Consider the following 72089-nt stretch of genomic DNA (forward strand, 5'->3'; position numbering starts at 1 on the left):
TATTATATAATTAATGGTAACTTTGGCCTTGTCAAAAGTTGACAGATAAATCTAAGGCCCATTGGAGCTAGAGCCTTATTAGTCTCTTTGGTCCCATCCCAAGCCACACACTTTAGCCCAATTGGGTTGGCCCAAAAGGCTAACCCAATTAGATAATCAGTTATTTATTTAATAAGAGTTATTAAATAAAGTAACCACCAAGGTAGTTAAAACGTACATATGATTAAAAGGAAGAGAATATAGTTTTTCTCTACAGAATCTTGGAAATACACTTTTCCAAAGGAAAATCAACGTACACAAGAACTAATTGAGAGACCACTCATCTTGGGCACCATGTGGAATTGGGATGAAGATTAAAGGTATTCTCAAGTCTTGTTTTTGAATTTTACTGCACCAAGGTACGCTTTCTTTTCTTTGTTCTAGAATTCAAGATTACATGTTATCGATCATGAATGAAGTAGATTCTTGTGTTGCTTCCGCTGTGGGTTTTGTATGAGATGCAAAACCAATTTTCCCAACAGGGTTAGGGTTGATCCATTTAGTCAAATACCCAAGAACCCAACATGCTCCCAACATGCTAACCCGAATTGACACACCTAGTGGTGGTGTTTTTCATTTGAAAAGAAAACATGCAACACCATGGTTGAATGCCCAATTTGTTTCCAAGTCAATGTTCTCATATACATGCCCTCCTAAATCGACATAATAGCTAACAAGTGCTACACGCATGGCACGTTACCCAGCATATCCTACGACCACCATATCTAAGAATTATTTGCAGATCTTGCATTAATCAATGACCAGTCCATCAAGCGTCAAAGAGGTTACGCAAAGGCCAAAACTGCAAAACACGGTTGCCAGCTTGATTTCTACATGATCTGTTGTTCATTAACCCTCTAAGATGCCAAAATATGGAGGGCAGAACTAAACATTAGTTCTTAACTTCCTATGTAGTAAATGATACCACATCTAATGAATCTTAAAAGCATTTATATTATGCCATGAGAGAGAGAGAGAGAGAGAGAGAGAGAGAGAGAGAGAGAGAGAGAGAGAGAGAGAGAGAGAGAGAGAGAATGCTTAAAGATAAATGGAAACATTTTTGGGGTTCTCTAAGTGAATATAGGCTTTGTATCACAAGAGCAACTTCCTAATCCAGAGGACAAAGGCCAAATTAAACTATCATAGGAGAAATAAAGGACAAATTACAACTTACCCACTTATGGTTTGGTCAAAATTTAAATTGTCTACTTGTTGTTTGAAATTTGATGCTTTACCCACCTGAGGATAACTCAATTAAGGTTCCATAACTCATCTCTGTTAAAAACATCGTTAAATATGTAATTTTGCTAAAATTTTATGTCTCTCATCTCTAAAAACACAAAAACCATAAAAATACAAGATCAAAAAGATGTTAGTAAAGATAAAAGAAGAAGCTTCCTTTGCCTAAACTAAAGTCCACTTCATTGAATCGTGATGGTCTATGTATCAAAAGCTATATATAGGTAAGAAATCTTTATGAAGATGGCTTTCTTATGAACAATAAGTTGCTGGGTGTGGGTTCCTACTTTGGACGATACCTAGGCCCAATGAGGACAATAGATCCTGGGCCTCCAAAGATGGGCGTTTGACTGTTGGTTGGACTGGGCTTGACTCACCGTGACCTTGTTGGACCATTTTACTACTCAATTTGCGCACAAGACATGAATCCCGCAACACAAATATACGAACATATATATATTATTTGTTGAGTGAATAATCAACGAACGGAAAATAAGATACAAGCAAATAGAATGACAAGGATCCTCTTAAAAAGAGTGAGATTATGTTTTATTACATTGAGTATTTGAGAACATTGAGTCCTACTTTGCTGGGATGTATCACAAGGCTCAATAAATTTCAAAAATCACAGACTTGGATAACTCTCTTTGGGCTTCCAAGACTTGTGAAATTTGAATCCCCATGAATCCAAGTGTATCCTCAAATATTGCCCTAGGATCCCTTACAATGCCTCACTCTTCACTCTATCTTAAGTAAAAGCTTTTTTGCTTTCTTTCTGATGTTCTTGGATTCGGCCTTACCCCTCTTATAGTGTTGTTTGAAGAACAATCCATTCCCTTTTTGTGCTTTGGGTACCAGAACCAATGTTATATCCGAAACATTGGTGGCTGGTCCTTTCCCTTTTCTTTTCTTATTTTCACTTTCTTAGGGCTGATACCTGAAAGCCCATTTGCTGACTTTCCTCTTACATGAGATCCTTTCTAAGTAAGTCCAAATCCTTTTTTAAAGTCAAGGTTTCTCATTCTTTTCCCAATGTCTTTAAAAGGACATCTCATAGCTCTGAGGTTTTTCATGTTGACTCCTCATAACTAGTTTCTTTCCCTAAATTGGGCTGGATTCCTCCTTGCTAATAGTGTGGCTGGAAAGGCTCCTGACCACCTTCCTTTCTTAGTTCACCTATTCTACCCTGCCTGAGGTCTTAGGTTCCTTCAACAGGTGTTGGTCTCAAGATTACCATCTGTCTCTATCCCTCTCTTTTGGGTCGTGGGGAATTGATGTTGACAAGACCCTCTTCACTCTCTGTGCTCCTTTCAAATGAATAGGTCATATCCTGAGCAGTCTACATCCTGGCTAGTGTCCTTCAACTCTCCTCAGGGATTGCTCTCCAAGGCCGGCGGATCCCGTGTGATCTAGTTCAGATCCTACTCATTCTTTTGCACTTTCTCAAGCATCATGGCTTTGCTATTCCCATGGGCCAAGTCTCCTTTTCCATTTCTTTTTTTAATCAAAGGTCTAAGACTTATTTTCTTCTTCTTATAGGCCAAGCTTCCCCTTTTTTCTACTTTAAAAGGCTAAATCTTCTTCTTTTTTTCGTTTTTCTTTTCATTTCCATGGGTTGGGCTTGTGAGAATCCTAGACGAAAAGCATCCCTCAAAAAAGAGATTCAGGTACCTTTTAAGGCACCTCTCTTTTTGGGTAAAGTGGTATGAAGTCACCACTTATTGTTTTTATAAAAAAATAAATAAATAAATAAATACATGACTGAATTGTTCTCTTCATTGATTGAATAAAAATTACATATCTAGAAAATTGAAAAGTTACATAGCTTTGGGTCCTAGTTACAATCTACCAAATATTTACATGGCTTGTTGTCCTAATTACATTCTACCCAAAACAAACAAAGATAAGGTTAGATCTAATAAACCAAAAAGCTAAATCTGGAGGCTAGATTACAGAATGGGAAGGTGTTAGGCACCCATTCCGCCCAGACAAAATCTAGTCTTCTAAACTCTTGTGACCAATGTAATTTCTTATGTATGTCATGAATGATATGTTGAACATGTGAATAAAAAATTAAATCACACAAATTTATGTATAAATGAAATCTCTTCTTTTGTTTTAAAAAATTCATATATGTTTTGGTGATTAAAAAAAATTGATTTTGGTTTGTCAAAATACTAAATCTGTTTTGTGAGATAAAAAAAAGTGGTTTTTGGAGATAAAAATTCAGATCTATTTTTATTAATAATACAAAAAGTATTTTGGTTTGTTAAAAAGTTCAGATCTGTTTTTTAAGAGATAAAAAAGAAAAAAAGAAAAAAAAAAAGGTTTTTTATGTAATAGAAAAATCAAATCTATTTCTATATTTGAAAAAGACATATTTTTTATGAAGAGGATCCCATTCACAACATAATTTCATGTTACATGACTCAAACAAAACAAACAACAAAACAACAATTCATGATCTCTTTCTTTATTTCAAAAATCTGCATCTGTTTTAAGAAAAATTAGATTTGTATCTTAAGAAAGATACAAATTAGTTTTGATGTGAGGAAAATTTAGATCTGCGTCTCATAAAGATGCAGATCTCTTTTTGTTTGAGAAAACTCATATCTACATCTAAAGAAGATGTAGGTCTATTTTTATATTGAGAAAAAATTCAGATATACATCTAGAAAAGATGCAAATCTGTTTTTATATTGAGAAAAATTCAGATCTACATCTAGAAAAGATGCAGATTTGTTTTGTTATTGAGAAAATTCAGATCTACATCTTATAAAGATGTAGATCTGTTTTGTTTTAAGAAAAATTCAGATCTACATCTTATAAAGATGCAGAACTGTTTTTATATTGAGAAAAATTCAAATCTACATCTTATAAAGGTGCAGATCTTTTTTTTTTTAAGAAAAATAATTATTCGCATGCAAATTTATTGTCATTCAAAAAAAAGATTATAACAATCACAAAAAATAATCATGCTTTAACAAAAAAAACAATTTACAATTCATGTTATTGACATTTGAAAAAGAAAGAGATATAACATGCATCATCACATCATAAGAAAAAGGGTGAAGGAAACAACCTCTTGCATGAGCACTCTTTATTCTTGAGAGGATGTTTTAGGGTTCAAAGAAATTTGTTTAATTCTCTTTGAAACCTAAAAACCCTAATTTAAGCAGCAACACTGAGAGAGGGGATCAGAAAATATGGGTGGTTTGAGAGTCAAAAACGTATACTTCTTAGAGTGTCGAAAAGAAAGTCTTTCTCTCTAGAGGTTGAAAAGTGTGCTCTCCTTGGGGGTGAAAGGTGTGCTGAATTATGAGATGCCTCCTCTATTTATAGAGGTTGGAATGCTGAAAAAATAAGCAAAAAACGTATGGGGAAAAACCCTAAAAAAAAAGAGAGATTTGGATAAGAGTTAGCAGATTTTTCAGATCAGAAACAGTTTCGTATTTTGATCATATCTCTTTACTCAAAATTCGGATTAAGACGAAATTTTGACAGCTGAAGTAAACTTAGATTCTATATAACTTCTCTAGAAATAGACTAGTCCTAATTTTGAGTTCTACTGGGCCAAAAGTAACTCAGAACGTGAATCTGAAATCTGTTACTTGATTAGCACGTTTTTGAGGTGCTTTCCAACTCTAAGACTGTATTTGGACGAATTTCAGAGTTATTTTCATGATAAACCTCATTTCAAAGTGATAATTATGACTTTTAAAATAATTATTTTGAATATGATTATCCCAAAAGCCTAATTATCCACAGTCTTTAAATATTATTAGCTTATTTGTTTTAATTCCATGCAACGAATCTTACTTTAAGAAAAATACTGCACCAATCACATAAATTCATTTAATTAATTTTAATCATCAACTAATCAAAATTAATTTCAATTAATCACACGTGATCGATTTCACCTCGTACAATGCATGCTGACCGTGCAAACTTGATTATGGGATATCTTTCAATCTGACGGTCTGATTTGGAAACCGGGCATACTGTCGCGACCGTTAAAACCTCAAAATCATTTTCATGATATGAAATGAATGAATTAATGCATGTAATGGAAGAAAAAATTGATGTATGTGATGCGAGAACAAAATGATGCATGTGATGCAAGAATGATTTTGTTTTTGTACATGGATGGTCACTCTAGTCATCTTCCTTGATTAAATCATGGGTGCAAAATTGAGTCTCTACAGGGATTTTCTTACTTCTATAGGCCTGGCTCCTTGTGATATTTTGGACTTCAACATTTAGCCCCTCGACCTCATGGGTTACCTGTAGCCCACACGTGAGAAAACAAATAGTCTCCTTCTTCCCTCAGGATCCCTTTCTCTTTCTTCCTTCCCAAGGATCCTTTTCCGTTTCTCCCCTTTCGGGGATCCTTTTTCTTTTCAAAGGAGTTCTTTCTCCTTATGTTTTCTTTAGGGTTTGCACAACTCCTTCCTATTTTTAAGGGGATGTGGTAGTTTATTTTTTGAAAGGGAGGTGGGTAGTTGGATTAGTTTTTCCCTCCTTTTTCTCCTCCCTCTTTTTACGTTACTTACCATTTTCCCCATAACTCCCATCAATAACTATCAGCCAACCCCTAGAATTAAATTCTGGCAACTGCCTTCTTTCTCCCACACTTTCTCTTTCCCTCTTTTTTTGTTTCACGCCATTATTTCTTCTATCACTTCCCCCACTTGCCTCCACTAAATCCTCCCTTCCTAAGGCCAAAGTTTCTTCAAGATTCTTCTCTTTCCCTTTGCTTTATCTGATTCACATTACCTTTCTCCCTCTATTTTGGGTCTTCTTTGTCCTTACCTTTTCTTCTCTCTCTTCTTCTTTTGTTCATTCCCACAAGAGTGCTTCCATGGCTTCTCCTTCTTCTCAAAAGAAAGGAGTGTTTGTAGACACCTCATTTTGTACCCAGTTAATAAACTTTAGTCCCTGGTCCCAATGATGAGTGTGACATGTCTATAAAAGGTAATTGAAGTAATTTTGATAGTTTGGAAGTAATCACAACTCAAAAGTGATCAAATCGCTTTGAAAATGATGCTGAAAAATGACAGTTGCTCACTATTTTGACCATAACTTTTGATTCACAAGGGAATTTTGATTGCAGTTTATTTTATTGGAAAGTAGACATCCTAAGCTTTAATTTGAATACAAATTTTTCCTAATCTAGACTTAAGTTGAGTGAGTTATGACCGTTTGAAGTTGGGCCATCAAAATTGTCAAAATTAGGGTTTCTAGGGACGCATGCGTGCATGGGGAGCATGCATGCGCACGCAGGTCAGTTTCCTGAGGCCCAAAACTTCATGTTTTAGGGCCCAAAGCCTCCCTCTTTGATCGGGCTCAGCCCCTAGATCCTTTGGAACATCCAAAACCCTAAAAGTAAGCCTAAAAACCCTAGTTTAAACATATATATACATCCTTATGCCTCCAAACTCAAACGCTAGCTAGAGTGAGTTTATTTTTGCCTCCATCTTCTCTAAAAACTATTTTTCATCTTCTCTAAACACACACACACAAACTGAGCACGTTTTTTAATTTTCAAAAAACCTCTCTTTAGTTATTTTTAAGGCAAAAACTTGTTCTTAATTGGATTTCTCAAAACCTTTTCAAAACTAATTTTGTTTTTGAGTTGTGATTACCTATAAACTATTGAAATCTTCTATTTACCTTGATATCTCATTGAATCTTATTGTGTAGGCACTAAAGGGCCGGTTAAATATCAATCAAGTTTGTGTTCCATAGCAAGGTGAGTCTCTCTTCATAGCTTTTCTTTGATTTGGTTCTCTTATAACAAGGGTGGGTTATAGAACCTTAACTAAGTTAACCTCAGGTGGGTAAAGTGTCCAATTTCAAACTACATGTAAGCAACTTAAATTTCAGTCAAACCACAGTTGGCCAAAATAAATAAAGGTAATACAATGTTACTCAACATCAATAGGCTCTATTTTACTTGGGTCTGGAGAAAAAAAAATATTATTATTAAACTACAGCTCCAGAAACTTCACCGCTCCACATAATGGCAATGATCTTTGTAGAATAAACTTTTTCTACCAAGAAGTAGGGATGGCAAATATAACCCGACCCACTGGTACCTGATCCAACCCAACCCTAATAGGTCGGGTTTTACCTAACCCGTTAAATAATAGGGTCGAGTTTGGATTATAAAAATCAAACTCAAAACGGGTTCAAGTTGGGTCTGGGTTTTATGCATACCTGGCCCGAACCCGACCTTTATACACATAATATTTAAAAAAGTTTAAAACATAGTAGTATAAATACTCTCTTTTCCTTTCAGATTTCATTTTCTAAACACTAAACCTAACCCTCATCTCTCGGCCACCCCACCCTTCTCTCTCTCTCTCTCTCTCTCTCTCTCTCTCTCTCTCTCTGGCGGCCACCCTCCCTTGCCCTCAGACGCTCCCCTCACGATCACGGCCTCACTCAACTTCACGGCCCCACGGCCTCGTTTCGCCTCACACTCCCCTTACGACGTCACTCCGCCTCACCGCCCCTTACCTCTCTCACTCTCACTCTCTTTTTCTCTCATCCGCCCCTCACCCAATCACCTCACTCTCATTCACCCACCGACCCACCCTCACCCTCACTCTTATCACGGTGGTTGTTGTTTTTCATGGAGGAGCACGGATCTTGTGGTGGTTGAAGTTTGTCACAAAGGAGCACGGGATTGTTAGATCAGAGCATAGGATTGTTAGATCAAAGAGAGATTAGATGATCGGAGGACGGGATTGTATTTTTTCTTTATAATTTGTGTTTTTTTTTTTTTTTTATGAGTGAAAAATTTGTATTAACAAAGAAAAGCCAAAAAAACAAGCTGATTTGTGTTTCTATTTATGTTTAGGTTTGTGATTTGTGTTTTTTTCTTTTTTGAGTGAAAAGTCTGTATTAACAAAGAAGATAAAAAATAAATAAATAAAAAAAAGCTGATTTGTGTGTTATGTTTGGGTTTGTGATTTGTGTTTCTGAATCTGTGGTTGTGATTTTTGGATGTAAAATTGATTTTTTTATTATTTTTTTATTTAATGATTGCGTTGTATTGGGCCACAAATTTTGATTAGGCTCAGAAACTATTGGACGGGGCCCATGGAGCGCAACGGGGCGGGTTTGGAGTTTTAAAAAAGCCCGTTTATTAAACGGCACCGGGTTTGGGTAATAGGTAAAGACCCGCGGGTCGGGTTCAGGCATAAAAAAAACCCAGCTTAAACCTAACCCGTTGCCATTCCTACCAAGAAGAAAGTCGTCAAGCAAGTTGGATGGCTGGAAACAGCTACTTCATCATTGCTACATAGAAGGCTCTTCCTACAAGTTGATAACAAACCCTCTATCACTTAATCATATGTACATGAATTTTCTTTCAATTTGATGGGTTTGTTGTTATGAGAGTCAACAACCAAGGAACGTGAAATGTGCCTATTGGAACTTCACCATTGTTATCTGAAACTGCTAGGCTTGCTCCAGACGCATATAGAGGAACCTTGTTTCCTTCAAGGTTCACCAACACTGTCCGGTAGCTCTTTCTTGGCTGATAGTATTTTCTCAACAGCAAAATATATATGTGCAAATAGACAAGCCGAATTGGACAGCAAATTGCATGCACATATAGTTATAGAATTCCATACAATTATATAACCAATTATTTTTCATGTTCTGGTTGAAGCCATTTATGATCTGCAAAATTCTATTTTCATATTGTTCATGTTTTCTATCAATTCAAATGTTTTAATGCAAAAATGTGGTGGTCAAAATCAGAAATTATACATGAACGGTTGCAACTGGAATCTCTGAATACATAAGATTGATAGGCGAGGAGCTGACATGAATGCCAAAAAATGTAGCTCGTTTGTAAACAGTCATCCTAACTGTAGAATTTACCGTCAGCATCTTGGTTGGGACTCCTGTTGAGTCCGATCCTTCCCAAAATAAAAGTTATGTACAGTTATGCTCTGGAAGAAAAGAAGAAAAAATCTCCATAAGCCAGATAAGAAATGATTCCAAATAAAGAAGTGTTGGACCATATAACTATAATGATATCCATATAATGAATAAAAATTAATCCAAAGACAGATAATTGTTATTTCAGAACAAAAGACATTGAACTAGAGACAAAAGCTGTTGCTTCATTTTTTTTTTTTTGGGGTATATATAAGTAATTGTTTGGCCCTAACGAGAGGGACAAGGGGAGATTCGAGCTGTAACTTCAATTGTCAAATCTAGATAATGAAAATCACCCATTCATTTTAAGGAAATTCAGAGCATTAAACAAGACATTGTTTGCTAATAATCCAAGTTTCTACTCTTTTCCAACAAAATAAAATAAAATAAATAAAATAAAAAATCCCAATCATCTGATGGTGCATTGACAACCAAAAATGTACTAATTCAGATCCAACAAGAAGCCCAAAACCAAAGCTCACTGTTAATGAGTTGATAAATGGGATTTTTGGAAATATTGTAATCACACTAACTTCGAGAAATTATAAGGTCTTCATGGTAGACAAGTGATGTACTCCACCATTCTAGTAAAAGACTTCCACTTATTTAAAATTGTGGAGTTTTAAATAAAAACTAAATACTAACTCAGTAATTTTAAATAGGTAGGAGTCTTTTATTGGAATAATGGATAAATGACGTGGTTCACAATGATGATTGTATAATTTCTCCTAAACTAAGCAATATTATAAGAAAACCTTTCTTCTTCTTCTTCTTCTTTTTTTTTTTTTTTTTCCTTTTTTTTTTTTTTGAACCAAGGGGTTTCATCTTCAAAACCAAATGACCATCCCATTCTCATTAATCTCAATATATTATCATATCATGCCCCTATTTTTTAGGCACATCACTTCAAGTGAACTTACTTTAGTATAATGATTATTCTTTATTATTAAAATATTGAAAGAAACATAGCTAGTTAAAATTGAAGAAATCATCAAATTTTTTACCTTGACAGAAGCGCAAGGTTTATAAGGACAACTAGCAGGAGTAGCCTAAAGGATGAGACAAAAGACAGTGAAAATGACAACAAACCCAAACACTGCAATCAAAAGCTGACACCTTTTCAACAGGAAGAGGTACCCTTTCCGACTATACATCATCTCTCCATGGCCATAATAATAATCTCTTTCCACTTTAATCACATCACACTCAAGGCTAGGGGACCACCCCTTGTCGTTGTTATTCTACTTCCGGTGAGATGGACTCTCTAAGGGAGTGGTGGTCGTAGGAAGGGTGAGAGGGACTCTCCATGGGACTATATGGTGGGTTGCATGTCACTTGTCGCCATCATGAGAATCGTACGATGGACTCTGTACGTAGTATACGGGGTGTTTTGGTGACCGTGGCAACAATAGGTCTAGGCTTGTTACGGGTTTTTTTTCAAAATAACACCAATTTTCAAACAATTTTGTTAGTTAACATCATTTCTAAACTATTTAAAAAACTAGCATCTTAAGCATTTGAGACTCGAGTTCACTGTAGCAACTCGAGTATCACAGACTCAATTTCTATGAAATTCACGTTGAACTCGAGTTTGTGAGACTCAAGTTCCACAAAAGATAACCCAAAACAAGCAAAAAACAAAGAAACCCATGAAGATCTGTTGAGGTCTAAAAGGGATCATAGTGAGGGAGGCCCAAAAGAGTGAGCCAGGCCCAAAAGGAAAAAAAACAAGCTAAGTCCAAAGAAGCAGGTGCAAGGGGACCACGAAAGAATAAAAAGGCCCAGGAGGCTTGAAGCCCAAATGAAGAAACATCAAGAAGGAAAAGAAACTCACGGCAAGAGGCTAAGTAGCCAAGATCCTCAGCAATCATCAAGGGGCGCGGATCCTTCCAGGCGCATAGTCAAAGAAGATTAAGACAGTTCGAAAGAAAAGGACGGGAAAAGAAAATAAGAAACAGAGCAAAGAAACACAAGCGCCAAAAGACCCAGCGACATCTCATGACACAAGCAGGAAGCATCTCGGGGAACCAAAACAGAGAAATACGAAAAAGAGAATGGCATCAGGCGACTTTCAATTTGGCAGAATGGGATTCTGCCCAAATGGGAAAAAATGGCAAACAGGGAATTGACAAATGGTGAGACCGAGAAGGTAACCAACCAGGGACTTTCAAAGGAATCAAAGCTGAAAGAAGAAAAGAAAGAGAAAAACAGGAAATAAAACTTGCCGAGCGAAAGGCATAAAACAGGCTCTGTTCACAAGAAAGCAAAACAGGGGAACCAATGGTTCCCCTGGAAGGCCAGAACTTCATTATAAAAGGAAGGGGTAGGTTACGAAGACAAGGCAGCGAAAAAGAGAGAAAAAGAAGAGATTTTCTAGAGAAAAGAACTATCAGTAAAGTTGTGGTGAAGAGAAAGAAAATACTAAGGGAAAAATGAATATTGCTTCCCGGTATCCTGTAAAAGCCATTATTGCACATATTCGGATTCAAAAAGAATCAAACTTTGCAAGTTTTGAAGGTTGAAATAGCCATTCAAGACTGTAATTTTTGAGCTTGATTGAACCTTGTATCACGTCCTAGTGAGCTTTCTGTAACTAAACAAAGAACATATTAATGAAATATGTCTCAGTAATTCCAGGATCCCTTTAACATTATTTTGTACCTCTTTGTTGATCCTGTTTTTCTTTTCCGAATTTATCTTGTTGTTTTGACATGCCTCTCCATACGAATATCCTTACTTGTCATTGTACTTGTATTGTAGCACTACAAGAAAAATGCCTATTAGCGATCAAGAATTTTTGACGAATCTAAAAAACCCTCTCAAAAAATCTTATTTCTGATGGCAAAATAAAGCCCTTGCAAATACTTAGTAAAATGTGAAATATTTGTAACCAACAAAAAAAGCTGTCGCAATTATTTGTTATAGCCGTCACAAATACTAATATTTTGGAGCGAAAATTTCCCTCCATATTATTTGCAAGGGACAATTAAAAATCTCTCGCAAAAAGTGTATTATTTGTAACGGTTAAAAAAAAGCCGTCACTAATACTAAATTATTTGCGTGGGCTATGATTGACCTTCACAAATAATCATTAAAATGTCAAAAATTTTGGAGGGAAATGTTCCCACCAAATTATTTCCGTGGGACAAATAAAAATTCCTTGCAAAAAGATTATTTTTTGTGTGGCTTAAAAATATACCTTTACTAACACTAAATTATTTGCAAGGGCCACGATTGACCTTCGCAAAAAATCATTAAAATATTAATTTCTTTTTGGAGATAAAAGTTATTCTAAAATTCAAAGAAAAATAAAAAAGAAACTTATAAACATATAGCACTTTGTATTCTTTAGATGAACCTTTTGTTTACAGTCTAAATATATATATATATATATATAAAATAAATAAATAAATAAATAAACATTTTATATACATCTTATATAAGAAAAGTCTGTCCTAATTTTCTAAACAATTGTACCCATAAAAAAAATGATAGCACTTTCAACTTCAAAATGGTAGCCTAAAATTCAAGAATTTCAGCCTTTTGTACTCTCTTTTTCCCTCTCTCTCTCAAAAGTGAAAAAAAATTTCTTCCAATTAAAATAATGCATAAAAGATGAGTTTATAGATCAAATGGTAAATTACATCCGATTGGTATGAAAATTGGCATGTATGTTAAGAACATATAGAACATGTAATCCAATGGTTGGATTTTCAAAATATGAATTCAATAATAAGTTATTGGGTGATGTATCATTTTTTAGAGTTACGTCACGTGTAACTTGAACCCAAACTCTATATTTCTTAATTCGATGTGAATTTTGACAAATCTACCGTTAGATTACATTATCTTCATATATTTTTCATGATTATAAAATTTCAAGGTGATCAAATATTAATTGCCATGCCATCAATCATATGTTTAAATTCAAGCTTTTATAGTTTAAAAGAATGCATAAAAGATGAGTTTATAGATCAAATGGTAAATTACGTCCGATTGGCATGAAAATTTTCATGCATGTTAAGAACATATAGAGCATGAAATCCAATAGTTGGATTTTCAAAATATGAATTCAATAATAACTTATTGGGTGGTGTAACATTTTTTAGAATTACGTCAGATGTAACTTGAACCCAACCTTATATTTTTTAATTCGATGTGAATTTTGACAAATCTACCATGAGATTACATTATCTTCATACATTTTTCATGCTTATAAAATTTTAAGGTAATCAAAGATTAATAGTCATGTCATCAATCAATTGTCTAGATTCAAGTTTTAGTAGTTTTAAATAATGCATAAAAGATGAGTTTATAAATCAAATGGTAAATTACATCCAATTGACATGAAAATTGACATGTATGTTAAGACCATATAGAACATGTAATCCAACAGTTAGATTTTCAAATTATGAATTCAATAATAAGTTTTTGGGTGGTGTAACATTTTTTTAGAGTTACGTTAGGTGTAACTCGAACCCAACCCTATATTTCTTAATTCAATATGAATTTTAACAAATCTATCGTCAGATTACATTATCTTTATATATTTTTCATGCTTACAAAATTTCAAGGTGATTAAAAATTAATAGTTATGTCATCAATCAATTGTCTAGATTCCAGTTTTAGTAGTTTAAAATAATGTATAAAATATGAGTTTATAGATCAAATGATAAATTACACCTGATTGGCATGAAAATTGGCATGCATGTTAAGAACATATAGAACATGTAATCCAACGATTAAATTTCCAAAATATGAATTCAATAATAAGTTATTGGGTGGTGTAACATTTTTTGAGTTACATCAGGTGTAACTTAAACCTAACCCTATATTTCTTAATTCGATATGAATTTTGACAAATCTACAGTTAGATTACGTTATCTTTTTATATTTTTCATGCTTATAAAATTTCAATGTTATCAAAGATTAATAGCAACATCATCAATCAATTGTCTAAATTCAAAATTTTGTAGTTTAAAATAATGCATAAAAGATGAGTTTAAATATCAAATGGTAAATTACATCCGATTGGCAATGAAATTGGCATACATGTTAAGAACATATATAGAACACGTAATTCAACGGTTAGATTTTTAAAATATGAATTCAATAATAAGTTACTGGGTGGTGTAACATTTTTTAGAGTTACATCAGGTTTAACTTAAACCCAACCCTATATTTTTTAATTCGATGTGAATTCTGACCATCCAATTGTTCTCAAATTTTACCAATACTAATATGTCACCATACTCTTTAATCCTAATGATCAAGATTGGAATATGAATTTCATCAAGTCCAGTAGTATCAGGATCATCTATTAAGTTTGATCGGATTTGACTAACTTTGACTACGCATTTCTCTAAATCCAACCGTTTAATTGTGACCATAATTTACCAGAATGAATCTTTCATTACACTCTTCACATCCAACAGTTAGATTTCAAATCTAAGAGTGGCACGTGATGGACATGTGTTGTGTACCTATATGGCTATATATATTCTCTCAATCTGACCATCCAATTGGTGTTAAATTTTACCAACATCAATATGTCACCATACTCTTCAATCCTAATGATCAAGATTTGAATATGAATTTCACCAAGTCCAATGGTATCGGGACCATCTATTAAGTTTGATCAAGTTTGACCAACTTTGACTAAATTTTGACCACGCATTTCTTAAAATCCAATCGTTTGATTGTGACCATAATTTACTAGAATTAACCTTTCATTACACTCTTCAAATCTAACGGTTAGATTTCAAATCTAAGTATGGCGCATGATAGACATGTGCTGTGTGTACTTGTATGGTTATGTGTTACTCAATCTGACTATCCAATTGGTCTCAAATTTCACCAACACCAGTATATCACCATACTTTTCAATCCTATTTCAAGATTTGAATATGAATTTCACCAAGTCCAGTGGTCTCGGGATCATCTATTAAGTTTGATCGAGTTTGACCAACTTTGACCACGCCTTTCTCTAAATCCAACCGTTTGATTGCTATTTATCTAAGAATATGAGTTATATTTTGGGAAGAACACAAAGAACATAAACATGTTCTTCCAAAAAATTAATAATAATGAAAGGAATAAAAAATTAATTTAATTATCTTATTTTATTTTTTAAAATCTTAGAAATTGATTTTTTTTTTTAATTTTTATGTGATTTATTATTTATTTAAATGTTGACGGGAAATTTTTACTAGGCTATAGTGATATTTTTATAACCCATTGCAATAGTTATTAGACAACATTTTTTTATCCTAAAAGTTAAATTTTCCCAATATTTTTTTTTATCCTTCACACAAAATTTCTCACGCATAAACTTTTTTTTCCCAAAATTTTCATTCAAAGCTCTTGCTCCTTTGACTTGTACATTGCCATGGCCTTTAGATCCTTCAACTTGTACTCCCTAAAATTCATTATTTTATTACTTAAGCTTTATTATTATTATTATTATTATTAAAGAAAACTCTAATTATATAGCCTTAAAAAAAAAAAAAAAAAAAAAAAAAAAAAAAAAAAAAAACTCTATAGGACAAGCTCTCCCCCAGTTTTTTTTTCTTCCCACAAAAATTTTCCCCCAATTTTTCATTTCCCACTTTTTTTTTTTTTTTTTTTTTTTTTTTTTTTTTTTCTTCTTTTGTTCATTCAGCATGTTTCTTTTCCTTCTTTCTTTTCATTTCCCACTTCTCTCTCTCCTCACACCTCTTCTCTCCCCTCACGCTGCCACCCCTAGCCACCGATCTGCTCTCTCTCCCATCACGCCGGAGTCACAATCCCCAGCCACCACCGACTTGTAAAGCCCCTCACAACCCAATCAATTTCAGGTTGTTCAAGTAAGTTGTAAAACAGCGTTGTCATCTTCATGAAACATAACCTAATACATTTCATTTCAACTTTTATTTATTCTCATCATCATTATCAACTATCAATTACCGTAGATTTATTATGTTGTTCTTTTATTATTATTTTTTTCTTATTCTTATCAATGCCATAACATACAGAGTTTAACAATATTATCTTTTTTTTGTTTGATGTTTTGAGTGCGCACATGTTGTTTGTCAAACAACATTGGAAGCCATCATTCCTTTACAAGAAATAGTTTTTCAGGTTTAAAATCGAACAGGTTTTTATTGCTATGGGTATTTACTGCAAATCTGTAGCATCAATTGCTTTCATTTCTCTTCTTCTTCTTCCTTTTTTTGTTAATTTAATTTATATATATATTCTCTCAAATGTACTTATCAAAAAAAAAAAAAAAATCTCAAATGAGGAGAAGTTCCAAAATTTCAAGCTGATTCTAGCATTGCAATAGTTTTTGGTGGTTTAGTTTTGCAATAGTTTTCATTTCTGCATATAGCATAATTTCTCTTGTAAGTGGCAATGAATGGGAGCTTTTTAGAAACAAATGTATGGGGGAGCCACCTCGTCCATTGCTTAATATGACATAGTATTTTGGGTCAACTTTAAAAAAATAAAAAATCATAGGTCTACATATGTGGTTCTATAAAAAAAGGAGGTGACTTCTGCAAAAAAGGTTGCAGAAGTGCAAAATCATCACTTGTAATTTATTAATGGTTAAGTAATTACCTTTATTTTAGATTAGCTAGAACCCAATGCTTTTCTAGGTGGAATATTATGGAAGTCCAGTTAGGTTGAAGAGCATAGCTCAAATCAGTACTCCCGATGCAAGTTCTCTCTTGGTTTAGCCGTATGACAAATCCAGATATTCTATAAACTAAAGGACATAAAATGGTTGTTGAGGAAGATCGAAAAATTCTCCATGTAATTTTATATGATAAATACATGTATACTAGTAAGTAAGAACTAAGACTAAATTTTCTCTGATTCTTGTAAATTAATATGCTAGTGAATTTTCCATAAATTTTTGACAACCAAAGGTGATCTAATTATCCAATTATTTTGAGTTATAGAGCATTGACATCTTGCATTGCAGGACTGGCCCATGAAATCTTTCATATGATCTCTCTTTGACAATCTATTTACTTTTTGATATGTTATGTTTGCCAGCTTAAAGGCTATAGAGAAGGCCATAGGGGCTCTGATCTTGGTATGACTCCAAACAACAATGGAAAAGTGATAAGATTGACTCTCCCTCAACTTACATCAGAAAGGAGGAAGGTATAGTCTGTTGGCTTTGATCCCTTTGCATGTAATTCTATGTCTTTTGATGCCATAGGCCCATAAGTCTATTTTCTATATCCAATTAATATGAAATCTCAGTTGAAATATTACTTTTACCTCTTTGTTCTTTTGATTTTTCCTAGATGTTGGTGCTATACTGCAGTCAATTCATTCTATCTTGTGTTGCTCCTTGGAGCTCAATATCCTTATTGTCTCACCTACATGACATTTTTGCATCTAACATATAATGTTCTCTCTGCATGTACATTAACTTCAGGTACCATGCTTTGAAATGAGTTAGATGATTGAATTATATTTAGACTTTCTGTACTTTGTCATGAGTCATGACTTGAGCTTTATGTTAATTGTTTGGAATTAATCACATGAGGCTTGCTCTACTGTTCTGCTTCAAAGGTTTAGTTCTTCTAAAACTTTTCTCGGTTTAGCACTTGTTTTGTGATATGTTTATGTATACTTAATAATTATTTTATAATGAATTTACATGCAAAAAATGCTTTATATTCTTGAAAATAGTGGTGGTTAGTAGTAATTGATGAAAGAAATTCTATTTTCTGTAATTTGATATAAATTAAAAAAAAAAAAATATATATATATATATAGACACACATTTCTTTTTGAAGATGTACACTATGCAGTGAAGTTCCTTAAAGCATGCTTACAAAGAACTTCCACTTTTTTTTTTCTTTTCTCTTCTTTTTATTAATTTATTTTATTTTAATCATTGCAGGAATTCTTAAAAATAGTAGCTAAACTGGCTGAAGAAGGGAAGGTACAATGGCATTATCTCTGGACAATTTAAAACAAATACCTGCCGCTGTTTTTAGTAAATTCATTAGTATTAAAATTGGGCTTAGGTGGATATGCGGAGCGTTGTCAGAACAAATCAGATCTCATGAAATGGCTTTAATTCATGTTTATATTGTTCCCCTTCTTCTGCCTTCTCCTCCTGTCTTCACTTGCCTGAAAATTTTTTTTTTTTTTTTTTTTGGGATAAGTAATGAAAAATATGTTAAAAATGCAAAAAGAGTGTCACCTAGGTGACACTATTTTTTGGGGTTGAGAAGTCAGACATAATTGGCCTGTAACATTTTTTTTGGGTTAGTAACTTTCTTGAAACACATGGGAATTCATCCAATGTCTGTATTTGACATGGCACTGTACACTTTACCAAAGTGCACATATTCTAAAAATGTATATGTTTATTAATCTTTGGTTATAGACCAATATGTAGGCTATGTTAAAGTCACTAAATTTGTCCTCTTGAATACCCTCTTCCCCTAAACTGTTTATAGGTGGCATTGAGGAACATAAGAAGAGATGCTTTAAAAGCTTGCCAAAAACTTGAGAAGGTTTGAATCCCTTAATCCCCTGCCCTACTTTTTTCACTCTCCAATAATTGCTTTTTTGAGTCCAACCCCCACTCTCTTCTTTAAAAGTCCTTTGCTTTGCTTTGCTTTTCATGCAGGAGAAAAAGCTCTCTGAAGACATTGCGAAGGACTTGTCAAGCATCTCTTGTGCATCACTTGATTCTTAAACAGCCTGTTAGCTGCGGTGAGTCAAGGCTCGATTCACCAAACCTCTTATTAGGCCCGGAATCCTTGGGCCTGAGTGTCACAAAAAAAAGGCACTCTCACAAGATCAAACAGAGAAACCCCAAACATGAAGACAATAAACAGAGAAAAATCAAACCCAAAAACCCATGAAGACAAAAAACAGAGAGATCAAACCAAGGAGATCTTTCTAATGAAACCCAAACCACAAAGACAGAAACAACAAACTAGAGAGATCAAACCCAGGTGGTGGCAGCGGTGATTGAAATCAAGCTCTCGGGGTCTTTGGGTGGGTTTCTTCATTCTTGTTGTTGATTTTCTCTCTGGGACTTGATCTATCACTCTAGGTCTCTCTGGGTCTTGATCTATCACCAAAGTTCTCCATCTGAGCTTCCCATGCTGTGTTTCAAGTTTTGATATCTGGGATTTCTTTTGTGGAACTCAAGTCCATAAGACTTGATTTCCATGTGAATTTTCATAGAAACCGAGTCTGTGATACTTGATTTGCTACAGTAAACTCGAGTCTCACAGACTCGAGATGTTAGTTTCCTAAATAATTTGGAAATGATACTAACTAACAAAATTGTTTGAAAATTGGTGTTATTTTGAAAAAAAAAAAAAAAAACAAAATCCCTTGTTACGTTGGAATCCAACTTTGCGTGCATCATCATTTTTTGTATTTGAATTGGGTGGGTGATTACCGAGTGTAATAAAAAGAGTAAGAGAATGAAAATGGTAAGTAAGGTATAAATTAAGTATGTGGGTCTAGATTGGACAATAAGTGTCGATAGCCACCCAGCCCAGTGGTGTTTCCATGACTGTGAGGATGAGAGTGAGTGACTTTTGTCTTTGAGTGGTGACGACGTGGTGTGAATTATTATGTATGGGTGGGAGGGCTACTTTGTCTTGGCTTGGGTTGTATATACCAAAGCCATGTTGCGCTCTAGCTTTCTGGTGTGTAAAATGTGAGTCGTCGTGACTATCATTTTCTCTCAAGGACTGGTGGAGTAACAGGTTCACAGGTAACACGAGTTAAGTTCTTGTCTTTATTACACTCTTAGCTCTTAGGTGCATAGTTTTGAAATCTAGAACATTCAAAAAACTAGAAAAGGGAGAGGTTCAAGGTTTTAGAGATTGAACCAAGATTCAATTGAGGTTAGACCGTGATGACGTCATAATGAATTAATAATTTAACTAAAATATAAATAAATGAAATAATTTTTTTTTTTTTTAAAGAACAATCTTGATTAAATATATAAATATAGTTGATTATAAAAATAATAAAGCATAAAAAACATTGAAAATTATAGGTGATTATTTAAGTATAAAACTATGAAATATGAATATATTTGAAGGATTTTAATTATAATTATTTCAAATATTACCCTTTTGAGATGGATAATAAAAATAAATGATATAATAAAATACTCCCTCCGTCCCACTTTGTTTGTCCTGTATTCCATTTTGAGATGTCCCAAAATATTGTCATGTTTCTAAAAATAAAAGTTATTAGTTTACTAATATTCCTATTATACCCCTAAGTCTCATTAAGAATAACTTTTTTTTAAAAAAGTTGATAAATTTATTTAATGATAGTTTTGTAAACTTATACATTTTTATAAGACAGACAAGACAATAAATGATGTTTCCTTAAAATATTTGACTTTTCAAACAGGACAAACAAAGTGGGACGGAGGGAGTATTATTAATATTGATTATAAAATAAATATATAGTAATGAAAGTTTAAATTATTCTTATGGCATTCTTTTAAATAAATAAATAAAAAAAGAGTTTGCCACAAGGGATATAAATAACTAGCTATGGCGTAGTGGTTAGGGTGTTAATTAAAAATTACTCCACTGAACCTTGATTCTAGACGTGGTGCAAGCAAATGGTTTATTCTTTATGAATTAAAAAGTAAGCTATGTCCGTGGTTGAACCGTGACTGGTTCTGTTGAACCATTTGGTCTAACCGCGGTTCAAGAGGTTCACTAATTATTTGACAATTGCGATTCTAGGTGCTTAAAAACCCAAATTTCAATTTGATTCTCAGTTAACCCGGTCAGACCACCCAGTCCAATCCAAGTTTTAAAACCATGCTTAGGTGACAAATGTCTAATTTCATTTCAACACAATTTTTTTTCTTTTTTACTTAAATGCATATTACTCTCTCTTTTTCTTTTCTTTTTTAATCTTTGCATTTCACATATCATTCATTCGTGAGAAGAAATTTGGTAATTTATCCCCAAAAAAAAAAAAAAAAAAAATTGTTTGGTTCAAGTTAAAAAAGAAAATGATGCATAAATTGTGAAAGGTTGGGATCTTATTTTGAACCTTTGGTCGGGTTGGGTTTTTTTGCTTATAGTTTTCTTAATCCATCTTACCAAACATGACCCACTATGTACATAAGTGCATAATCCATGATCCCAACCTGACACAATCCATGTGGATTGAGTTGGGAATTTATCAACCTAGCAAGGTGTTAGGAGCTTTAGTTTGTGATGATGATTGCATTAGGAATGATGGTGTTTGGGTAGCATTGGGCCAACCAGATGGCTTTGTGTCTCCTCAATAAATTAATATTTCCTCATACTAGATTCGTTATGCTCCTTAGTGCTCTTTAAGGGGGACATGCTTGGTCCCCCAACATAAGTTGGATCGATGAGCAATAGATAAGGGCAGCATGTGGAGGCACCTTGCTCCACATGATGCCCAAGGCCACGGTATAAGAGGTCCATGGTGGGCAGAGTTGGTTTTCATGATGGGTGGCAACAAGTGGTGTCGACCTTATATGGTGTTGCATGGCATTGGTGGCTTAGTGACTAATTGCTTGTGTGTGGGCTAGGTGGCTTGTGTGCAAGGCTGGGCTGGGTTGGGCTGGGCTGCCATGATGATGTGCAATTAGATGCTATGTGCAAGGCATGGGCTGGTGGGTGCTAGCCTAGTGCGTGGACAGATGCTAGTGGGCTAATGGGCAGTTACCTTATATGTGTGTTGCATGTGGGCAGGCTGTGTAGCTGATAAGGGAGGGCTTAGGCATGGACCAAACCTCCCAAAACGTGGATAGACATGTTGTATGGGCTACTAGATGATGGGCAAAAGCCCCATGATCTGTTGAGACATGGGCTGTGACATGTGCTGATGTGTAGTGGTAGATACAAGTAGTAACCAAGCAATTCTTGATGTTCCTGATGTTCTGGTCTACTGTGTAGGGGCTGGAAATGTGGGAAGAGAACCAGGAAAGTAGCAGTTGATGATGTCTTAAGTCAAACACAAGTGGTAGATGGTCCAAGGTTCAGGCAGTTACTTGGCAGTAAATTCTATGTATTTCTCCAGGCTTGTAAGGGTTTCCTTTGTACTTGAGATTGAGTACTAAAGGTCAAGGTGGCTTCCTGTAAACATAGTGTGTGTTGTGTGAGTGTGTGTTCGTAATAATATGTTCTAATTGTTTTTGCAGTGTGTGTGTGTGGTGTTGGCAGAGACTTAGGGCTATTACAGGCAAAGAATTTGAGAAAAAAATTGACCCTATGATACAAGGTTAGGTTGGGTTGCAAAACACCTTCCAACCCAACCTATGCACACCTCTAATGATGCATTCCACACCCAAAAAAAATGTTGTTTTGCAAGTTATTTTTCAATACTATATTTTTTCCACCCATATAATTTGATAGAGATTTTAGCCCTTAAAATAAAGAATTTCATGGTTTTAATAGTTAGACCCCAATTATTGTTGATTTTCATCTATTTGTAGGCAATTGGCTAAATTCAATTGCAATTTGATTAAAATATGGTCATGTGATTGGATTAATTTTTGTACCCTATTCAAGACCAAAAATTCTCTTAATTTTTTTTGTTTGTTGGTGAATATTGGGTTTGAGTCAAGTGAGATGTCACTAAATTAAAGAAATCACTCATTCTGCATTTTAGTTGTGATAAAAAAATAATAAATAAATGAAAAAAAGTATAATTTTCTATGAAAAAAGCATAAAATTCTATTAAGAACTGTAATATGATTTTCATAAGAAATTAAGTATTTTGGATAATTTTTATGCTAATAATTGACGCTATTGATTGCATGTTAATTTAAATTGAGGATTTATCTGAATTCCCTTTATTTTTTTATCCAATCATACTTGTAACTTATTTGCTTGTCAAAATTTATTGTGAGTTATTAATTTTTTTTCAAAGTCAATGTCACAATTCTTTAGGTGCACTATAGTAGAATTTATTGGTATGATATGTATCTCAATTGCTAAAATATTTTAGTGACCTCATACAGTGAGTAATGTCATCATTACCTATTCTTATTTAATGATTGTGACACCCATTCTTATTCACGACATTTCCTAAAACCTGAACCCATATTTGAACCCCACTTTCTCCTTTCCCAACAATAATCATCAGAGAAAACAATCATGGGCAAGCCCCCCTTGGGAGGCAAAAAATAAAAATAAAAAACCAGAGAGAATCTTTTTTTTTTTTTTTTGGATAAACAGAGGATTTATTTATCAACTAAATAAATCATTTTGAGTTGTAGATTGTGTGAGATCATTTTCTTATGTTTGGCCCACATAAGCTTGCTTCTCTGTGTGTAGCTTTTATTGGGGACCTAATCAATATGTCATTAGCTTGTGAAGATGAGAGAATTTTAACCAGGATAATTTGTGCATTTTTGTGGGCAATATAAAGAGTTGAACCACCAGTGCCGTCCACGTTGATGTTTGTTACGTTGTACTGACCACAAGCATAAATTGATTGGATTAAAGTCCGAGTTGTCTAGTTCAGGAGATGTTAAATCGATTGCCTACTGAAAATTATCAGCAATAGCTCCAAAATAGGACAAATTCAATTTGGCAGGGGAAAATTAATATACTTTTTAGTAATTTCATTTCAATACGTAAAAACTTAAAAACGCCACTTCAAACAAGTTATTTTACTGTCTTTTCGACCTATTTTACTATTATTAATCATAGAAATCCACCTTAAACTATTTTGCAGTTTACACTACGAAATTATAACATCACTAACTTTATTATAACAAATTTACAAAAGAATACCCATCAAAGCTTTGCAGATTGTTTATCAAAAATTTAAAAACCTAGATTAATTTTAACCTAGGCAAATTGCTTTCACGTGGTTGAATTTATTAGATGCCACCTTCCTCTTAAAGCCTCCCTCCTCTAATATGAAACCTTGTTCCTTTTAATTATTTAGTCTATGAAGATCGCAGGCCTTAAAAAAAAAGGAAGAGAAAATTAAATAGCCAAACTCAAAATCTACTGATAAGTAGTTATTGATTCTAATCTAAATCCATAACTTAAAATACCTTTTTTTGCCCATATTGAGATTTGTTGGAACATAGCATATTCCTCAACAACATTAAATGAACTAGCTCAGAACAAACACCTTCATTGCACTTTCATCAGTCTACTACCAACAAACCAAACCAATAGCAGCCGTAAGTCCGGCCTTTGTGTCATCATCGCCAGCAAAATTTAATGTAGACCTTAAATAATTAAAAGGAAACTAAATTTGAAATAAAATCTGAATCAGCAGTGGCACAATACTGAGATCTGATACAGAATAACTTGACTAATTCTAGAAAAATTAAGAGTTTATAACTATATGTAACCGTATTAATAGACTTCCAAACTGAAAAGGAGTGATACAACTTGGTTTGGTATCCCTCAAACTAATGAACTTGGTACAAAAGCCTCTTTTCTTTCTAGGATTTATTTGCTTCAATCCAATTACCATATCCGCAACTAGTCATATTACAATAAGGAGGTGCTTCGCAGGAAAATTTGTAATAAGCAATATCAATGGTTAACAAGTAAAGATATAAAAACAGCTCAGGGAGCCAAACCAACATATTTTTGCAATTGCATCATTCTACTGCACACAGTAGAACACAGATTCTTTAAAAGAACCAAGTAAGACAATGATAAAAGAGAAACAAAGGATACATTAAATTTAACCTAGATATCATAGAACAGAACAGGAAAAAAATGAACGAAAAGCGTAAAAAATTAACACCCTTTACTTCAAAAATTAGAATTACTTATTAGATTGCTATCCGCTTGCTTGCTTACTTAGATGGGACTCAGAATATGGGTGGTGATATAACAGGATGGTCGGCAAGGCAAAGATGCCATTACGACGAACGAGACCTATCACAGAAATCATCACAGTCCCCCCTCAATTTCATCTTCTATTCCTATGAATTCACAAATGCATATAAGAAATTACAGTAACTGAAATGGTTGCAAGTTGCAACCATTAAGAACTCAAACAGGCAATCAAAGCTTTTTAGACCATATTGACATCAACCAAACAAAATGAAGACAGAGCGGCATGCAAATAACAAATAAACAACTATACACCGAACAACATTGTTAAAACAAGGGGTATGCAAGGATTAGGCCTCATAGAGAAGATTAGTTTGTCAACATAAAGTTCAGCCATATGCTTGTCTAAATAAATAATTAATAATCATTGGCCAATCAACAAAATTTATTCAAACATTACAATAAATAGTTAAGCAATAACATAAACCACAATTGCAGACCAAGGTAATTTTCATATATATTTTCATTTGGTGTCAGACATCCAAGGAAGGATAAAAGCAGCACAAGCTCTCAAGCTCGGCAAAAGGCAAAAGCTCTTAGGCGGCCCTGTGAATGTTTTGAGAAACAAGCCTTGAATTTATCATCACTGACCACCATTAAAAGTTAAAACCATCCATTTAAGCTCATAGCCCTCATGGCATACATTAGTAAACCATTTTAGAAAATTTTTTTATAAAAAGTTTCCTACCTAAAGTGTATACGGTAAACACAATTAATATTATCAATCTTAAAAAAAAGGTTAAGCTAAACTATATATCAAGAAAGAGACATAAATGGGTCATCAGATAGGAGCGAAAGACTATGCAATAATGTGTTAATCACAGATTATCATCTGAAATACGAATCACATGACCCATACATAAGATTCATGAACAAAAAATCAACCAATCAAAAACAAAAAACAAAAAAAACGAAAGCCTCAGAAGGAAGGCAGTAGGTAAATGTAATCACAAACTGTCATACGTTGCGCAAATACCATGTGTTCTCATCATAGGCAGTTTGAACTTTGAAAGCACAAAAGTTAAAATAAATAATTTATTTTATAAACATGTTTAATTCATTGCAAACCCACTCAAAAATCAAAAAGCAAAGATTGATCCACAGAGAGTGATTCAGACATCTGCTTGACTTTAAAAATATATATATATATATATATATATATATATATCTAATCATTGGCCATTTTGAACACTAATTTAGTTATAAAAAGGGTAGTGGGGGCGGAGGGGCTCAGAATATGGGTGGTGATATATCAGGATGGTCGGCAAGGCCTACTGGGCCAATTACGACGAACGAGACCTTAAATCACAAATCGTCACAGTCCCCTGAGTACGCATAAAGCTAGACACAGACAGACAGATAACAGAAACGATGGATCATAAAAATAAAATATAAAGCGAGAGAGAAAAATAACAAAAGAGGATATGAGAGATGCTCACAGAGACGGCTGTGGCTTTTGAGGTTTGAGCTTCCTCTATTGCTTGCTTCTACTTAAAAAGAAGCGTGTGTGTGGCCAAGTTCTAGGGTTTGCGCTGATGCTAGCTAGGGTTTTATTTCGGATCTGCTACAATGCGCTTAGAAACGGTGCGTTTTACGATCCAAATCTAGCACGCCGCCTATTCAGTTGCGTTATCTCTTATTATTTATTAAGCTAAAATGCAAAACGTACTCTCTAAGTTTCTTTAGATTTCATTTCAGTTTTCTAACTTTTAAGTTTATTCACTTAAGGCTTTTTCATCAATTTTTATTGTATATTGTGGTTTATTTTTCAATTTTTTAAATTTTTCTTCAAATTTTTTTAAATTAAAAAAGTTTAATTAATGATTTAAAAATATTTTTCAAATTTGTTTTTTCAAAAAATTTTAACAAAGGCTATTAGAAAGGTCTTAATTGAATAAATCTGAAACTTAGAGGACTGAAATAAACAAAAGCAAAGTTAGAGGACTAAAATAAAATCTGAAAAATGTTAGAAGGTTAGTTTTACATTTTAATATATGATGATTTGGGCTAGGGTGTGTGGTGGTGGGTATTCAAAAATCAATGAGAAAATTGTCTTTTTTTTTTTTTTTTTTTTTTTTTCATACATTTTGCCTCTGGACTTATCAAAATGCACAATTCAAAAGTTACAACTTTATAACACTTAACTCTTTATCGTTTGTTTTGGGATTAGGTCTAACATAATTTAGTATTGAAAGACCATTTTACCCTTCCCTTCAAAACAGCCAGTAAAAGGTAAATTGGTACTTCGATTCTACATATTGTTAGACTTAACATCAAAACAAACGACATAAGGTTAAGTGTTACAAAGTTATAATTTCAGGAGTCGATCATGCATTTCAATAGTTTAAAGAGTAAGTGTAAAATGAGGTATAATTTATGATAAAAAAGTGAAATTACCCCTAAATATATATATATATATATATATATATATATATATATATATTTTAAGGGGGAAAACATTGAAACTTCTTTTATTCAGAAAAGCCTAATAAGTTGGCTTGAAATACATTGTGTTGTTATGGTGGAACATCCTCCATCCATACTAAAAAATCTGGTATGCCAACAACATATCTAGCCAGACTATGAGCTAAAGCATTACATTCCCTCTTTGTGTGAGAGTAAAGTAATTTATCAAAACAGTGAGACAAACTTTTTGCATCCTCAATCAGCAAACCCATTGGTACTAGTAGCCTCTCTTCCTCCATTAAACCTTTGGTAACATTCAAAGAATCTCCCTCCAATACAGCCCTCTTCACTCTTATCTCCAAGGCAAAAGCAAGAGCCTACCCCACAGCTGTGGCTTCAATATCATCACTACATAGTTCTTGATGTACTGATTTAGAACATGACACTATCACTAAGCCTCTATGGTCTCTAATGACAACGCCAATCCCAGATTTTTTTCTCATGAGGGAACACCGCACCGTCAAAGTTGATCTTGAAGAACTCTGAAGGTGGCGGTTTCCAATGCTTTCTGGGGTGCTGATTTTGTTGCACTGGTATATCTAAAATCACCTGCCTGGCATGGTAGTCAGCTAGCCAAACTTTTGAGATGTGAGCTATCTGGTGCAATGAGTCTGCGGGTTGATTGAGGCGCACCCGGTTCCGCTGGTTCCAGATTTGCCAGACCATTACAGCAAAGAGCTCAAGATGATGGTTGTTTCGAATCAACCAAGATAAGAGCTCTTTGAAATCCACGAACTGGACTGCACCTTGGACACTCCAAAGCTGTAAATCAGACCACACCGAATCCAACTTCGGGCAAGACCACAAGGCATGCAAGGCATTCTTCGATGAGGCATGGCACCTGACACAATAAGGGTCTGTTGATATAGTGCATCGAAACAAAGCACTCTTTGTAGGCATAGCTTCACAGCAAGCACGCCACACCAGTGTTTTCACCTTCGGTGGAGCGTGCATGGACCAGACAGCTTTCCACACTTGAGTATGATCATTTGTAGTCCCCTGTGGCTCATCATTCAGTTCCTCTTCCATCTTTAGGAAACTATATCCAGTCTTGCAACTATACTTCCCATCATTTGAGTGTGGCCAAAATAAAACATCCTCTTTTGCTTCACGGCTTAAGGGGATTGTCTTAATCAGCTCTGCCTCCTCAGTGTTGAATAGACCATCAATCATTTCTAAATTCCATTGCCTCCTCCTTGGGTCTATAAGGACATCCACTGTTGAGCTCTCAAGCTCTACCAATGGGTAGGATGACACATAAGGGGAATGCTTCCTTGGCAGCCAATGATCCTGCCAAATTCTTATTCTTTTTCCCATCACCCACTCTCCACCTAGCCCCCCTTTGAATAACGTCCCTCCCTATAAGTATACTCCTCCAAGCGTAAGAGCCCATTCTTGAATCCTTGGCCTCCATGATGGTTGTATTTGGGAAAAACCGAGCCTTGAACACTTTATAGAAAAGGGAGTTTCGATTATGCAGAAGGCGTCATGCTTGTTTTGCTAGTAGTGAATCATTGAACTTGGCTAAATCTTTAAAGCCCATGCCACCCACTCCTTTGGACTTTGTCAAATCATCCATTTAACCCAATGGATTTTCCTTCGATCACCTCTTTGCCCCCACCAAAATCTTTTAAATCAAAGCCTCAATCTCATTACATAAACCCAATGGAAGTTTGAAACATCATTGTATATGTGGGAATGGCTTGTATGACAGATTTAATTAACACCACCTCTTTGCCCCCACCAAAATCTTTTAATCAAAGCCTCAATCTCATTACATAAACCCAATGGAAGTTTGAAACATCCCATTGTATATGTGGGAATGGCTTGTATGACAGATTTAATTAACACATTTTTTCTTGCTTGTGAAAGTAGCTTCCCTTCCCAACCTTGGAGCTTTCGCCACACGCTCTCCTTAATTTAGTTGAAACTCGCTTTTTTCCCTTTCCCCACAAATGATGGTAGACCTAGGTATTTCTCATATTGCATGATTTCTAGTACACCCTAAGCTTCTTTAATTTGGACCTTTATACTCCTTTCAGTTGCTTTGCTGAAGAAAAGAGCCGTCTTGCTCCTATTTTTTTTTTTTTTTTTTGGCCTGAAGCATCTTCATAACCCTTCAAAATATCCAACACTTTGCCACACTCCTCCAAAGTTGCCCTGCAAAAAAAGAGACTATCATCTGCAAAAAGTAAATGTGTTAGTTTTGGGCCTCTTCAACATAGGGAGAAACCATTGATGTCCCCATTCCTTTCTACTTTTTTGATCAACCCATTCAACCCTTCAGTACAAAGCAAAAATAGGAAAGGGGAAATGGGGTCGCCTTGCCTTATACCCCTTGTTGGATGAATCATAACACAAGATTCTCCATGCACCAACACTACATAAGTAACAGTTTTTACACACAACATAATCAGATTTATCCAACCATCTTTAAATCCCATCCTCCTCATAATTCCCTCCAAGAAAGGCCACTCCACTCTATCGTAAGCCTTACTCATATCAAGTTTTACTGCCATATAGTCATGAGATCCAGATTTAAATCTTTGCAAGCATTGAAGAGTTTCATATGCCACCATTATATTATCAGAAATAAGTCTATCTTTTGTAAAGGCTGATTGGTGTTTAGTAATGATAGAGGGTAAAACTTTTTTTAAACGGTTGGTTAAAACTTTAGAAAAAATTTTATACAACACGTTACACAAGCTAATAGGGAGAAATTGGTGGGCATACTCAGGAGATCTAGTTTTGGGGATCAATGTGATAAAGGTATGATTAAGGGATTGGGGTAATGTACCTGAGTTAAGCCACATGAGGATGGAGGAAATAACATCTTGACTAATCGTACCCCAAAAGTGTTGGTAGAATAATGGTGGCATTCCATCCGGACCAGGAGCTTTAAGGGGAGCCATTTGTTGCAAAGCCACTTCCACTTCATGGGCTTTAAACTGTTTGCTTAGTAAGGCATTCATCTCATCAGTAATCACATTTGGCACACACTCCCACACCCTTGAGGACTCCATTTGACCTGAAGAAGTGAAAAGATCTTAGTAATAGCTTATGAGAATTTCTGTGATATCTTCTTGGTTGGTTTTCCAAGAACCCTCGTCATCTCTCAAACCCTCAATCATATTTTGTTCGATGCCTTTTTGTGGCACAGCAGTGAGAGTACTTCGAATTTTTATCACCTTGCCTTGCCCATAATAGTCTTGACCTCTATGCCCACATAGTAGCCTCCTTATCATGCCACTCTTCAATTTCTTTTTTTAATTGTCTAACCCTAGTATTGTCACCCCTTATGATAGCTTCCTCTTCGACCTTGTGGAGAAGTTTCCTCAATTTTTCCAACTCCCTTCGTACATTCCCAAAAACATTTTTATTCCACCAACTCAAGTCCCTTCCACACTTCTTTACTCTACCTAATATCCCTCCCACTAGTTCGGTCTCACACCTATTCCACGCAACTTGGACAATATCAAAACATCTCGAATTCAACAACCACATTTCTTCAAACTAAAACACTTTCTTCCTTTTGGGAGGGTCCAAACCTAAGAACACAATATGAATTGAGATGTGATTAGAAGAGTCACACCGTAAGTGATGCACTCTCGTGCAAGGAAATTTTAAAAACCAGTCATTAGTGGCCAAACCTCGATCTAATCTCTCCCATATTGAATCACCATTATCAAAGTGTCTAGCCCAAGTAAATTTCAGTCCTACATAACCCAAATCCATAAATCCACACTCATCTAATACTTCTCTGAATAACTGCATCTGATTATGTGACCGTAACACACCTCCCACCTTTTCCTCTTGTCTAATTATTTCATTAAAATCCCCAAAGCATAACCATGGAATTTCAAATTGGGAATTGAGATACCTAAGTTTCTCCCATGCTTCTGTCCTTCTTGCTGTTTCGGGCTCACCATAGAAGCCAGTTAGCCGCCATTCATTTTATGAGCCCTTATTTATGATTGCATCAATGTAATACTTGCATGATCCCACTATCGTCAAATTTATTGAAGACTTTCAAAATAGAGCCAAACCACCACCTCTGCCTTCCCTTGGGACCATCCATCGATGATCGTGTTCAATGCTTCTTTGTATAATCTCCAGTCTTGCATCATCTGTAAGTGTCTCAACCACAAACACTACAGATGGATCTTTTGCTCATGTGATTTCCACAAGCTCTCTACCTGTACGTAGGTTCCCAAACCCATGACAGTTCCAAGCTAGGCAACTCATTGCTCCTAGCGGGGCTGGTGATCAGCTTCCGCCAATATAATAGATGGTGCATCAGCATTTTGAGAAATCTGAAAACGTTTTGAAATCAGCTCCACATAGTCACTTGAGTTCACAGACTCTCTCTTCTTCCCTATGCTTTTGGTGGTTACTGTTTTCAGAGTTGGTGTGCCCGGCCTGCTCCTGCGTATCCAAGAGAGGAGAATACGTTTTGCATGGAGTGAAACCCTAGCAGTCACGTGAGGTTTTTTTTTGTTTAATTCCCTCACGTGTCACCGATTCTCCATCCACACTTAATGCCTTCTCTGCCACCTCAAACATATTTATTCCCCCAGCTATCACGTTTTCAGCATTATTTGACTCTTTAGGCAACCCATTAATTACGGACTTACGTGCTTGCATGATAATAGGAATTACAGCATTGATTGCAATGGAAGCGTTATTACCGTTGTGTAATGAATGTCGATTAACTCCCTTCTTGAAACGGTCCTCCATCTCTGATCCCTTCTCCAGCACGGTGGTAGGCATTGGATGGTGGGGTTTTGCTGCTATCTCTTCCTCCATAGCTTGGCAATCTTTATCAAAGGCACATTTCTTCTTTATGGTCAAGTTGAATCCTGGTACTAAGATTAAATTTTTTGATACCACGAATGGTTGCGCTCGCAGAAACTGTTTCCCAAGCCCCCACAAAGGAAAACCCACTAGCTCTATGGATAACCGTGTTACCCTAAGAGAAATGAAGAAGAAAAGAGAAACACTAACACACTCTTAAGACAGAAACAACAAACAACTCTCCTTCAGAAGAAGGGACAAACAAACTCTCCTTCATACAGAAGGGACAAAACTTCTACTGTCCAAGGGAAGGCCTGGCTTCCAAAGAGACAAAGAGACAATGAATTACTGCCCCTAAATCAATATAAAGCCAATCATTAAAACAAACAACAATGTCAACATATTTATTAACAAAAACAAAATGTCAAAACCTAATTTAATATGTATTTGTGTTGTTTTATCCAAGTTTATAAAATTTTATAATAATAATTAAAAAAAAAAAAAAGTGATGTTTTATCCAAGCAAGCGATGAGTTCTAATTCATTTCAATTAACATAGTTTAACAGTATATGTGATTTTAATTTAAAACTCTCAATTTTTTTTAATGACCCTTTTTTTTTTATCATGCATGAAAAATATGTGCTTATAACTTGTAAGACCATATCAATTAAAATCACACGACAATTAAAAATAATAATAAAGAGGTGAGACTGTCTATTGATCTATATACACACACACATATATATATATTAGAAAATTTGGATTTCTAAAACTGGTGAATGTAAACAATGATGTTATGTGTTACTTTCTCCAAATATAAGAGCATTCACATCAACCTCCTAAGATTTTTTGCTAAACTAACCTAAAGCACTCCACTTTTACTAGTTTAACTATCCATGTTTTTATGCACACACAATAGACTCAATACTTTATTTCTTACTTCATTTAAGTATTTATTTTTTTTCTCTCTCCTCTTTCCTTTCTCTCCTCTCTCCATCCCAACCACCACAATGCTGCTACTGCCTCAACCCACAAACTGTGCAAATAATAAATAATAAATGAAATTTTACATAAATAATGAAGTTTAACATAAATAATATTGTGCAAATAAGAAATTCATTATTACAAAGACCTATGATTCACTATGTAGTTGCCACAAGTGCTCTACTATGAGAGACCGCACTCCTAACCAATTTTTTTTGGTGTTGGGCCAAACCTACATAAATGGGTAGAGTCGTATAATTACCTCTCCAAATGGAGGTTCAACTGATTATATTTTCCTCTTTATATTAAAGGTTTTACAACGGAGTCACCACTTATTTAATTATTGAAAAAAATAAGAAAACTAAAATTGAAAAATTCCTCATTTTGTTGATTTGAGAAGAAATGTACATTGATCATAAGAAATTACATGGCTTTGGTCCTAGATACAATCTAAGATAAAGTACATGGCTTTTTTTCCCAGTTACTATCTAGAGATTGAAAATTACATGGATTAGAATTGATCTATCAACCCTTCATCTAAGCTCAGAGACTATGTTACAAGGTGGGAAGGTGTTAGGCACTCACTTTGCCCAATGAAACCAGTCTTCTAGACTATTATGACCAACATTCATGTCACATCATCCAACATATTATCAGTCAATTGCATGTTCATTGTTTGCTTGAATTTAATGTGTATGTGATAAACCTTAATTCAATTTATTAATCCTTGCATTTGTATTGAAAAATAAATTCTAATGAATGTGTGTTATTGGCGATATCCTAGATTCAAAATTTTGAGAGAATTATGAAACAAACATGTTTTACATATTTTTTATGTGGATTTAAGATCAAAGCTAGTGTTATGCATGAACAAGTGATGAACAACCAAGAACATGTAAAGAACGCATATGAACATTTAAGAACATTCAAACATATTCAAGGAATTTAAGTAAATACTAGCATACTCTAATCTTTATCTCATAAAAAAATTATATATATATATACATATATATAAATAAAAATTAAAAAAAAAAGTTAGGGAAAGGATTATACCTGGATGCAAAATCCACACAATGGAGGAGGAGACTCTTGGTGAAAGTCCTAAAGGTGGGGTAGAAAAGAAGAACTAGGAGAGTGAGAGTGAGTCTCACGAAGACCAAGATATGACAAAACTAATCTACTTCACTAGAACTCAAGAGAGGAGAAGAGATGGTGTTTCTGTGTGCCTTGGAATGGAGGAGAGGATGAGTTTATATAGTTGTAGTGGAAAAAATATGAATGGGAGGTCATTCAATGAAGGTTGACAAAGGATCAAAAGGAATCATGAACCTAGACCCTATTTTAGACTTTGTGGAAAGCTGGTGTATTAAATGTAGAGATTGGTGGGAGTGATGAGCAAGCAAAATTCGGGTTTTCCCGCAGCTATTGTAACAGCCTGCAGAGCCAAATTCAAAAAATCATATCTTACTCAATTCTGACTGGAATTATCTCGTTCTTATACTCAAATTGAAGCCCCGAATGTCTAGTTTTTGAAAACATTAACCTCACTCACAAATTTAAAATATTCTGAGAGATATAAACGAAATGGTGAGCAGAGGTCATTTGTTAGAAAATAATTTCAGCACAACTAATATTAATAGGTTCCAAATTAGTTTCCAATTAACATTATTATGCTCCAATCACTTCCATTTCAGACTTAATTAGTTCGAAATTTATACTAGTTAAAAATATGATTACACAAATTACTCATTGAATAATTAATGTTTGACTATCTAATTAATTAAGTGTGTGCAACTTTACCATAAGATTTAGTCCTAGCAAATCAAATTATGACACATCATTAATTTCAAATTGATTATAATTATAATCAATTGGAATCAATTGTTTCACATATAGTCGGACTCAATTTGTGATAGTGCATCTCGGCCATTAAAACTTGATTTGACAATAACTTTCAATCTAATGGTCCAATTAGGGCTTATGATTAGTTGATTTGATCACTACAACATTAAGATCATTTTGATGAAATGAAATTAAGGATCTAATGGCTACAATTAAGATGCCTATTTCTAAGGTGAAATTACCTTTTTACCCTCCATGTGAGGTTAAATGTGGGTTGTAAAATGGGGGTGTCAACAGAATGCCCCTCATTAACAGAGCTTGAAGAGCAAATGTCAATGTACGAAAATGACACCAAACTTTGCAATCAGTATTTAACCGTGATGAATGAATGATGAATGCAGATCAAAATGCGGACCAACGTGTAGTGGATCAAAATGTGGATAGAATCTCAAGGGAAATGCATACCTCTTGGTGAGAGGATTAGGTCCAAACGTAGTTCATGCATGCAGCCTTTTTTTTTTTTTTTTTATTGAAAAAAATGAGTACAAGACATACTTACCAAAGGTTAAGACAAAATGGGGATTTCGGTCGTGCTTTCCAGAGGATCAAAGATCTTGAATTTTGGATGTGCTTCCCAAAGATCCAAGGATTTGACTTTTGGACAAGCTTCCCAAAGGTCCGATGGACTTGAAGTTTGGACGTGCTTCCCAAAGGTCTGATAGATTTGAATTTTGGACGTGCTTCCTAGAGGTCCAAGGATTTGAATTTTGGACGTGCTTCCCAAAGGTTCGAAGATTTTGAAGTTTGGACGTGCTTCCTAGAGTTCTGATGGATTTCTTGTAGGGTGTTATTCATGCCAATGTGTTTCGGTCTTGTACCCTACTTCCTACAAAATAAATATTTTCAATCAATAACAAAGCTATTCATTGAAAAGAATTGGACAAACCTGGCCAATGCCCCTAGTTTGGGACATCTTGCATGCTCAGATGAGTGCTGAGTGTTAGATAGTTAACTTGATGTTGCGACCACTAGAGAAGATGGAAGGAGATCGTAGTCCACCATTTGTTTTGGAGATTTTTCATTTGAAGATGTGTTTTGAAGATTTGAATATTCTTAATGAAGATTTTTTCATGGAGATTTTCCCTTAAAAATTGATTTTGGAGATTTTTTCCATTGAAGTTTTCAAAATTTTTTATAAAGATTTGTTCATTGGAGATTTTTCCTTGAAAAATTGAGATTTTTTTTTTTCTTGAAGAGTTATCCTGAAGACTTATCCTTTGAACATTTGAAAATTTTTAAAGAAGATTTATTCATGGAGATTTTTCCTTTGAAATATAGATATTTTTCCTTGAAGTTTCATTCTAGAGATTTTTCCATTGCATTTTTGAAAAACTTTAATGAAATATAGGAGATTTTTCCTTGAAAAATAGTTTTGGAGATTTTTCCTCTGATGATTTGAATATTTTTAATGAAAATTTATTCATTGCAGATTTTTCCTTTGAAAGATGTAGATTTTTCCTTTTGAAAATTTGTTCATGGAGATTTTTCCTTGAAGATTTATTCTAGAGATTTTTCCATTGAATTTTTGAAAATTTTTAATGAAGTTTTGTTCATGGAGATTTTTCCTTTGATGATTTGAATATTTTTAATGAAGATTTATTCATTGGAGATTTTTCCTTTTGAAGATTTGTTCATGGAGATTTTTCCTTGAAGATTTATTCTAGAGATTTTTCCATTGAAGTTTTGGAAATTTTTAATGAAGATTTTTCCTTGAAAAATAGTTTTGGAGATTTTTCCTTTGAAAAATAGAGATCTTTCCTTTTGAAGATTTGTTCATGTAGATTTTTCCTTGAAGATTTGAAAAACTTTAAGAAGGTTTGTTCTTGGAAATTTTTTATTTGAAATATGGAGATTTTTCCTAGAGATTTTTCCTATGAAGATTTATTCATTGGAGATTTTTCCTTTGAAAATGGAGATTTGTTCATTATCAAAAAGTGAAGAAGATGAAGATGAAAATGGATGGACTAGAAGTGATGAAGATTTTTTCATGATGATTTTTTTTTTGTTTGAAAACTTATACTTTGAATGAGAATAACTTTGGCTAGAAGTTGATGCAGATTGTTGGATAAGTCCTTGCTGAATTCCTACAAAAAGATCATTTCAATTAGTAATGGAGTTATTCATTGAAATGAATTGGAAGTACTTAGCCAATGCCCCCTAGTTTAGGGCATATTCCATTCTTGGATGGAAGCTGAGTTCATTTGATGTTGCGACCCTTGGGGAACATGAAAGAAGATCACGGTCTACAGTCCTTGGTTCCTGCAAAATGGCTTTCTTTCTCTAGCTTGTTAGAAACCAGTTATCATGAAAACATTTTTGGTCATTACACTTAGTGTGGACATGCTTGCAAAAAAAAAAATGGATTGATGCCTCAAATGAAAACATGCTTTCATGTGAAAAGTACATATCCGCATACAAAATAAATAGGCCAATGTCCCAAGTTTAAGCATGCCTGATGAAAAACAAATGGGCTTAACCTAACATGCACCCAAACAATTTTGTCATGTTGTTTTGACTTCTAGCCCTAAAGTTGCTTGGGTGATTGGGATCGGGCCTTCGAAAGGCTACCTACGTACATTTCTCATAGGGAATCAGGTCAAGACGTAGTTTAGGAGAACTAGATTTTTAAAAAGAAAGTTTTTTTTTTCTTTTTTTTTAATGGAAATGATATTTCTCTTTCTTTCTTCTTCTTTTTTTCTTTTTATGAATAAGAGGTGATCCTTTGAACAACCATTTTGGAAAATTATAGTGTTTAAAAATTTAAAAAAAAAAAAAAAAATCTCTTTGATTAGAAAGGATCAAGATCATTAAACTCATGTAATCAAATTTTCTTATTTCTTTTGAACACTATCTAATTAAGTCTCCAAAGGCTATCAAGAAATGAAATGTGATAATATTTAGGAATCAAATTGTTGGGTGCAAATAAGGAGAGTGCTCCTAGTTTGAAAGTTCTTTTGAGTCATTTTGAGAATTTGAGAAATTGAGAAATTTTGTCCTCGGACATATCATCTTGTGGGGTTTGACAATTTTAAGAAATTTTCCTTTTTAATTTAAGAGAAAATAATATTAGAGTTTAAGATGTGCCTACAACTAGCAAGACTTCAAGAAGGTCTTTACTCATGGGTTGTAATATAGGCCGGGTTTAGGTTATGAAATGAATGATATAAAAAGGCTCAAAATTTCCTATGATGTTCCCCCCAAGTATGCATTACTCAAAAATCAAGTATTGGAGAAGTTTTCCCATTTCTTCTGTGTCATCTTCTCACTAATCTTCATTAGTCACTTGTATTAACATTTGTTTTTATGCTCATTCCTCTTGAATCATACCTATAGACACCGCATTTTGTATCCCTTACAACTCGGGCTCTCGTTCCTCAATTATACTCGAACTCTAAGGCCCAAGGCCAGTTTAGAGTCCAATAAGATATTAAAATGGCTTGAGGAGTGTTAAAATGGAAAATATAACCTTTTAAATGAGCAAAAATCTATTTTTGAAAAATTAAATGACTAAAGTGGCCCTTGACCTGCATACGTGAGTCACGACCTTCGTACACAAGCTAAAGTTTACGTACGTAGACACATTCTTGCATATGCAACTAGGGTTTCAAAAGTATAAAAAATGAAAGTTTTCTGCAATAATGGCTGAGGTTTGGAATGAATCCCACATCGTCTGGGAGCCACTCCAATCCCCATTTTTTCCACTATATAAAGCCTTACATAGTAAATTTTCAAAACACACAGAAATCTTACGAGAAAAACCTAAGATTCACTAGAAAATAGTGAATCAAAAGGGGGTTTTTTCATAAAACACCCTCAAGTCATTTTTATTTGATTAGGACCTTTTCTGGCCCCAATCCTTTAAGTTTAAGATTGCTAATCACTATTTTATTGGATTGTGATAGATTTGACTAAGGAGAACAGTCAAAAATCAAGCCTAGGAGCTTTTGCTTTAAGGTATCCTTTTAAACTTTTCCTTTTCTTTTTTGCCTTTAATCTTTATTTTAATCTATATTTTAATCTATTTCTGTTGTTTAGTTTATGTTTACACATGTTTGTTTAGGTTAGTGTTAGGTTTTCTTTATGTCAGTGTTAGGTTTTCTTTATGTCTTTAAGCATGTTAGATTATTAGATTTTACGTTTTATGTTTTGTTTGACTTTTGCTCTATTTCTGTGTAAATTAGGTTTCTTGGGTAAGGATCTATGCACACATGATCTAGCCTACGCACGCAAGCTGAACTCATGTGTACGCAAACCTGTTATATCGTGCGTGATGCCATTACCCAGAAACCCTAATTTTTGTTTGTTTTGTTTTAGCATTCACATGTTTGTTCTGTGTAGCCTCCTTTTCATATGTTTCAAGCCCTATAACTGTTTGTTTACCTTTTAACATGTTTGTTTGTTATCACATGTGTAGATTAGGGTTTCTTACTGTTAATACCATTCATTCACATGTTCATGCATTGATGTCATAGGTGCTGTGCTGCTAAGAGGTAAGTAAAGGGTAAGTCATGCATTAGCAATGTCCATGCATTTGTGTTAGGGTTTTACTGTATTGATTTGATGGAACATGCTTAGATGTATGATTAGGGTTTGTAATATGTTTTCCTTGCTATAATGATATGCCTTGCTGCCATGTGTAATTTGCTGCCTTGTTTTAGGTGTATAATAGGGTTTTCATATATTAGATAAATATGTTTGTCTCTTTTTTGTTTGGGTTGATAGATAATTATGTTTTGTTTGGGATGAAAGATGTCATGTTGTATGCATAGATGCATGTTAGCATGTGTGTGAGTATAGATGCAAGTGTTGAAAGTGCTTTTAATGGGGTTAAGGTATAAGATACAATGATGGAAGGCCAACCTTAGGGTTGGGCGATCTTGGGAGTCTAACATATTCCCAAGAACATACCTAAACTTCGAACCCAAACTCTGGTAGTAAGATCAAAGGTCCTTCTTCAAAATGACGCTATATTCATGGTTCCTAGACCATATAACTAGGTGACAACTCCATTCTGTTGTGCCCACAATACCTCTAGATTTTCATCTTGTAAAATCATTTTCTTTTTAGATTACATCTTCAAGTTTTCAATTTGGTAGGATTTTCCCATTTTTTTTCTTTTATTTTTCTTCTTTTCTTTGGCCCTAACTTTTGCCTAGACTGCCCTTTTGGGTTTTAGCCTAATGGGTTTTCTTTTCTTTTTCTTTCTCTCTCTCTCTCTCTCTCTCTCTCTTGCCCTAGATTTTGCCTAGACTACCCATTTAGGTTTTCAGCCCAACAACTTTTTTTTTTTTAATGAACTTTTGAGGATCTTTTGCCTTCCTAGTTTTTCTCAGCTTAAGTCATTTTGATGCACTCTCTAAACTTCTTTCTTTCCTCGATGCACTTGCACATTTCTGTGCTTGAAGAATCTTTTCCTTTTTTGATGAACTCTCTTTTAGATGAATCTTGTATTTCTCTTGGCATAATGAATTTTAGGGTCTTCAAACTTGATGCACACTTTTTTTCTCACATTGATGAAATTTCTTTTCTCTTTCCTTGATTGATTGAAACCTCATTATTCTTTGATGATCTCTTATCTTTAGCTTAATGAATTCTCTACTTGTCTTTCATGTCTTCTTGGAGAGTTTTATCAATTAGCTTCAAAGCTACGAGGTTGAGTCCTCCTCAACATGAGATTTAAGTATGCATAACTTGATTTTTCCCACCCTAAGTTTAGATTTTAGTGGGTTTATGAAAAAGGCTAAATGTTTGAAGGCTTAAATGGGCTAGCAATGGATAATGAACATTCTAGGTAATAGGAAATAATTTAGTTTAACCAAAGATGGTCTCCTATCCCTAGTGATGCTTGCTTGTAGGCACAGTGACTCAAGCTCTTTTATTAAATTTATCTTAAAAGAAAAAGTAGAATGCTCTAATGTTATGAAACAAAGGACTTTTGAAAATTGGATCGAGTGCATATATTCTTGGGATTTTAATGGATGGATTCTTTTTGATTGCCTTTTAAGACCATTTCTTCTTATATTCTAAAGGCTGCTTGGAGTCAGTACCAAGTAAAAATTAGAGTCGGCACCAGTGTAAAAGAAACACACTTTTTTTTTTTTTAATAATTCTCAAAACTGTCTTACAATAATCAGAAAAAGTGCTTAAATAGCTAACAATAAAATGCATAAAGAAACCCTAATTATTAAATGCTTGGGCTTGCTTAATCTCAAGCCCAACAACTAATAGGCTCCATCCATAAGGTCACAGGTTGGCCCATCTTCTTTTTGCTCTTCCTCCCATACATACATATAATTGGGGGCTTGTACCTCATGTCCGCACCAACTCCCCCCGGGTGAGAAGAACTTGACCTCGTCGAGTGGAAATCTGAAGAGCTCTGATAGTACTCCAGCAAGTCAGGATCCAATCGTTGTAGCTCATCTCGCGTAATCCATGTGCAATCAGAATCTTGTCACCCTCGCCACCGAACTAAGAAATGGTGAACTCCTCCATCCTTGGTAGAAACAATTTACGCATCTAAAATAGCATCGATAGATTCTTTATGTGCATAAGGTAGATTTAAGGGTAAAAGGGTAGGAATAGGGGCATCAATAGGATCAAGCAAAGGCTCATCAAAAGGGTATCAGGAATAGTTGTGAGGCTTTTATAAGCAACTATATCCTCAATATTAAAGGAAGAGCTAATACCATAATCATGAGGAAGATCAATGACATATGCATTTGGGCCCATTCGTTTCAATACCTTGAATGGACCGGCACTACAAGCCTGCAATTTCCTAACGGTCCCAGAAGGAAACCGTTCAGGTTGAATCTGAATCATAACATAATCCCCTACTTGAAACTCTACATGATGCCGATGAGTGTTAGCATGAACTTTATATTGAGAATTACTTACTTGAATTTTTTTGCGAATCTCATTATGTAAATCATGAATATGTCATGCAAATGCCTCAGCAGATTTAGAAATCCTAACATATGGGGACATGGGCAAAAGATTTAAAGGCTTCCTAGTTGTATATCCATGCACAACCTCAAAAGGACTAGCGCCTATAAACCTATTGACAAAGCTATTATATATAAGCTGGGCTATAGGAAGAATTGAATCCCAATTCCAATTGGCTTCACCCACTAGACACCAAAGGAGGTTGCCTAGGCTACGATTAACCACCTCAGTTTGACCTTTAGTTTGAGGATGAAATACCGTGGAAAAATTTGGTGCCTACTAAATGCCACAAGGTCTTCCAAAATTAACTTATGAAGCGAACATCCCTATCAGACACTATGGTTTTGGGGAGACCATAAAGTTTGACAATCTCATCAAAGTAGAGCTTTGCAATCTTAGAAGCATCAAAGGTCTTAGAACATGGTAGGAAATGAGCCATCTTAGAGAAGCGATCAATAACTACTAGAATAGAATCATGCTTCCTAAAGGTGCGGGGCAAACCTAAAACAAAGTCCATACTCACATCCTGCCACCAGCGATCTGGCATAGGTAAAGGCATGTACAGGCCAGTGTTTTGCTTGCGATGTTTGGCTAGTTGACATGTATGACACTGACCAACTATCTTGGCAACTCCCCTCTTAAGACCAAGCCAATAGAATTGGCATTCCATTTCCTCAATTGTTTTGTCTAAGCCAAAATGACTTGCAAGGCCTCCCACATGTATCTCCTAAACTAGGAAATCTCTCACTGAAGATCGAGGGATACATAACTTATTGGCTTTGAACAAGTAACCATCTTGAAGGGTATAATCATCCAAGATTGGCCGTGGGACATTACTTAGGCTAGTGCAAAGCTCCCCAAAATCTGGGCATGCCTCATAGTCATCCTTGAGTTGTTCAAACCCAGTGAACACTCCTGACGAATAGCAAAGACACCCTTCGACTTAGTGCATCAGTAGCCTTATTCTCAACTCCTGCCCTATATTTCACCACAAAGTAGTAGCGTTGCAAAAATTCAACCCAACTACCGTGCCTAAAATTCAGCTTCTTTTGGGAATGGAGATAGCGCAAAGCTTTATGATCAGAGTAGATAACAAATCCTCGAGACAACAGGTAATGGCGCCAATGCCAAAGAGCTCAAATAATGGCATAAAACTCTTTGTCATATGTGGAGTACTTTTGCTTATCATCAATCAATTTCTCACTAAAATAAGCAATTAGGTGGCGCTCTTGACTAAGTACTCCCCCTATACCAATACCTGAAGCATCACATTCCACTTCAAAAAGCTTTTAAAATCAGGGAGACGCATGACAGGTGCCTCAATCATCTTTTTTTTTACCTCATTGAAAGCCTTAGCAGTAGCTTTATTCCAAACAAACTCTCCTTGTTTCATGCAGTTAGTGATGGGGGACATAATGGTACTAAACCCCTTGATGAATCGGCGATAAAAGGAAGCAAGCCCATGAAAGCTTCGAATTTCATGGATATTTTTGGGCTCAGGTCAATCCACAATCACTTGAACCTTTTGGGGGGTCAACAGAAACTCCTTTAGAGGATACTATGAAACCTAGGAAGACAACTTTATCGGTGAAGAAAGAGCACTTCTTGAGGTTGCCATATAAACTCTCCTTCCTAAGGGTAGTACAAACTTGAGTTAGGTGGTCTAAGTGTTGCTCCCTAGACTTATTATAGATGAGGATGTCATCAAAGTACACAACCAAGAACTTCCCCATAAAATTCTTGAGCACTTGAGTCATCACTCTCATAAAGGCACTAGGAGCATTTGACAATCCAAAAGGCATGACCATCCACTCATAAACACCATCCTTTGTCTTAAAGGCAGTTTTCTACTCATCACCAGAATGAACCCTAATTTGATGATAGCTGCTTTTCAAGTCTATCTTAGAGAAGATCGTTGCTCCAACCATCATATCCAACATGTCATCCAACTGAGGGATAGGAAAACAATATTTCACAGTGATCTTATTGATGGCACAACTATCAGCACACATCCTCCAAGTTCCATCTTTCTTTAGAGTTAAAAGTGTAGAGACTGCACAAGGACTCATGCTTTCACGAACAAAACCCTTCCTAAGTAGTTCTTCTACTTACCTTTGTAACTCGGCATACTCTGCATGGCTCATCTTATAGTAAGGCAAGTTAGGTAGGGTCACTCCAAGCACAAAATCCATGACGTGTTGTATGTCATGCATAGGTGGTAAATGATTGGGGAGTTCCTTAGGGAAAGCATCCTTAAATTCCTGGAGCACTGACTTCACTTCTTCAGGTTGCTCCTCACGAGTCTCTCCATGAAGTGCCCTAGCAACTAAGACAAACACAATAGATTCTTGAACTGCTACCCTTTCAAATGCCTTTGGGCTTATGATGTTCTGGCCTTTTGCCTTTGGTGCTTCTGTCTTCTTGCTCATGTCGATTGGCTTGGGTTTCAAAGGATTGAGCACAATCTTCTTACCTTCAAACATAAATGAGCAAGAATTGGATCGCCCATAAAGGGTGACATCCAAATCATAAAGCCAAGGTCTACCTAAGATAATATGCCCTACATCCATGGGAATTATGTCACACCATATTTCAGCCTTGTAGTTGAGGAATTGAAGTGGGACAACACATCTTTCTTTTATGGCTATGGAGGAAGTATCCACCTAAGAAACTTTATATGGGTTAGGGTGTGGGGTCAATTTCAAGCCTAGGCAGGAAACTACGTTAGAGGATACCGCATTAATGCAAATCCCACTATCTATAATAACCTTGCAAGTTTTGTCTCCACACTTAGTGTAAGTTTGGAAGATGGCACTCCTTCGCCAATCATCAATGTCTCTCTTGTCTGTCAAAGCACACCTTACCACATTCACTCTAGGGACACCAAAGTCCTTGAAGTCATCAACCTAGGGAGAGATGGCTCTAATGCATGCGAGATAGCTAGGATCATCTTCTCATTTTGCCTCAACATCTTGGGTTTCTTCAACATTTGGATCATACACCAGCTCCTCAACATCTTCTACCTTTTCATCATCCTCTTGAATGACAATGATCCTAGAGGAACATCTGGCTGCAATGTATCCAACCCCATTGCACTTGAAGCATTGGAGGCGAGAGCCTAATCTTGAAGGCTCATTGATCACACCTTTTCCCTTGTCCTCTTTTTCTATTGGGATGCTATTGGGGTTGACCTTAAGGGGTAAGGCAAGTCTAGATTTACTACTAAAAGGTTAAGGGTTGGTAGGAACACTTTGGAGTTCAAAAGTTTGCCAAAAGATAGATTTGGATGCTAACTCACAATTCCTAGCAAGGTCATATGCTTCTACTAAGGTAGTGACTCCTCGAGTGATAATCTCGCCTAGTAGGTTAGCATTTAAACCTTTCTTGAACCTATTGAGTGTGATAACCTCTTCCTTGACTATTCAAATTCGCCTCTTGAATTCCTTGAATTTCTCTATATATTCAGCCACAAGAGCAGTGCCTTGCTTTGGACGATCTCATTCCTCAAGGAGAGAGCTCCTATAAGTTGGAGGAAGATAATTCCTCGAGAGTGCATCCTTCATCTCAAGCCAATCAGTAATGGGGGGCTCACGTCATCGCCTAAGGGTTTCCTTAAGGTCCTCCCAGAAAAGGTCAGCTCTTCCAATTAACTTTATCCTGGCATACCTCACTTTCTTATTCTTAGCCCAATGGTAATAGTTAAAGAATTTCTCCATTTGACGCAACCAATCAGTGAAAACCCATGGATCGAGGCAGCCATCAAAGGTGGGTGCTTCTATCTTTTCCTTGGACATCCTATCATCATAATCCCTAGGGCCATTGTGATTATAGTGATCATGTTCAACGTGCCCTATTAAAGTAACCGTGGTTATTTTGCCTAAGCATGTTAGGTCATGGTTAATGGTCTCTCTTTGAGATGCTTCAATTCGCTCTACCCTATCTAGTAAAGCATGGACATTTTTTGCTAGGTCGTCTATGGTTTGCTCTAAGGAGGACCTAGGCTCAGAAGTGGATTGATGTTCAGAATTTGACATGATGCGACCACTATGTAGATGCATGCAACACTATATTTATGAATGCAATTAAGATTCCCAAAAATTCAAGTAACCAATTCTCAATATAAAATTAAGGTCAAGCAAGCGTGCATGTAGAGACTAGATCAATGAATCAAAGGAATAAATTGAAGTCAAGTAGTGACAATGTTCACAATATTGAGAGATAGCCCAAATAAAAGTCAAATTCCAATAAGCTCCACAATTAATAATGACGATCAGATATTTCAAAGAATTTTTTTTTTTTTTTTTGAAATTTTAGAATAGGTACGGAAAGAAAACATAAATAATAAAATAGGTAACTTGAGTACAAAATGTGTACAGTGAGGTATGGTGGGATATGCACATAAAAAATATAAAGATAATATTTTTCAATGAGACAAAATTGAACCCATCAAAAAGAGAGTAAGATTTATACCTTGATCAATGGCTAACTTATTGCACTAGATAGTCACAGGCTTGGCTCCTCAAGTGAATGGATCTTACTTGGACAAGTGTACTTGTGGATGAACAATTTAAAGGCCTAATACATGCAATAGGCTGTCACAGTAACAATACTTTCTTTCTTTTCCTTCCTTTTGATTTTTTTTTTTGGTGCAAAAATAATAAAATACACTACTGCTTTAAGAAACTATAGACACTACTGCTTTAAAAGAAATTCAAACAAAAGACTTTAAAAGGAACTCAAAGTACAAACTTAAAAAAAATATTAAAAAAAAAAAAAAAACAAACTAAAGAAACTAAAAGAGAGAAGAATCTCTAAATTAAAAATTAAAAAAAAAAAAAAGTTGTTCGGCAATGGGCTTGCGGTGCTAGGGATTGACGACTGTGGTGGCGCGACAATAAGGAAGACAGCGGCGGCACGAGACATCGAGGAGTGGTGGCTGCCTGTCTCAGGTCTTGGCATCGGCGATGGTCAACGTCCTCAACAGTGGTGATCAAGGGTGATGATGGTGTCGGAGGCAAGTGGTTGATGGGTCGGCAGCAGCTAAGTGCTGATTTGGGGGTTTTGGCGACTAGTGGGTCAATCTCAGCAGTGGTGGGTCAAGGTTGTCGATAGGTCTCAGCATGGGTCTTTTTTTTTTTTTTTTTTGGTTTGTGGGTGTGGGTTCTGTGATCAGAGGCAGACACGGATGGTGTTCATCGGCTTGGGAGGCATTGCTGGCTTGGGGGGTGAAAAACTCATGCGGGGCTTGGGGGTATATACGGATTGTAGGGGCTGGTTTGGGCTTGTTCAAGATCTTATGGGGCAAAAACTTGATAGGTATTGTCATATTTGGCTGGCTTGCTCTTTTGATGGTTTTGCTTTCAAGTGGTTGTCTACGGTTGTGTTGTATGGATCGGAAGTCTACTCTGATACCAAAACTGATGCAGGACAACCACACTATTTCAATGGAAAAAATAAACCACAAAATAAACCCTAGGAGTCATCACCTAAGGGCTGCTTGGAGTCAGCACCAAGTAAAAACTGGAGTCGGCACCAGTGTAACAGAAACACATATTTTTTTTTTTTTATAATTCTCAAAACTGTTTTACAATAATAATAAAAAAGTGCTTAAATAGCTAACAATAAAATGCATAAAGAAACCCAAATTATTAAATTCTTGGGCTTGCTTAATCTCAAGCCCAATAACTAATAGGCTCCATTCATAAGGCCACAGGTTGGGCCGTCTTTTTTTTGCTCTTTATCCCATACATGCGTATAATTGGGGGCTTGTACTTCGTGTCCGCACTAGATCCTCATGTACCATTTTGAAAAGAAAGACTTTTAAAGAAAAATCTTGAAGTCCTTGAAAGAAAAATTGGGCCTATTTGAAAATGTCACTAGGAAATCCAATGACCCTAGTTCAAAGATTTTTTTTTTTTTTTTATTTGAAAATTTTTCTCTTTTTTTGTTTTTTTGAAAGATTTGGAAATCTTCATTTTTTTTCTCTTTTTTTTTGTTTATTTTATTTTGGTAATGAACAAAATGAAACCAAAAAAAAAAAGCATGAAAATTCACCAATCATGAAATTTATTGACCAAGAAAAAACTCTAAATAAGCACCAAAAAAAAAAAAGTTTCTACTCAACATCTTGTGGAATTGAACTTAGGCAAAGTTTGATCAACCAGTGGATGACAGTGGAGTGATAACTTTTTCATCAATTAGATTTTGATTGGCATGTTGTAGGTTGATGCACTTGTTTGTTTGATGGCCAGGTTCTTGATGATATTTGCAGAACTCATGTGGCTTGTACCCTTTTGGCAGTGGGCTTGGATGAGGGTGAGGGTCAAGTGGGTTGAGATATCCCTCAATTTTGAACTTTTCAAACAATTGGCTCATAGGTATGTGGAGTTCACTGAACTTCAAGGCCTAGGATTGGTAATCGATGATGCTTGGTAATCTACAACATTGACTTCTTCCTCATGGGTGGTGTGGGCTTCCGCTTTCTAAGAAGTGTAGCTTCCTTCATTGACAACATCTTCCACTTGAGTACTAGCTATGATCAAGGCTTTGAAGTTGGGAAAGTATTGGGCAAAGAGATGTTTGTGGTATATGGGCAAAAAAAATTTCACCACCATTTAGATTTGCTCTTCTTCGTTAGGCCTATTTGTCATTTGGGCTACTTTTGCCCTTCATCTTGTGATAAAGACTGAGAAAATTTCCTTGGGCTTTTGCTTGGTTGTCTCCAAATCACACCTAGTAATTTCCATTTCAGTATTGTATTTGTATTGCTTATAGAACTCATTGCCAATGTCCTCCCAAGAACGGATTAAAGAGTCTTCAAAATTCAAAAACCAATGGAGTGCAGCACCAATAAGTGCGTTTTGGAATATTTAGGCCAAAAGTTCTTCAGTAGCTCCCAAGGGTTGGAGAGCCCTTGTGTACATATTCAAATGGGCCTTAGGGTAGCCTGTTCCATTAAACTTGTCCAAGCTTAGCATCTTGAATTTGGGTGGAGCTCTTACTTGTGGGAAGAGAGAAAGAGAATGGAAGTTCATGGCATCTTCCTTCCATTGAAACTTTTGAAATAGTTGTTCCATTTGATCCAAGCGCTCCTTCAACTTTTTCTCACTTTCAGTTAATTGTGGGCCTTGAACTTCATTCTCATCATTTTGGAAAGTGAGTATCTTTTCCTTTGAGCTTTTGACTCAAAGTGTTGAACTCTTCATGAAGTTGGGCTTGGCTTGCCACCAAAGTATTGAACAATTCATGGAAGTTGGTCATGGGCTCATTCGATGTATTCTCTTGAAACATGGCTACAAGAAATGAGTTTGGGTTGGCAAATGAATTTGGCAATGAGCTTTGGTTGACTTGAGCTTGAACTTTAAAGGCTTGAACCTTCACTTGATTGGGCTTGCACTTGGAAAACTGCATGCACACATGTTATATTTTCTCTGGAAAAAAAAATTTGGCCTCCATGTTGAGTAGATTTCAATCATAGGCTTTTAGGCTTGAGTTTATTCATAGCATACATGGTTCAAACAATTATGATAGGCTTAAGCTTTGGACTTAAGCTTATCATGGTTCAAACAACGACCAAACACATGCATAATTCAATTCAATTTACTTGGACTGACCTAAAGGTAGGTTCTATGAGTCATTACAACATAGGTAAAAGGTAGGTTAAAGGTCCCCATAAGCTAGGATGTCGTACCTCTGAACTTGTGATGGCAAGAGCGCCGCGTTAGTCCAAACAGTACAGTTTGTCCCTATGAACCACCATGGCATAACCATGATGATCCTTGTCACGGTGGGTGGTAGGATCACCACTAGGTATGTGAGTCTCAAGAAGACCACAATTCACGACTAATACTACCAGGTTTCCAAGCTAGCACACAAATAAAATAAATTTTATTCAAGCAAATAATGCATGACATGCAATATAATGACACACTAGACATATTATATACAAAAAAGCAATAAACAAAAAATGATATGGTTGGCCACCATAACCTAATTGAAGCTTAGCCCTTAATATTCCTAGTGGAGTCGCCACTATGAGAGACTGCACCCCAACCCTTTTTTTTTTTTTTTTTTGGTGTTGGGCCAAACCCACATAAATGGATGGAGTCGTGTTATTACCTCTCAAAATGGAGGTTTGACTAATTATATTTTCCACTTTAGATTAAGGGTTTTACAATGAAGTCACCACTTATTTAATTATTGGAAAAAAAAATAGAAAACCAAAATTGAAAATTTCCTCATCTTATTGATTCGAGAAGAAATGTACATTGGTCATAAGAAATTACATGGCTTTGGTCCTAGATACAATCTAAGATAAAGTACATGACTTTTTTTCCAAGTCACAGTATATAGATTGAAAATTACATGAATAAGAATTGATCTATAAACCCTTAATTGCTCGGAGACTATGTTACAAGGTTGGAAGGTGTTTGGCACCCACCTTACCCAGTGAAACCGATCTTTTAGACTATGATGGCCAACATTCATGTCACATCATCCAACATGTTATCAATCAATTGCATGTTCATTATTTGCTTAAATTAATGAGTGTGCATGTGATAAATCCTAATTCAATTTATTAATCCTTGCATTTGTATTGAAAAATAAATTCTAGTGAATGTGTGTAAATGACGATATCCATGATTCAAAGATTCAAGACAATTATGAAACAAACATGTTTTTCATATTTTTGATATGGATTTAAGATCAATGCTAATGTTATGCATGAACATGTGATGAACAACCAAAAACATGTGAAGAACGCATATGAACATTTAAGAACATTCAAACATATTGAAGGAATTTAAGTAAACACTAGCATGCTCTAATCTTAATCTCATCATAATAATATAAAATATAAAATAAAAATAAAAAATTTAGAGAAAGGGATTATATCTGCATGCAAAATCCACTCTTGGTGGAGGTCCTAAGGGTGGAGTTGAAAAGAAGAACTAGGAGAGAAAGATTGAGTCTCACTCAATACCTTGAGTCTTAGGAAGACCAAGATATGACAAGACTACTCTACTTCTCTAGAACTTAAGAGATGAGAAGAGATAGTGTTTCTATGTGCCTTGGAATGGAAAAGGGGGGGGGGGTTTATATAGTTGTAGTGGAAAAAATATGAATGAAAGGTCATTTAATGAGGGTTGACAAAGGACCAAAAGGAATCATGAACCTAGACCCTATTTCAGACTTTGGGGAAAGCTAGTGCATTAAATGTAGAGATTGCTGGGAGTGATGAGCAAGCAAAATTCGATTTTTACTGTAGCTATTGTAACAGCTTGCAAAGCCAAATTCAAAAAATCATATCTTACTCAATTCTGATTGGAATTATATCATTCTTGTGTTCAAGTTGAAGCCCTGGATGTCTACTTTCTGGAAAAATTAACTTCACTCATAGATTCAAAATATTCTGAGAGATATCAATGAAATGGTGAGAAGAAGTCATTTGTTAGAAAATAATTTCAGCTCAATTAACATTAATAGGTTCCAAGTTAGTTTCCAATTAACATTAATAGGCTCCAATCACTTCCATTTCAGACTTAATTAGTTCCAAATTTACCCTAATTAAAATGATAATTACACAAATTACTCATTGAATAATTAATGTTTGATTATTTAATTAATTAAGTGTGTGAAACCTTACCATATAGTCCTACCCAATCAAATTATAACACGTCATTAATCTCAAATTGATTATAATTATAACCAATTGGAATCAATTGTTCATAATCACATATAGTCGAACTTAATTTATGATAGTGCATTTCAGCCATTAAAAATTGATTTAACGATAACTTTCAATCTAATGGTCCGATTAGAGCTTACGACCAGTCGATTTGATCGCTATAACATTAAGATTATTTTGATGAAATGAAATTAAGTATCTAATAATTACAATCAAGAAGCCTATTTTCAAGGTGAAATTACCCTTTACCCTCCATATGAAGTTAAATGCGAGTTGCAAAATGGGGTGTCAACATCTACAAGATCTGATTGGAGTTGAGAATGAGTTCCCTTGTCTCTAATTTGAAAATGACGATGAATGAACTATGTAAATTCAGGTGTATGATCGTGTGGCACTGGGTTATGGGTAGTTCCATGAAATTGCTCATAATCAATGCCTTTAGCTCCATTAAGATGACGCTCATCTTCGATAATCATGTTATGCAATATTATGCATGCCATCATAATGTCGTTAAGAGTTTCAAGTTTGAAGAAATGTGTAGCTCCACGAATAATTGCAAAGCGTGCTTGAAGCACCCCAAAAGCTCGCTCTACATCCTTTCTTGTTGCCTCTTGTTTTTCAACAAAATGTTTTTTTTTTTTTTTTTCCTCATGGACATGGAATTGTTTTAACAAATATGGACTATAAAGGATATATGTCATCTGCAAGATAGTATCCCATTGTATAGTTATAACCATTGATTGAGTAATTGATCGAAGGAGATCGCCCAGCAAGAACCTCAATGAATACATGAGATCGGTCTAACACATTGATGTTGTTATGAGATCCTGATAATCCAAAAAATGCTTGCCATATTCAAAGATCATATAATGCCACAGCTTCCAAAATAACTGTTGGTTGATGAATATGACCAGTACACTGACCTTTCCATGCAGTCAGACAATTATTCCATTTCCAATTCATGCAATCAATGTTCCTTAACATTCCTAGAAATCCACGGCTTTCTCCCAGTGCTAGCAATCCGACAATGTCATTCCAATTAGGCGACCTTAAGTACTTTTTAGAATATTGAAAGCAACAGTTTTAACAATTTTTTTAAGACTTAACATTATGGTGCCTTCACCAATTCTAACATATTCATCACCTAAATCAGTCGTTGTTCAATAAGCAAGTATTCTCATTGTAGCAGTCATCTTTTGAAAGGAAGGCAACCCTAGCCTTTTAGCACTATTTCTTCTTTGGACAAAGTATGACTCCTTTTCTTTTACCTAAGATATAATGAGGAGAAAAAGAGAACGACTCATTCAAAACCTCCTTCAAAATACATTTGGAGGATATACCGGTGATTCAGCAAAGTAGTCGAGAAAAAGCCTTTTGTGGCCTTGCAAAGAATCACGCTCAATGAACCTACCGCGTTGAATAGAAGGATGATGTGATCTTTTTTTTTTGAGAAACCAGACCAAAGGCCTGGGAATTTATTCAAGAAACAACCAGTACAGATTAAAGGACATCCCTTAACACAAGAGGGACAATGTCTGTAGGAATATCCTTTAACCAAACCTACAGACCTAAAGCTGAGCTTGCTTTCTTAGCTAGAGCATCAGCTACTGAATTGCAAATGTGAGGCACATGTTGAAATTTTACCATCTGGAAGCCCAAAACCAGTACACATATGTCCTCTAGAACAGCACCATAGGTGGCCAATTCCCCAGATTCTTTGGTAAGTGCATGAATCACCTTCAAATACAACCTGAGTCAAGCCAATCTCTGCTACGAATTGCATAGCTCTGCGATAGGCTAGGGCCTCCATATTTGCTACAGATTGAGGTAGGGGAATAGGCATTGATAGAGCTCTTATTGCTTCCCCAGCACAGTCATGAACCATCACTCCAATGCCTGCTGAATTGGTTGAACTGAATATTGCTGCATCAAAATTAACCTTATAGTTGTCGTGATTAGGGGGTGGCCAATGCTGTAAAACAATTGGACCTATGGGTGCTGATTCCTCAACCTCATTCTAAGCTGTAAGATATTCTTGGAGAATATTGCCTGCTTTATTGCATAACTTGTAGAGTGGATGAACAAGCTTCCCAAATTGGCTAGAATTTTGTCTATTCCATAGGAGCCAAGTGATGATTGAGAAAATCTCCATTCTAAAGTCATCCCAAAACTGCATGAACGTGGAGGAGAGATCGCTGAATGACATTGGTTGAGGTGAAACATCATGGTAAAACCAATCCATTAATTGCCATATGCATGATATTTCTTTGCAGAGCTAGAAAGCATGAAAAGGGTCCTCAGGTTGTTCTTTGCAGCCTTCATAGGTTGCTAATGTGACAATGTGGCGTCGCTGAAGGTTCACCATAGTTGGTAAGGCATATTGACAAGCTTTCCAAATGAAATGCTTGATTTTATTTGGAGTGTGAAGCTGCCAAATGCTTTTCCAAAATCTCCTTTGAGACTCTAGATTTGAGGTACCTGCATTAGAAGCTGAATCACAAGCTATAAGCAATTTATATGTGCTACCGGTGGTGAACATACCAGATGGTGTAAGCGCCCAAGTGATTTTGTTAGGGGGAAGCCTTTCACTTAGTGGGATGCCCATGATTACAGAGACTTTATGAGGTAGGAACAGCTGTTGCACCAAATCAGCTTTCCACATTACATTATCATGATCAATGAGCTCACTGACCTTAGCTTCAGGTGCCAGCTAAAGGATCGGAGATATAACGGACTTGATTGACTGTGCAGGCAGCCATTTATCCATTTTTATATGCACTGATTCACCATTTCCAATACGCCACACCATCCCTTTCCGAATTACATCTCTCACACTAAGGATGCTTTTCCACACATAAGACCCAACACTTGAGCCTTTAGCCTCTAAAATAGAGCAATCCGGGAAAAATCTAGCCTTAAACACACGATGACATAAGGACCCCGGATTATTGATCATACGCCAAACTTGCTTAGCCAATAGTGCATCGTTAAACTTCTCAATTTCCTTAAACCCCAAACCACCTACTTCTTTGGCCTCACATAATTTCTCTCACTTCACCTAATGAACCTTCCTATTATCCTCGCTATATCCCCACCAAAATTTGCGTACTAAAACCTCCAATTCTTTTATAAGGCCCTTCGGAAGCTTGAAACAACTCATCGTATACGTTGGAATGGCTTGGATGATCAATTTAATTAAGACTTCCCTCCTGGCTTGGGATAAAAGTTTTTCCTTCCATCCTTGAAGTTTTTTCCAAACCCTTTCCTTAAAGTAAATAAAGCTTTGCTTCTTAGCTCGACCCACAAGAGCAGGAAGACCCAAGTACCTTTCATACTGTCTAATAGTTGGCACACCCAATAACTGTTGGATCCGAACCTGAGTATCATGAAGGGTATTGGAGCTAAAGAAAATATTTGCCTTATCACGGTTAATTTTTTGACCCGAGCCTCTCTTATAGACAGCTAGGATATCAAGGATGTTTTGGCATTTCTCCTCCCTTGCTCGACAAAAAAGCACACTATCATCTGCAAAGAATAAGTGTGAAATCCTTGGGCCATTTTTGCAAATTGCCACCCCTTAAATGAGCCCCTCAGCTTCAGCTTTGTGGATCAAGCTTTGAAGTCCCATTGCACACATGAGAAATAAATATGGAGAAAGGGGATCCCCTTGTCTCAGCCCTCTACTTGGCTTGATGTTTCCTACAGGTTGCCCATTAAGAAGCACAGAGTAAGAGACAGATCTTAAACACGACATAATAAGACTTACCATCCTTTCCCCGAGCCCTAAATGCCACATGGTTTTCTCCAAGAACACCCATTCAACACGGTCATAAGCTTTGCACATGTCCAATTTGAGTGCCATATACCCCAACTTCCCTTGTGTCTTTCGTTTAAGATAATGCAATGTTTCAAAAGCCACAAGGATATTATCAGAAATGAGTCTCACCAATAAAAATGCACTTTGAGATTCAGGAATAGTTTAAGCTAGGAATTTTTTCAGATGATTCACCACAACTTTGGATATGAGTTTATAAATGATGTAAAGTTGTAATTTACAACTATCTATTTTGTTGGCTTTAATTCCGTGCCAAATTTGATTGTAATTTTATTCAATTTTTTGTACCCTGTATTTATTATGGGATTTAATTGTAAGGGTTGTATGAGAGAGAGAGAGAGTGTGTGAAGACTCAAGCAAATTGAAGACTGAAGAGTTTTCGCAGGTAGCTCGCGACTAAGCATCCCGCGAAATTATGCATGTGCCCTACACATGACTGGAATGCGAAGAGTTAGGACAGGATGGAGATAGCTGTGTTTCGCGAGTAGCTCATGGGTCAGGCCTTCCCGCGAGACACTCGCGAAACATTCTGTTTTGCCAGAGTGTCCTATCTGATACACACTTTCTATACCACACTATATATACCCATATTACCCACAAATGTTGAGGAGTGCTTCTAAGAGAAAACCCTAGCCACAAACCTTAAGAGTTAGAGATTGTTATACCCACATATCTCTACACAATTGCTTATGGATTTTTCTCAACTCCTGCATCTCCATTTCCATACCATTGAGAGTTTGATAGCCCAAATACTTACCACACCCTTTCAGAGTTTCAAGTGAGGATTTGGTGCTACTAGGAAGCATTGGAAGAAGCCAGGCTTTGGTGGATGCGATGGGCGTATTGCAGGATCCAGAGAGCTAGACAAGACACAGTTCTGAGAAGCCTTGTTGGAGTAGGAGCTTGGAGGGCTTAGGTACAGTGGGTAGATTAGGCTTGGAGGGTCTCTTGCTAACCCATGTATCCCAACTGATTGTTTAGTGGATCGATTACCGCTTGGAGGGCGGCGGAGAGGTTTTCACCGAGTTTTTCAGTTTCCTCTTCGATAACACATCGGCGAGTTATCTTGTGTTTGTATCTTTCTTCCCTACTCTTTGACCTTTCATTTTACTGCTGTGTTATTATGAATATGGGTTAGAGTAGCTTGTTTGTTTATACGCTCGCATTTACTCTTTTTCACACTTAGTATAAATTAGAGTAAAATCTATCGAGCCGTAATTTTAATTTGGGGGTCTAAATAGCTCTTGTATTTTCACATATTTTAAAGCATCCAACTGACACAAGCTTATTGGCCAAAAATCAGACACTTTTTTTTGGGTGTTTGATTTTTGGAATCAATGTAATAAAGGTGGTATTAAGGGATTCATGCACAACACCTGTGTTAAGGGCCTTGAGTACAACTACAGTTACATCGTCACCCACAATATGCCAAAAAGATTTATAAAAAATGGGAGACATACCGTTGGGGCCAAGAGCCGTGAGAGGTGCCATTTGTTTGAGTGCATACTAGACCTCCACTACTTGAAAATCTCGGTTTAAATAGCTTGCTGCTTCCTCGATCATGGCTGGTTGGATGCCATTTAAAATCTCCTCAAAGCCCATTGGATTAGAGGATGTGAAGATGGAATTAAAATACTGCTCAAGCACCTTGCCCATCCATGTTTCATCAACCTCCCATAGCCCTGTCTTGTCCTCCAATCCCTCTATAAAATTATGACGATTTCGTTGGGTGGCACGACAGTGGAAGAACCTAGTGTTACTGTCTCCTTCCTTGAGCCATGCATTCCGAGACCTTTGCTTCCACATGCTTTCCTCCCTATTTTTAAGACTTTGGATCTCCCCCCTGAGCTTATACATCCTCTCCGAGTTGTTTCTGTAACTCCCATTCTTTTCGACAACCTTCAAATCTTTAAGTTTTTTTGTTAGCGAATTGCGTACATGGCCAAACATCTTTTTATTCCACTCCTTCAGTTTGTCTAGGTAGGTCAGAATCTTGTCATTAAAGCTCAAGGCTGAAGCATTACCAAGTTGGTTTCCCCAAGAGTCTTGCACCACAGCCTCACAGGTACGGTCTTTCAACCACATGGACTCAAATCGAAATGGCCTACCCTTTCTATAAAAGCGCTTGAGTTCTGAATCCAAAACAAGTAGGAGCGACTTGTGGTCTAAGTGAAAGGCTTCAAGATGGTGAATATAGGTAGCCAGGAAGCGGAGAATCCAGTCAATTGAAGCCACACCTCTATCCAATCGAACCCAAACATTTTGGTCACCCAGTCTACGATTACACCAAGAGAAAGGAAAACCGTTAAAGCCAACGTCCTTTAGGCGGCAATCATCCAAAACATCCCTAAATCCCTGCATTTGTCTTTCAGGTCGGTCCAACCATCCTTGCTTCTCCTCAACAAACAAAATTTCATTAAAGTCTCCCAAACAAACCCAAGGCAAAGAAAACCACTGGTGTAAAGCTCTTAACAATGACCATGAGTTTTCTCGGTTGGCAATTTCAGGTTCTCCGTAGAAACCCGTGAAACGCCAGGCGTCATCAACTCCATGGTTAATAATAGCATTAATGTGGTGTGCCGAAAAAGACTAAACATCCACATCAAAAACCCTTTTCCAATACAATGCTAAACCACCTCCCGTAATGACATGTGGGACAACAAAGAGATTAGGACGCTATCTCTTTCTACCAATCTGCTCCAAAACACATTTTTCAACTTTAGTTTCCATCAAGAAAACCATTTTGGGATCTTTATTTGTCCCCAGGGCAACAAGTTCATCTTCTGTCTATGGGTTCCCAAGCGCATGATAGTTCCAACTTAGGCAACTCATAACCTCCGGTGGTGCTGGACCCTAGCAACCACCTCAACAATATTTTCTTCATTCTAAGAACCAATATCCATACAATGTTTCTTACTTCCACTCTATTCTTCAAGATCAATGCTCATATGTCGCTTCCCATTATTAGCTTTCTCCTTCTTTGTTTTCCTAGCCTTTCGGGCTAATTTTTTCCACTTCCTAATCAAACATTGAAGGGACTAAACCTGGTTAGCGATATCCCCTAATGGGTTACTCTGAACTGATTGGTTGGCAAGGATATTCTGAGCTATAGTTCGTGTGGGTGGAGCTTCAAGCACCTGCTGATCTGCAATGGACAGACCAACCCCACCCTTCTCTAATCGAGCAGCTTGATTTTCCTTAACCACTCACCCCATGCCCAAGTTTTCATCACAATTAATAGGTCCACCTAAACCTAGATTTTCATTAGCTATTGGAGCTGCAAAATTAGCAGCTTTGGAGTCACCTCACTTCTCCTCCCTCCCTGTTGTTGAACGAATCTCCCTTTCAGACCTTGTTTTAGTAGATGCTCCCTTGGAAAAATTTTGAGAAGACTCGTGAGTTTTTTGCTATTTACGCCAAGGAGCTTGGTTGCGTGATGCCCTTGGAATCATAGCCACCGTTTTCCTTGTAATCCTCACTGAATCAGCCCTCATCCAATCCCCATATTATTGTTCTTCGCGACTTAGTTGACCCTTACCTCTTAGCCAGATCTCGCATTCCCTCTCACTATGATTGACACGGCCACACCAGTAACAGAAATTAGGCAGCCGTTCATACTTTATCCTTGTCGAGCCCACTAGCTTCCCTTCTGACCATATCTTACAACACCTTGGTAACGGTCGCGAGATGTCCAACATAGTTGTTACTCTTAAAAATTCGCCTTCGGCCCCATCATCTTCAAGGCCAGCCACCTGTACCACCATACCCAAGGTTTTGGTAACTGACTCCCTTATTGCTTGCGTTAGTAAGCATTCTAGTACATTATGAATCTGCAACCAGAATGTTGTGTGCAAAAACTCTAAGCAAGAAACAGAATCTACATCGACAGCCCTCTGGAAAATTACTAAACTCTTATCGTACGACCAAGGCTCAAACTCCAAAACTCTTTCAAGGTCTAAGTTATCTTCAAACTCAAACATGAGTATGTTTTCCCCAACATCCTAAATCTTCAGTTCACCGGTTGGTTTCCATAAGGGTTTGAAGGTACGGGCCACTGCATCCACGTTCAAAACCCTCTTCGTAAGAAACTTCCTTGCCAACCGGTGGATTCTAGTTTCTTCTTGGCGTGTAACTTTAGCCCCACCATCTTCCACTTCCGATAGGGAGAATAAAGACAACATTTCATCTAAACCAGCCATGGTCTTTGCTATTAGGAACCAAAGAAAACAAAAACCAAAACACTGAACCAACACTCTGTCCTATCAATCCTTTGTGTGACCGAAGGGAAAAACAAACCTAGACACGGCTAGGGACAAATATTCTACCGGCGGCTGGGTAAACCCTAGCAGCCAGAGAAACAGAGGAAATGGGGTTTTTCTTAAGCTAGTAGAGGATGATGTGATATTGATCGTTCTTCTTCTATAGCAAGTCGTATAATTATCTCCAACTCATCATCATCGGACGATGAGGATTCATTTGCAATTATATTGAATACAATATTCATTCCTGCATATAAACAAGCCCATTTAATCAAATATAAGTTTCTCAATTCAAGTAATATAAATTAAATGTTTCAATTATGAATACCAAACCATTCCAACCCAAGGTCCTAGATTTAGCAAAATAAGTTCAGCCATAAACCATAGCTGGAATAAGGTCCCACTAACTGTCAATAATAAGTTCATTCCTAGTGATTGAAAAGTAGACACTAGCATATAGAACACAAAAGAAAGCTCAGTTTGAGCACTACTGCATAAGCCTATATAAATTTAAAGTAGACACTATAGTAAGTTACTAGCAACATGCCAACATCATACCTAGGAAAAATAACTTCGTTTACAACACTAAGGCAATAGGATAGGTAACTAGGTGCTCAGAAGTCTGTATTACAGGCAGATATGATTGCATATTATTACAAAATTGCTAGCTAGAAAAGGAGGAGTTGATATTTAACAAATTTGTAATTTTCGTGATTTTTAATAACAATCTCTATTGTGTATGGTCAAAACTACAGACCAACAATCCAATTAGCATTGACAGGAGATAATGACTTTTGGAGACCAAACTGTTACATTAGACCTGCAATGGACTGTCGATCGCTCTTAAGTAAATGACTCCATTACTACACAGTTACTCATTTAAAGGATTACAATGCATAGCTTCATAAGCGATTGAGAGAATTACAAACTCCCAACGTAAATAAAGAAACCAAGAGAAACTTAAATTGTTATTCATTTGAAACTCGGCCTTCGGGGAAATATAACTTCAGCAAAACTAAGATGACTATGAGCCAAACCGGAAAAACCACATATAGAATTCATGGGTATCCATATTAGCTACACAATTAACTCAAGTAAATACAATTTAATCAAAAGGACCAACAAATTGAAGAGCATTAAAAACAAAATTAACCAATCTCCAAGGGATCCTTTAGTTTGGAGCCTTCAAAGCATTCAATACATAACTGAGAGTCACTTTCAATAGTCACAATCCTTACACAAGCTCTGCTCGCCAAATTGATTGCCAACAGTATAGCTTCAGCTTCTGCTTGGGCAGACAAAAAAAAAAAATTATCAATGGCTTGTCTCATCTAAAATAGATTTTATAGATTGAAGTCCTATTTGATTTCAATAATTTCAAGTACTAAAGTATTTTTTTTTTAAATAGTTTTTTTTATAAGTAACATAAGAAATTTTATTACAAAACCAACCAAGTACACTGGAAGTGTACTGTAGTGGCATAAATAAAAAACCCCTGTCTCATCTAAAATAGATTTTATAGATTGAAGTCCTATTTGATTTCAATAATTTCAAGTACTAAAGTATTTTTTTTTAAATAGTTTCTTGATAAGTAATGTAAGAAATTTTATTAAAAGAAACCAAGTACACTGGAAGTGTACTATAGTGGCATAAATAAATAAATAAAAACCCAGATTACAACAATCTATAAGATCGGGGAGTGAAAAACAAGAATAGGAAGGCAAAACTAAACTCCACTCAAGGAGAGTACGGAAAAAGAAAAACTTAATGTCAAGAATAGACTGTTCACAATCCTCAAAGTATCTAGCATTTCACTCCTGCCATAAGCACCAAAACAAACAATGCGACACAAACCTCCATAAACCTATGTTTCAATGTCTACCAAACTTCCCCTGCCAAGAAGCTAACACCTCACTAACTTTATACGGCATAACCCAATGTATACCAAACAAACAAAAAACCATAGACCACAACTCATATGCTATAGGACAATAAAGAAGAAGATGATCCATCAATTCCTCACACCTTTTACACATAGAGCACCACTCTAACATTGGAATATGCCTCTTCCAAAGATTATTCGTAATTAAGATCTTACCTAAGGCAGCAGTCCAAGAAAAGAACGCTACTCTATGAGGAGCCTTGGATTGCCACACCATTTTTCAAGGAAATCAATGACAGGAGAAGGAGATAAAGAGTGATAGAAGCCTCGAACCTCAAAACCTCTCCTCATTGCTAGCTTCCAGCAAAGTTTGTCATCACCAACACCCCGCACATTCGTGGAATAAAACATAACCCAAAAAAGATCAAATGATTTTGACTCCAAATCTTGTGGTGGATGACAAAACCGAATGTCCCAATGAAGCCTCCCATTAGAGAAACACATCACCTCCAACACAAAAAAAACTCCCTTGCCTGACTAATAGTATACAATTTTGGAAATGCTTCCTTAAGGGAACAATCCCTACACCATACATCCTCCCAAAACTTTATCCTAGTACCATCATCCACATCAAACCGAAGAAATTTAGAAAAGTCCAGCCAGCCACTACTAACGGATTTCCACACACTAACATCATAGGCCCCTAACACCGGTTTGGTACACCAACCACCCCCTTCATCCCCATATTTAGCCTTAATGACCTTCCTTGAAAGGGCATCTCTCTCTGCTCCATGTCTCCACAACCATTTGCCTAACAAAGCAGAATTAAATCTTCTCAGCTGTCGAATCCCTAAACCACCATTCTGCATCGGCATACAAACCTTAGCCCATTACGCTAGAGGAACCTTAGGAGCATCAATACCACTCCAAAGAAAGTCTCTCTATACTTCATACGATTAGCCACTTTTACTGGACCAATTCTGACTTTAGTAAGTTAATTTTTAACCTTGATACCACTTCAAATCTGGCTAGAATCCCACACAAAGCAGCTAAATGATGTGAGTCAGCATTGCAAAAAGTAAGCGTATCATTTGCAAATAAGAGATGGGACACCATTAGCAACATACCAGTTGAATTACCTACTGAAAAGCTTGAAATTGTCCTAACATAGCAACCGCATCCAACATATGACTCAAAGCCGCCATGACAATATAAAAAAGGAGTGGAGATAATGGGTCCTCTTGATGAACACCCCTAGTGCTTCCAAAAAAATCAACTGGAGTACCATCAATTAGAATAAAAAATTTGATAGTTGATATACACCACATAATCGACCTTCTCCATTTTTTTGAAAAGCCACACCACTTAAGAAAATACATAAGAAAATTCCAGTTCACATGATCATAAGCTTTCTCAACATCCAACTTGCAATTAACCCTTGGCACCCCATCTTCATCCTACTGCCTATACATTCAGAAGCAATTAAAACAAAATCCAAAATCTGCCTACCTTTAACAAAGGCATTTTGAGAATCTGAGATAAGACTATGTGCCACCTTTCATAAACGATTGGCCAAAACCTTAGATATAATCTTATACATCCCTCCCACCAAACTAATAGGACGAAAATCCTTCACTTCCATAACATCAAATTTCTTGAGAATTGGGTCAAGGAAAGAAATATTAAGACTCCTTTCAAACACAACTTGCTCATGGAAATTATGAAGGACAGCCATAATATCTGATTTTAGAATGCTCTAGCAAGATTGAATAAAAGCCATGGAGAAACCATCTGGACCTAGTGACTTATCACCATTGAATCCACTAACCACCCCAAACACTTCATCCTCTTCAAAAGGTCTATCCAACCACAAATCATCTTCCTCAGAAATTCTTCCAAACTCCACATCATCCAGAACAGGGCGATGAACCTTATTTTCGGAGTAAAGCCTTCTATAAAAATGAGCAATACATTTCGCAATGGATCCCTAGTTGGAAGACATCGCCCCATCCACCATAAGCTTATCAATAGAATTAAACCGTCTTTGAGAGTTAGCCAACGATGGAAGAATTTTGTGTTCCTAACACCTTCTTTAATGCAAAAAACTCTTGATTTCTGCCTCTAACAAATTTCTTCCAATAGCATCATTTTTTCCAACTCTTTGCTAATCCTTTCCTTATCTAGCTTTTCCTCTACCGTAAGAACACAACTTTCCTCAACAGTCTCCAACCCCCGAAGATCACTGAATAAATTCTTCCCTTTTCTTCTACATTACCAAACTCCTCCATATTCCATCTCTTAAGATCAACCTTCAGAGCCTTCAATTTATTTGCTAAAACAAAACTAGGAGCTCTATAAAAATGATAAGACTCCCACCAAGTGTGTATCCTTTCTACAAAACCCTCATCCTTTAATCACATATTCTCAAACCTAAAAGGTCTCCTTCCTCTATAAAAAATGCATTCCTCTAGAAGAATCGGAAAGCGGTCCAATAGCAACCTAGGCAATCACTATTGACAAACAGAAGGAAACTTAACCTCCCAAGTTGGTGTCACAAGAAATCTATCCAACCTCAACTTGGAAACAACCTCACAAGATTTTGACCAAGTGAAACTCCCCCTTTTAATGGTAGATCAATCAACCTGTGTTTAGAGACAAAATTAGAGAACTGATGCATAGCCTAAGTAAAAAAAGACAAAGCCCAAATGTTCAGAGGGAAATCACACAACATTAAAATCTCCTCCTACACACCAAGGTACATTCCACTAACTGCATAAACCAGATAGCTTCTCCCATAACAACCTTCTTTCCCTGTCAGAATTGGGCCCACAAATTCTAGTAAATGCCTATTGAAATTGATCAACCACATTTTTAAACCTACAGCAAACTGAAAAATGACCTATTGCTTCCTCCACAATCTCCACCACTCTTCTGTCCCACATCACAAGTACCCCTCCAGAAGCACCCATAAAACCTAAATAAATCCAATCCACATGCTAACCAGCCCACAGACTACAAATAATTCCTCGAGTTATAAGCTCCAATTTAGTTTCTTGGTGACAGACAATATCAACCCTCCAATTCCTAATCAAATTTCTAACCTAGAGCCTTTTTTCCTGCTCATTCAAGCCCCTAACATTCCGTGAAAGAATTTTCAAATGCATTAATATACCATAATAGCCCATTCCCTTCTAACCTGTCTTCCTCTAGCTGAGTCAGTTTCACCACTCTAGGTACTTGCCAAATTTTTATGTTCCTGGTGACCCTTCAGCCCTACCTTAACCATTTTCTTTTGTGCACCTTCTTTCTGCAACTTCTTTTTTCTCCTATCTTTTTTTTTTTTTTTTTAAATAGTTAAAAAATATTCTTTCTATCTAATCTCCTAAGATTTTGCATGATTAGCTCTTAACACCTAATATACCTCCTAGATTCATATTAGATTATATTGCTTAAAAAGGTTGAAGGGATTCAAGGGGCTGCAATATATTTACCCTGACTCAATTTTCCAGCAAGCACCATTAGTGATTAATTTCCTACCGCTAAAAATGGACTTCCAAAGCCAAGAACCATTAGCTTTAGATGGAATGTTCTTAAAATCTTTATATCTAACATGCTTGGCTCTAAGTTGTTTGATCCATGCCTTATCAACTTCAATTAGGATGCTTCACACTAACTTGCCCAATAATGCACGATTGATATTGATAATGCACAAGCCACTTGTCCAAGAAGAGCAATGGAAGGCTTGCAATACACAATGAATAGGGAACACTCAATCTGAGTAGTACTATTGTGGTGCCAACCAAAACTTCTCAAATACTTAGTCAAACTCACAAATCCATAATATCAAATGTATAACAAGTGTTATGGGGTTTTTCTCTGACTCTCACCTACAAATCATGATGTTTACGAACCTGAGTACAATAATTTAAGGATCATGGGTGTGAGGTTTCCCTTTCCCAAACCTTGTGATCATAAGAGACTAATCTGAGACTGTGACAAAATAGACCCTAGTTCTACTGGTGTCTAGGAAGCCCTAGGTCCAGAGAAAAAGTACAATTGTTTTGAAGGTTTTCAATAATGATTTTTTTTCCCTATGCAATGATTTTTTTCCCTTCTTCCTTATCATTTGTAGTTTATCAAGGTCTAATACAAATGCTAACTTATTAATGTCCAAAATGCAGTAAACGACAAGGAGTGCCAACTCTATACATGATATGCTAAGTAAACAATATTCTCACTTCTGCTTACAAGTCATTAACAAGAAGAGGAAGAAAAGAGAATATATTTAAGCTTTAAAGACATAATACAATGTTCCATACACTGAAAAACAAAGGCTCAACATTTAATGTACAAGAAACCCAAACAGTGAGATGCGAAAAAATTTGACCTAACCAATATTTTATAATAATCCAAAATAGAAATATGATCCTACCACAAAATTGAAGGCATTTTAATTCAAATTAACAAGCAATGTCACCAACTAGATTACCACAATCATATTTGATTCCCCATATTTAAGTTTCTGAGTAAGATGAGAACAGGGTAGTAAAAACTCAGCTATATTAACAACAAAAACAATAAAATTTTTGCAGATTTATTTGTCCAATGGAGAACAAGGTCCAAGAAAACTTCTACATTAAACCTATCAATTAAAACTACCCAAAAAATCAAAATTCAGAAACTTCACAAAGCTACCCAACAACTCAAAATTCAAAATTGATAACACATCAATTAAAATACCCAACAACTCAAAATTAAAAAACTTTACAAAGCAAGCAAGAATTTCCAACCAAAATCTAGAATTTCAGTTACAAAAAGAGTCCCCAACAACTCTCAAAATTGAAAAAACACACATCTTAAAGACAATAATCAGTAATCAGTAATCAAAAAAGAAAAATTAAAAGATGCAATCCACCACTTCCAACAGATTCCTCAAACAAATGTGTTTCCTTCATATCCCAAAAATGATGACCCATCTCTTCTTTCTCAATCTCTGCGACACACCCACTCCACATGACCATAACCCACCAAACACACACCCATAGACACAAATGAATCCACAAGCCGTCGACCATTTCCTCCTTGCTAAAATCAATAGAATTTGGGAAAGAGAGAGAGGGCATCATACCTAAGTCTGTGGGTCAATCTATGCCGTGCAAAAATCTCATTCTCTGCACTAGTGAGATCGACCACCTCCTATTGAAAAAACTTGTCGCTAACTCGTGCTATGCACTGGAAAAATTTTATATAAATATGATACATATATAACATATGAAAAATTATCTTGATTTCTTTTTCTTCTTATGTTAAATGCATTTTTCAATTGTCCTATAAGAAATTATTCTAATCAAATGATGGTGCCTTATGCTAACCCAAAATAAAATTAATTTTGCCAAATTCAACATTAACATCTACTAGTCAAATCCCAATAGCTTAGCAAAAGAATATTGCCAAAATCCTATTTCTTAATTCCTTAACCTTCATGAACTTCCACACTAACAAAAAAAAAAAACCCAAAATTTAGGAGTATGGACCATCTAGCCAAATTAAGTGCAAATTTAAAAAATTATTAACTTAAATTTTGAATAACATTAAAATCCCAAAAGTAGCAAAAATAATAATAAAACTTTAAAATACGACCCTAGGCACTTGTTCATTCACTTGTAATGCCTTCATTGAGCAATATCTTTGTTAAAATCTCAAACCATGAGTTCGAGGTTGAGGCCAATTTGATAATAGCCTAAATAAATCATTGTGTACCTAAAAATACCAAACAAACAAACTCAATCAACCAAATTATCTCTTGTGCATCTTTAGCTTTGTATCATTCTTACCGACAAAATTAATGCCTTTAAATTATGTTACAGACTGGTGTCACATTTTGTACATAAATATACTCTATTCTGTAGGATGGAAAGTTAATGCAGTCGAATTTTATTATTTAAAGGTTGTTGACTCTATACCTAAAAGTTATTGTGATGAAATTTGAGGAAAAAAAAAAGGCTTACACAAAACATAACCTATTTATGAAGAAACAAAATAGAGGTTCACACAATCACATCTTGAACAATTTCTCAAAAGAAAAAAACTAACTTACGATAGATATATGAATCTTCGACATCAAAACAAAGCTATAACTTAATACAAAAACTTAAAAGACTTGTTAACACATAGTACTGATGAGTTGGATCATAGTCCAAATGAATTATGAAACACTAAACGTACCAATTTGGTCCTAATTTGTGACAATAAAAAAAAAGCTATAACTGAATGCAAGAACTTAAAAGACTTATTAACACATAGTACTGATGATATGGAGATGTTGAAGTCAGGCTACACATTCAAGGGGACTTAAGAATTGCACTGCTACTACCTTCTAATGAGGGAAAAAAAGAAAGAAAAGAACAAAACAGAATAAAAACAAATACAATTTATCTAAATAGATAAGGATTAGCATTGTAAAACCTTCAAGGCCACATTATAATATAAATGCTAAATTTACTAGGAACTTGTCATAGTAAGCATCGATCAAGACCACACAGTTTCTGAAATCAAACCTCAAAACCCAATTCTGTTAAAGCCCTGAAAGCTAATGCTAATAGCTCATTTTTAACTACCAATTTCCGAAAATTAAAATTTTACCAAAACAAAGGATTGTCTACCGATAGGCATTGTGGGGTGCCTAACACCTTCTCCACATGTAATTAGACTTCTGAACTCAAGAATCAAGATTTCTTATCCATCCGTATTAGATTAGGAAAAACGACATTTTTCATAGCCTAGGATTGGCAATAAAATCAAATAGAATCAGGTGACCAATCACACCTTAGAAAAACCCAATGATTGGTGGTGACTTCATTTTTCTTTGGTAATCTGATTCAAAATTGACCCAATTCTATCACACACACCAAAGGTGTACCCTTCTTCATGGTACCAAAACTCCGAGCCTGCATAACACACCTTATGTACACACCTTAAGGGCATACAAGCATCGTCGGGATGGGTGGTCGACCATTGCAAGGCATTGATAGCTGGTCTTTCACTTTTCTCTTTACCAGCATGTCGTCCACATATTCTTCAACATTTCGTTTGATTTGTTGGATGAACATCTTGTTTACGAGCCTTTAGTAAGTGGCCCTCACATTCGTCAGCCCAAAGGGTATAACCTTGTAGCAAAACAACCTTTGGCTCGTGACAAATGAAGTCTTCTTTTGATCTGATTTGTCTAACTTAATTTGATTGTAGCTGGCGAAGGCGTCCATAAAACTCAGTAGCTAATGCCTAGCCGTCAAGTCTACCAGAAGATCAATCTGAAGGAGTAGGTAGCTATCCTTCAGGTATGCTCCATTTAAATATATAAAGTCCACGCGCATCCTCTATTTGCCGTTCGACTTTTTAACCATCACCATATTAGCTAACCAGTCAGGGTAGTAGACCTCCTTAATGAATCTTGCCTCCGACAGCTTCTAAATGTCCTTTGGTATGGCTTTGTCTCTCTCACAGATGAAGACTTTTTTCTTCTGTCGGACGAGAGGGAAGGATGGAGAGACATTAAGCTGGTGAACCATTGTGTTTCAACCAATTTCTAGCATGTCTTCATGATTCCAAGAAAACATTTAAATTGCCCTTTAAGAAGAGTATGAGTTCCTGAAGAACTTAAGAGTTCACTTGAGTACCAATACAAGTGATCCAGTCTAGGTGCTCATCATCTAGAGGAATGTCCTCCAGCAGGTGGTAGGTGAAGGTCACTGCCCTCCACCTGTTGAAAGTAGGTCGCCCAATGATGGCATTGTTCACCGAGAATAATTGACAACTAAGAAGGTTTTTTCCTATGTGAGTTGTTATGGGTAGGCGCCAATGGTGACCATTAAAGTGATGGTCCCTACGGGGAACACCTTGGTTCCGCCAAAACCCACAAGGAGTGTGTCTGATAGTACGAGTCATTCCTTGTCAATTCTCATTTGTTGAAAGACTGGATAGTAAAGTATGAAAATTGAGCTTCCATTATCTACCAACACCCTTCGAGTAATGTAGTTGGCTGTGGATAGGGTAATGACCAAAGCATCGTCATGCAGATGATGGAGTCATCGAATGTCTTCTTTGGTGAATGTAATGGGTGGGTCGTCCATCCTAGAAAACTTAGGTAGGCGACCATAATCTGCACACTTTGCACTATGTAAAGGTAAGTCTTTCTTGGGGTTCTAAAAGATCCAGCCATTGTGGTCCCTTTTACGATCACCCTTATTTCTCTAAGCGGCGCTCTCGGGCATTCTTCTGCACTGCCATTGGGCTTTAGAACCTTAGATGGGTTCCTTTCAGCTTTTTCTCGCCCGACAAAACGTTGTAGCTTCCCTTGCTTGATAAGGGCTTCAATCTGTTGCTTCAAGTCGTAGCACTCAAAGGTGTTATGCTTGTGGTCATGAAGGAACTGACAATACTTGTCCTTAGGGCTTGCTAGGATCACTCTTTAGCTTTTCAGGCCATCTGAGTGCTAGGTCATCCCTTACTTACATGAGAACTTGTTCAAGTGGAGCGTTCAATGGGGTGAAGTTGGTTGCACTTCTAGAAGGGGGTTTTGACCTCTTATCTTCCCTTTTGTTGCTTATTCGGGCTAACTTCCTTCTTCCGTCCAGACGGGGGTCGTCCTAACTCTACCTCTTCTTTGGTTTGCCCCCTCGGGCTATCATGACGTCTTCAGCATTCATATACTTAGTAGCCCTTGTGGACACAACGGGGAGTCATCACTTAGTTTTATAATGGCCTAGGAACCATGAATATAGCGTCCTTTCGAGGCAGGACCTTTTGATCTTACTACCAGAGTATGGGTTCGGAGTCTAGGTATGGTTTTGGGAAGGTTTTAGGCACCCAAAACCACCCAACCCTAGGGTTGGCTTCCACTCATTGTGTCTTAATCCTATTAAAGGCATATTTAATATTGTATCTATACTTACACACACACTAGCATACATCTAAACATACAATTATGGCATCAATCATCCCAAAACCTAATCATTCATCTATCATGGCATATCACAACCCACACCTAGCATACATGGCATCTCATATCAACCTAGCATTCATCTAGCATCACATCACATCTGAGGCAAAAACATAAGTAGCAAACAATCATGGCGAAAACACAAGCATAGAAAGATCCAAATAACATGTGATTGCATCTATACATTAAGAATAACTTATCCAAACAAACATGTTCGTATCTTTCATTAAACATACATCATGCGTGTTCATGTGAATGCATGGCTTACCTTACTTATCTTACTGCATCTCAGCACCTATTGCATCAATGTATGAACATGTGAATGCATGTTCATGGCATGAAAATAAAGAAACAAAAGATAAACCTTCATTTAAACATGCAAAAGGCAAATAAAAAATAAATAGAGAACAAGGACTTACATCTATAAAAAGGAATCAAAACAAAGGCATAACATGTGAAACAAATGAAGGAAGCAAAGCAGAAAACTTAAATTAGGGTTTCTAGGCAATGATATGCACGCGCATGCAAAAGTTTGCATGCGCAGGTCAAATGCATGCATGCTCAAACTTTGACTCACGTTCATAGGTTGGCTCAGAAACCCTAGCCTAGAATGCAGAAAACATAAAAGAACAGAGCAACACTTAAAACAATAAATCTAACAATCTAACATGCTTAGAAATACAAAAGCTCACTACAACTAAGCTATATAAGCATAAAACAAACAAAGAAACAAGATTAAGAAAAAAATTAAAATAGAAAAGGGAGAAAAGAGCTTAGAACTCAATACCTCAAAACAGAAGCTCCTAGGCTTGATTTTTGACCGTTCTCCTTAGTCAAATCTATTCACAATCAATGAAAAAGTAATTAGTAATCTTAAACTTGAAGATCAAGGCCAGAAAAGGCCTCAATCAAAATAAATTGACTTGAGGATGTTTTGTGAAAAAATCCATCTTTGATTCACTATTTCTAGTGAATCTTAGTGTTTTCCCTTAGGATTTCTATGTGTTTTGAAAAGGTACCATGTATGGCTATTTATATCATGAAAATGGGGGTTTGGAATGTCTCCCAAATAATGTGAGATTTGTTCCAAACCTCATTCTTTAATGCATAAAATTTGTCTTTCATAGCGCTTGCATCATGGCTGTGTGCGCAAGCCAAGGGTTTCCTTAGCTTTAATTTTCCAAAAATGATTTATTTGCTTATTAAAAGTTATATTTTCTATTTTAATATTTCTTAAGTTAATTTAACATT

General features: G+C 36.0%; 1 protein-coding gene, 2 long non-coding RNA genes, 6 other non-coding genes and 1 pseudogene across 9 annotated transcripts; 1 reads left to right on the forward strand and 9 right to left on the reverse strand.

The window, feature by feature from the left end:
• Positions 1-8656: 8656 nt before the first annotated feature.
• Positions 8657-10667, reverse strand: LOC115964875 (annotated as a pseudogene).
• Positions 10668-17296: 6629 nt separating this feature from the next.
• On the forward strand, positions 17297-18916 carry LOC115978264. The gene is made up of 4 exons (XR_004088674.1): positions 17297-17385; positions 18137-18178; positions 18702-18758; positions 18875-18916. It is a non-coding gene; the product is annotated as an uncharacterized LOC115978264 (long non-coding RNA).
• A 5432-nt stretch (positions 18917-24348) lies between these two features.
• On the reverse strand, positions 24349-24448 carry LOC115978479. Its single transcript, XR_004088755.1, has one exon. It is a non-coding gene; the product is annotated as a small nucleolar RNA snoR113 (small nucleolar RNA).
• A 24-nt stretch (positions 24449-24472) lies between these two features.
• LOC115975671 lies at positions 24473-26629 on the reverse strand. Its single transcript, XR_004088169.1, has 2 exons — positions 26528-26629; positions 24473-25177 (listed from the first exon to the last, which is right to left on the reverse strand). It is a non-coding gene; the product is annotated as an uncharacterized LOC115975671 (long non-coding RNA).
• On the reverse strand, positions 25060-25154 carry LOC115978448. The gene has a single exon (XR_004088732.1). It is a non-coding gene; the product is annotated as a small nucleolar RNA Z43 (small nucleolar RNA).
• On the reverse strand, positions 25558-25680 carry LOC115978495. Its single transcript, XR_004088766.1, has one exon. It is a non-coding gene; the product is annotated as a small nucleolar RNA SNORD14 (small nucleolar RNA).
• LOC115978444 lies at positions 25862-25945 on the reverse strand. Its single transcript, XR_004088729.1, has one exon. It is a non-coding gene; the product is annotated as a small nucleolar RNA snR60/Z15/Z230/Z193/J17 (small nucleolar RNA).
• On the reverse strand, positions 26004-26085 carry LOC115978469. Its single transcript, XR_004088745.1, has one exon. It is a non-coding gene; the product is annotated as a small nucleolar RNA U83 (small nucleolar RNA).
• LOC115978449 lies at positions 26315-26412 on the reverse strand. Its single transcript, XR_004088733.1, has one exon. It is a non-coding gene; the product is annotated as a small nucleolar RNA Z43 (small nucleolar RNA).
• Positions 26630-27962: 1333 nt separating the features above from the next.
• LOC115964884 lies at positions 27963-28871 on the reverse strand. The gene has a single exon (XM_031084117.1). It carries the CDS (start codon positions 28869-28871, stop codon positions 27963-27965), a length of 909 nt encoding a protein of 302 aa, XP_030939977.1.
• Positions 28872-72089: the final 43218 nt, after the last annotated feature.

This window comes from Quercus lobata, chromosome 2 (assembly GCF_001633185.2).
Source record: "Quercus lobata isolate SW786 chromosome 2, ValleyOak3.0 Primary Assembly, whole genome shotgun sequence".
NCBI classification, from domain to species: Eukaryota; Viridiplantae; Streptophyta; class Magnoliopsida; order Fagales; family Fagaceae; genus Quercus; species Quercus lobata.

Coding starts and splice junctions, on each gene's coding strand:
- LOC115964884 (XM_031084117.1), bottom strand. CDS start 28,871: ATGGGAAAAAGAATAAGAATTTGGCAGGATCATTGGCTGCCAAGGAAG.